The sequence below is a fragment of the Rhinolophus sinicus genome, chromosome 15 (genome assembly GCF_057876585.1).
Source record: "Rhinolophus sinicus isolate RSI-liver-muscle chromosome 15, RSI-T2T, whole genome shotgun sequence".
NCBI classification, from domain to species: Eukaryota; Metazoa; Chordata; class Mammalia; order Chiroptera; family Rhinolophidae; genus Rhinolophus; species Rhinolophus sinicus.
In genome coordinates, this window is record NC_142515.1 from 7,653,831 (window position 1) to 7,725,919 (window position 72,089).

The following is a 72,089-nucleotide window of genomic DNA, read 5'->3' on the forward strand; positions in this document are numbered from 1 at the left end:
ATACGACTCCTCCATAGCAAGGCACTATTCACTTTAAATGCCATTAATAATGGAATACTAGGATTTTATCAATTAATATTAAATGCTACCCCAATTCAGCAATACATGTCTTATGTGAGTTTTGGGGGAAAATTCAATTTTCAAAAATCATGTGAAAATGATACAAATAACATACAATAATTTTGGATCTATGTAACATGGAAAGTTGCAAACAGAAAATACAAACCCTTCTAAGTATATTTTTCAAGTCTTATGTGGACTGGTAAACCCTTTCAAAGACTAGGAAGATTCTTACCAAATCTGGTATTAAGCTGTGAAATCATGGCACTTTTTATACAAATATTTCCTGCCTCACCGACTGTTGATAGAACTTGGATAAAGGTCTGAGCATTACTTAAGGAAAAATGCAACTAGAAAAGGAAAGCTGAGGAAGGGATCTCTTTTGCGAAAGCAACAAAGTTCAGAACTTTCTTATTTTGGATTTAAAAAACCCAAACATTTAAAATACTTTTCAGGGAATGAAAATTAAGTTGCATCAGTATTACCAAGACAGATGTCTTTCATTCAATTCCACTATTATTAGGCGCGGGACATACAAGCAGACATGAACTATTTGTTACTAACAGCAGGTTTGCAAGGAGCCTCTAACCCTCGACAGGGAGTGTTCATAGAGTACAAGCCAACAGCGCAGCTGGGCACCACAACGCCCTCTGCACTCAGCCTTCCTCATGTCAGGTCCCGTCTAACCAATCACCAAACACTGCAAGCAGCCCGGACGACCCAAACTACACTCTGAAGCCAACATATTTAATTGCGTATGTTGAGAAAATGTTTTACTTAAGCAAAATAAGCCCTTTATCCCCCAAAAGATTCATCTTTTCATGTGCAATTTCATATCGAGCTATGTCTTTCAAAGGTTATCAAATAATTAATCTGTCCTTAAATAAACAAACACAAATCAGTTAATCAAACACATTTTGTACTAGTTCTATTTACTTGTTCACGCAAGAACTGAACCAAACCAAATGAGAAGTTGGAATTAATTGTGAGCAGTTTATTCTCAAGTCATTACAGTGTTCAACCAGTTTGACATATAAAGATAACAGACGTAAAAGTAAACATTGGGAAACACACATATATTCCCATTCTGAAAGACATGTTATATGTACAGAAAAAAAAATGCAGCAAATATTAAGGTATTCAAAGTAATTTTTTGACAATTCAGATGTGACATATTTACAAGAAAAGTATAAGTTTTAAAATAATTAAATAATTTTCATAGAATTATAAAAGTATTGAGATAAATATTAGGAGACCCCAACAATCACAAGAACATTATCCTATGCTATTGTATATAAGGGTAGTTCCATAAAAAGTCCCAAAATAGAGCTAGTATTTGGCCACTATGAAATATATCAAATTACCACTTACCAAAATATGCTAAAATAAACATGCGATGTGGAAATTGTACCAAAGAAAACAGCATTAGGCTCCTGAATATCTCAAAGTGTCTACACAAGATCTCTTAAGTGTGTTCATGAAAAAGGAATTTTCAAAAGAGCCATTATAATGGATGAAGAGTGATAACTACTCAAAGCCTTTTCATTCTATAATTTTCAAATGTAGCTGCAAAATAGAAAAAAAAAGAGCTAAGTTTTAAAAATATTAGCTTATGAATAAAAAAGTTGAGTGGTGCATTCTTTATGCATTTGGGTTTTTCAACAGATGCCATGGTTAATTCTAATGTAATAATAGATAGTAACCTCTGGACTCCACCACTGCAGTAGGAAATCTCTCTGGCAAAGAGTCATCTTAGAACGAAAAGGAGAAACATGACATGTGTGAATTCAAAACTAAACAGTACTGTAAAATGGTAAAATATCAAAAATATAGCAGCATGTGAAATTCAAGACTATTTTCTTAAAGCGAATGTTTAAGACTGAACCACAAAAATGGTACTTGCTCAAACTGGTCTATTATTCAACACTTCAAACTCAGGATTTTTTAGAGGTGCTTGTATTTTATAATATCCCTGTGACTAAATGTATACTCAAATTTGTTTTTTAAAACATATATATTGCACAGGTAGGAGAATACCAGCATTCTGGTAATCTCTAACATAAAGTGTTATCTTATTTGACACATTAAACTATGCTACTGAAAATTACTTTTATCCCAATGTTTAAAGCCAATCATATAGGACTTTTGAGCACATTAACAAGATGAAAAACACAGGCACTTGAATGAATATAGGTTGTTAGTGAAAAAAACTAGAGGCCACAATAGCATGACTAAGGGCAGTATGTCTCTATATATAAACTTGAGGTCTTCCACTGATCCAAATATAGAAATAAGAACTTGGTACAAAACTTTGATAAGAAAATCAGATCTCCCAGAAATTTCATACCAAATAATTTTCACTAAATAAAGCAATGACTGCTGCAAGTCTTACTGAAGCTTTATCAAACAAATGTCCAAGATACAGTTGTTTAAAATCAAATTTCCCCTTTTCTCCATCCCGGTACACCCACATCCCTCGCTAACAGTTCAATAATATCCTCCATGCGAAACTTACCAGTCACCTTGAGATCTAGCGCATCCAAAATGGCTGTCACGTCCAAATAGTCCACCCACATTGTAGTATCAATTCTACAGCACCACAGACATCATCAGTTTAGATATCCTAGTCTGGTAATATTTCATTCAATAATATTAACCAGTAAGAATAGGTAAATACCGACCATCTAATACGAAGTCATAGTAGCATTTTAAAAATGACCAAATTAATTAATAAGCATTTTTAATGTTTTAAGTTGTTAAACATTTAAATTGTCAAATTCACTAGGAAAAAATATCACACACACATTTTCATCACCCAAATGAGAACACACAAAACTTCAGACAGTTGCTACTGAGACACTTAGGTTTTTCCTTTCTTACTCTTAAAAAGAGATTACATTTAGTTTGGCCACTCCTTAGATTCTTGGTTTACCAGCTTGTAAAGAGTATACCTAAGAGGCAGTATAGTATATGCATTAAAAACCATTTCACCCTTTATCATCTTTGGCTAGAAGCCTCATGAAAGGAAACTGAGGGGCTGATGAGGCGGGTTGGGCTCCAGGTGCTTCCGTCTTACACATCACTGACTGGAAGGCTTGCGTCATCCAAGTCCACTGGGTCACAATCATTGTCCTGAGGGCCATTTTTACTTTGAGGTTTTAGCAGAGCGTGTTCAGTCACTTTGGAAGCTGGTTCTCTTGCAGAGACAGTCTGGACCTTGAAGTTCCCTGGCTTGACCTTGGTAAGAGATTCGTAAAATCCTCGCTTCTCCACGGGAAAGCTGGAGACCAGAGAGTGGCTGCGAGAGGCTGTGGGATGTGAGACGGCGGCAGCGGCACTGGCGGGGCGGAAGGCGCATTTGGGTTCTGGACAGTGGGGGTGCTCCTGGAAAGACGAGTGGTGGTTAGGCACAGTCAACCATAAACGACAAGGTTAGTAACTCAGTGTGAGACTTTATTCTCTGAAAAACAAACGAAACGAAACACACACACACACACAGAGCAGAAGCAGGAGCCATGCAACACACATGTGCAAGTTCTCTCCCAAAGCAACGCATTTTTAGGAGTGAGTTTAAAGCAGTGACGGCCAACAACCATTTCCACTAAGAAACCAGTTCTGTCACCAAAGCCGAATTTGGCAGCTCTGACACTCTGAAGACTCAGTCAGCCTAAATGGAATACAGTAGTCCAACTGCAAATGAGCTGTGTTTAAAAGAGGGCTACCAGCTTTATCATTTTATTTAAAAGTGTATTTTCTTTTTTTTTATTTAAATTTATCGGGGCGACAATAAAAGTGTATTTTCAATCAATGCTAGGAATTATCCTACATATTTTAGAAAGATAAAAAATGAAAATGTAGAATATAAAAATGAAAGGCCATGTTTCTTTAATAAGAACTCAACATTTTCAAACCTATTATTTTTATTTTATCTGGAAATCTGACAAACTTAGTTGTTGCTTCCCTGAATTTCACTGCAACCAATAGCATAGTCCTTTTTCACTTTTTATTTAATTGCATTTATTTAGTTTTGAATATGTCATACATTCATATGACTTAAAATTTTAAAGGCAACAGGTTATGTATTTAATCACTTATGACTGTGGTAGAATAATTCTCAGTGGTGAATATTAATTTCAATGATTCTAATTATATCAAATCTGAAGATATCCTTACATATGACCATTCCAAATGCATCACCATGTAGTTCCTAGTATACCGTGTTCATTTATGATACCAGTGGCTTTGAAAACAAAGTGGTAACAAATTACCAACTAGATAGATTACCATTAGATGGCTAAATGTCACCTGAGTTTTAAACTGCCATGCAAACCACAGTAATGTAGAGTTTATCCAATGCGTCTGCATGCATGAGTTTTGCACATATTAGAATAAAGGTGCACTTCAAGTGGTGTAGTATTAAAAAATTTCAAAATACGTAAGACAGAAATTGAAACTCTTGTGGCAATTCAGTAAATTAATTTTTAGAAGACAGCTTAATATGATTTCTTCAATTAGTAAAGTTGCATTTTTTTTTCATTTATCTTTTTTTCCTAAATACATCTCCAACCTGATGACTAGTGAAATAGTTTGCGTTAGTGTTGACAAAGTCAGTTACGATAACTGCAAAAGGCAGTTTGGTTAACTCAACTTTCTAGGATGAGTTGTAAGTAGTGAGTAAGTCCGGGCCCTCTAGTAAGAAGGCACGTTTGCGTAAGAGCCCACATACGTGCCGCATTCACCAGTTCTTGAGGTATACCTCTGTATACAAGGATTCGACAGCCTTCTGGCCTGCCGCATCTGGAACACAGTGCAAAGCTAGGATTAGAGCTCACCTATACTGGGGAGGGAGGAAAAGAGAACGTTCTGCTGACAGTTAGAGCTAGAGAGTCCAATATGCCCCCACCACAAAGCAAAACAAAACACCAAGGCCCTTCTCCGAACTTTCCTCTTCCAGACAGACATTGTTTTTGCAGAGAGTCTCATACTTGACTGCTGAAAAGGTCACATGAAACACAGGCAGTTACCAAATTAACACCCATGAAAGTAATTTCTGAGATATTCCAAAAAGGATATAAGGAGAATGACTTAATTAAGAAATGAGACAGACGGATTTCTATTTACTGATTTATAGTTATTAATAGCAGGAAACTATTAAAAGACAATATTACTACCAGGAAAATACTAAAAGTGTAGCTATCTAGCATTTACAATTAGTCTAGGTAATAAAGGTCATCATGCTACATTAGCAGACTACATTCTGTAGGCCATAGTGCTACATTTCAAGGCACTTAAAATTTTTCACTACTTAGTGGAATTTATGTATTGTCACATCAGAGATCAGTGACCAAAGTATTCTAAAAGCAAATCTTATTCCTATGATGTACTTGAACATGATAAATTAAATTTTAAAAATATTTTTTTTACTACTTCTGAGAATGTTTAACTGTATCAGTTTTATCATCATACTACCAAAAAGATAAACTAAGACTGTGGGGGGAAAAGCAACCCTTTAAATTAATGTACTAGAAAATGAGAATGAAACATGAAGTGGAAAATATTGACCAAGAACACTAAATCATATTTAAGGTTTCAGCTGCTCAATGGTCTTATGGAACTATTAAGCCAAAACTAACTAACTAAATAAATAAATAAATAAAAATAAAACACCCTTAACTGAAATTACAGAAAGAAAAGAGGAAACTGAAATGTTGACCAAAGGTGCCTTACACAACTAGGCCATGTACCATACTAAGAATGGTAAAGTTTTACCAAACCTAGACCTACTGACAAGTAAGAACTCCTAAAACAAAGCAAGGAAATGTTCATTCTTTAGTTGCCCTGCTTGTGCATTTAAGACAACACAATGCACAGAAAGTTATGTTATACGTAACACTACAAGGAAGCATTAAATTAGAAATGCATTTTTTTAAATTTTTTTTTTTGCAAGTCCAATTGGTATGAAAGTTACCATGCAAATAAATCTCAATACAGAAAGAAACCAGAAGGATTAGGGGAAGAGGAAGGAAGTAACTTGACGGGATGGGGGAACCCAGGGGAGAATCACCCAGAGAACAGGAAACATACAGAAGATGCTGATCGGCCAGGTCCCCGCTGGGCTACGATGGCACCAGACACTGCTTTAATCCAGCTGTGCATCTCTTCAGGGCTATCAGCCTAAGGGAAAGAAAGGACTCATTCGGTCAAATTTTCCACAAAATCAGCGCTTGCAGCTATCAATCTAATGTATGCATTTTAGTAATTAATAGTGTCAACAACATCATTCTAAGGCAATAGTTTCAAAAAAAAATTTAGAAATCACCTTTTAAAAAGTTTTTCATTAGAATGATTGGGATGACATTGGTTAGTAAAATTATCTAGGTTTCAAGTGTACATTTCTATAACACATCATCTATATATCACATTGCATGTTTACCATCTAGAGTTAGCTCTCCTTCTGTCACCATATATTTGATCCCTTTTTCCCTCTTCTACCACCGCCCCACCCTTACTCTCTGGTAACCACTAAACTGTTGTCTGCATCTCGAAAATCACTTTTTTAAACCAAATTTTGCTGGGTAAGTTATTACACATAGACATAAGTTGGGAAGTTAATATTTTAAGATCAGAAACATCAAAAAGTGTCAATATGAATCCTTCTGGAGAGAAAACAAGAAGAGGAATAAGTCCAAGAAAGATCTCATTTTGCTCTGTCTGTATTTGCTGCCGTATTTGCTACAAGAATATTTATGTAATTGTATAGTTACAAAAACATTTTGACATCATTTTATAGATTCTGAAAATAGTTTTTAGTGATGCCATAATCCTAAAAGGGGTGTAAAGATACTGTCCTTTACTCAAGGTCATTTTAAAGATACAAGATAATATGTTTGAAATGATATTAATAAACACAACACTTTAAAAGTAAAACCTCAAAGTAGGCAAAGGTAAAGAATATACTTTCATTCACTGCAAACAGGAGCACAAGTCTAGAAATTTATTTGGCAAAATCAAGAGGTTTAAAAAGGTTTATGCTTTAATAGAGCTATTATCGATCTAGAAAGTTTCCTATTGAAGAAATTCAGGCAAATTTACACACAAAAATGTCCACCACCACATTAGTTATAGTAAATGTATGAAAACTATGTAAATTAATGTTACAGAGTAGCAGAGAAACAGTTTCACTATGGAGCACTCATACAATAGAATATAGTGTAATTCTAAAAGGTTTTCAGAGACTTTTTAATAATAGGGAAAAATATGACCATAATACAGTAAAGTATGACATAGCACTATTTCATATGATCCCTTGTTATAAAAATATATGCCTTAAGAAGAGCAGTAAAAAAAGAATGGTTGCCTGAATGTGGGATTCTGTGTTTTATAAACCATTCTTTTCGTCATATTTTTCTATATAGTCTAATTTTTCTGCAATAAGCATATGAGGCCTGACAATTACGTTCACAAACTCATCCTAGAAAAAGTGCTATATACCTCATTGCTGAATATCAATCACTATGGTAACCTTCGAAGTACTCCCCTTGGGAAGCTATGTACTGATGCCAGTGCCTAGTTCACCATTCAAAGCAATTTTGGAACTCTTTCTGGAATGGCCATCAGAGCTGTCATCCTATTACCCTTGATGTCCTGAATGTCATCAAAATGTCTTCCTTTCAATATTTCCTTTATCTTCGGGTAAAGAAAAAAGTCACTGGGGGCCATGTCAGGTGAGTAGGGAAGGGGTTCCAATACAGTTATTCGTTTACTGACTTAAAAACCCTCACAGACAGTGCCAAGTGAGCTGGTGCATTGTCGTGATGCAAGAGCCATGAATTGCTGGCAAAAAGTTCAAGTCGTTTTCGTCTAACTTTTTCACGCAGTGAAAGTTCTTTTCCTAATATATGGTGATGGAAAGAGAACTGACTGGGTAGTGAACACCCAATGTGGTATGTAGATAATGTATTATTACAGAATTGTACACCTGAAATCTATATAACTTTACCAACAATTGTCACCCCAATAAACTTTAAAGAAAAAGAAAAAAAGTTCTTTACAGCACTTCCAAATAGTAAACTTGGCTAACTGTTTGTCCAGTTGGTACAAAAGGTTAGCAACATCGTTTTGACTCTTGATTTGGACTGATGGAACTTTTTTGGTCGTGGAGAACTGACTGACTTCCATTGTGCACTTTGACACGCATGTTTCATCACCAGTGTTAACTCAGCCCAAAACACCGTCTTGCCTCTCCAAAAGGTCTTGGCAAACTTCGACTCCCCTTTGCTTTTGTTCACACCATTTTTGCACACACCTTTCTCAAGATTTTCAGTTAAGATTTTCCTGTTTCTCTATCGACATTTACTTGGTCTGCTATGCTAATCACAGTCACCCAACGATTTTGACACACAATTCAAAGAACTTCAGCAATGTTTTCGTCAGTTCTGCTCGTTACTGGCCACCCAGACTCTCTCTTCAAAAGTGATGCATTCTCTCCCCTCAGAAAAATGTTTAAAACATTTGTACACTGCCGTTTTCTTCAGGGCATTCTCCCCATAAACTAGGACTAACATGTCCCTGATTTCACTTCCACTCTTGCCAAGTTTAACAAAAAATTTAGTATCTGTTCATTGTCTAATTCAAGCTCAGACATCCTCACAATGGCACACTAAAACACACAACAATAATGAACACCACTCAGCAAGACACCGCCACACATCAACATGAACACAGCTGTGAGACACAGATATAGCAAGGTTATGAAACCTTACCGAGCTGTTTCTACAGTGCTGCCGATGTAAGCGCACGGTGGCAAGGTTGCAAACTTAATTGTCAGACCTCGGTATGTAAACTTTATAAAATAAAATGTTCTTTTAAAAACCTTCCACTAAATAATTAATGTGGTAAGTAAAAAGTGTATTGTATATTTAAATACAGAATGCTCATCTACCATTAGTGAAACTATAAGACTTACTATCTACTTGTATTATGCATATTTGAGCCCCCCTTTTATAAAATTACCAAAAACGGTATGATCAAAATTCCAAAACATGTGCAAAAATAATCCAAGTTGAAAATACACACTTGTCATATAAAGTAGCATTTCCTTTCCTTCAAATACTACTTAATTCTATTTGACTAACTCATAGCAAAGAATATCCTTATTTGCTGAACATATGACCTACCAATAATTTTACACACAACATTTTTAAATTAACTTTGTTCATTATAGTTGTCATTTTTTACTTATTCTCAAAAGCAACAAGTTTATTTCATCTCTAAACTAATTAATTTCTTGTTAAGAGGATCTATTATCTCCAAAGTATCTTACCTGCACATAGAAAGTTCGAGATGATGTTACAATTTCAAAGAGGTTGTCTCTCATCATTATGTCACTGTTAACAAAAAAAAATTCCCAATTGTACTTAAATAGTTGTTTGATGGTTTTTCTTTCACTTATTTACCCAATACCAAATATGTATCGATAAGAAAATAAATATCAAAGGTAAAATACTGATTTAACAAAACGAAATTGTCTTTTTCAATTGTTTTACATTAAATTTTACTTATTTTATATAGTTATATATATATTTAGAAAAGGTTCATAAAACTTCAAAATGCAAAGTTTCCAACTGTGAAGAAATCAGTTTCCTCAAAGAAACACTGCCACAGTTCACACATTTTCTTATAAAACTCTATTCTGCACCAACCTCGAAATACTAAAATTACTAATACATCAATTTGTCTAATATTATTGAAGTTGTTCATAAAAGTTTTTCATTTCTATTGTTTCCTAATTTTGAGTTTTCGAAACAAAAAAAATCTCAATACTTTAAGCTGAGGGTTTTAAAAGTTCTACCATATCCCAACTATAAGGAGTCAGAAATACAACTAGAAGTAATACAGAAAAATACCATCTGTAAGCACTTGAATCAAACTGAGCCCCTGTGTGCACTAATAACAGCTATTATAATAATACACAAGTCAGAGCTGGTGCTTACCTCTGCTTACATTCCTGGACCTTATGAACCTCTTTAAGTGGTATTACACGAAGAGGCTCCTTTTCCTGGCCAAAAAAAAAAGCCGACAAACAGATAAGTATTCTTAAAATCCCTTTAAGGGTTAGTTGTCATATTTGGAGATCTATGTGAAAATTGTGCTTCTTTCTTGAAGCACATCTAAGACATAAATCTACCTTCTTGAACTATTCAGCATCAGAATAGCTCCAATCCCATAACCTTATGTTTGAAACAAGGAAACCGGCAAATAACCTGATCACATTCTCTCTGGCCTTAAGGACAGTGTAGCTTATTAAAAGCCATTAACCATCAGACTTCCCCTGATGAACCCCTATGTGCCCAGTAAGTGGAGTACTCCCTCTTTTGGAATGTTATTTTGATAAAGAAGGCACCAGAGTACTAAATACCCAGATTTCTTTAAGTTAAATTCACTGTTTTAAGAATATCATGCTTATATGAATACATTATCTTAACAAGCACCATTCTCAAACATTTACTAAGTGCCAGGACCCCCCCCCCCTAGATTTTGAATGTGTTCTCATTTAAACTTTCCACAACCCTACAATGCACACACTATTGTTAATCCGAGGAAACAGGATTAGACATGTTAAGTACCACACCTAAAGTTACAAACTTGATGTAAGATGCAACTATAAGACAAAACTAGCTCCTAATAGCATAATATGTATACTATACATTCCATGAAATACTACAGATTGTATCTCACCAAGTATGATACCATGCGATTAAGACATACCATTACTTTATGTAGCACTGAGGAAAAAATTAAACCGTCACTGACTACTTTTTAAATCACAAATCTTTCTTTAAAGTTTTACAAAATAGTTCATTTTAAAATAATTTCAGACTGTAAAAGTCTTACAAAAATAGTACAAAAACTTTCTGTATACCTCGCACCATTTTTCAAGATGTTAATATTTTACATTTGATAAATTATGTTATTGTGTACATGTATGTGAATGTATGTGTATTTTTCCTGAAATGCTTAAAGACAAATTATAGATATGACATACCTTTACTACTAAATACTTGTGTCTACTTCCTAGAATAAGGATGTTCTTATATAACCACAGTACAATTATGAAAACCAAACACTCCACATTGATGCAATACTGCTATCTAATCTACACACCACATTCAGCTTCCATTCATTGTCCCCCCTTTATGGCGACAGAGAAACTATGTATGTTCTCATCCAGGGTTCAATGTGGGATCATACCTTCTATTTAGATGTCACGTCTCTTAGGCTCCGGTTAACTGGGATAGTTCTTCAGTCTTTCTTGACGTTTACAGTTTTAAAAGCCAGGCCAGTTAGTTCATAGAAATGTCCTTCATTTGGGTTTGTCTGATGCTAATCGTGCTTACATTCAGGTTATACAGTTTAGGCAGGAAACCACAGATGTGAGGTTGTGCTCTCGGCACATCATTCTCAGAGGCACATGATAGTGGTTTGTCCCATTACTAGTGTGTTAACTCTCATCTCTTGCTGAAGGTCATGCTTGCCAGTAACTGTAAACTTACTCTTTTGCCCTTTGTCATTATTGTGACAAAGGGAGATGCTTGTGGGGAGATGCTTGGAGTCTATAGAATACCCAGTTTCTTTCTCATTATAATTTTGCCCTTTAGTTTTATGAAAATTGAGAATTCTTGCCTAAAACCATCATTACTACGGTGGCTACCAAATGGTCGTTTTTCTAACCTTATCAATTCATCTATATATTATATTAGCTGGAATTTTACTCTAAGAAAATGCTTTTCCTTCTCCGTTTATTTATTCATGACTCACTGAACTCTGAGTTATAATCCATTCTCATCATTTATTTTGTTGCTCAAATTGTCTGAGCTTTGGGCACTGGTACCCGTGCCCATCATTCTCTGAGCCACTTCCTGGTTTTCTGTCAGAACTGGATGTTCTATATGGGCTCAGCTCGTCCTTTCCCTGCCCCAGCTCTACAATCGGCCACTTCTCCAAGGGGCCCTTTTGTTACAGAATGGCATTTACCGTGCTTTTTGGGGAGAGGATGCACCCATCTCTTCACTCAGCCATGGCTTTCTCATGATAGATGAGGAGTAATATTTCTGCTGTTTTAATTTGTGCTTCTCTAATTACAAGTGATGTTAAGTATCTTTTTATATGTTTAAGGACCGTTTTAATTTCTTTGTAAATGAATTGTCTATTTATGTCTTACGTTTACTTTTCTACCAGATATTCTCTCCTCGACTTTCTCTTTTTAAACTTTGAACCAACCACAAACTTAAACAAAGGTCGAAAACACAGCACAAAGAATTGATCTTCCAGAACCATTTCAGAGTGACTTGCTGACCTCACACCCACCACCCCAAGCATTTTCATGTGTATTCCTACAAAGACATCCTCTTAATGTTATCACAGTACAAAATCAGGAAGTGTCACCCAGATGTCTTTTATTAAAGCAAAAGAATTCAGTTTAGAATGACATTCGTCTTACAAGCATTTGAGATCTTGCTTCCTGGCAACCGTCGTGAGTTTGGCTCAAATAAACTCTTATAAAAATTCAAAAAAAGAATCAAACTTGTCTTTCTTTTCTTTCCTTCAGTCATTCTTTCCTTGACATCCACAGTCTGGCCTCTATGGAAGATTACAGGGCAGCTATTCTGTAGAATGCCCCTCCTGTGGGAGTGCCTGATGCTTCTTCAAGATTAGATTCAAGCTATGCACCTTTGGCAGAAAAATCACAGAAGTGACGCTGCATTCTTCTCAAGCTATCCTGTTAAATGATTTCACTCCTCTCATCACTGATGAAGTACACTTTAGTCATTGATTATCTGATTACAGTGTTACCTGCCAGGCTGCTTCACTGCGATCGCTCCTTCCCCCATTGTCCTGACTGCATATTCTGCAGGTAGGTCCTCTGAAACGCTGTCATCTTCCATTCTTCATCATACATACATATGTGCAATCATTCACTCATTCATTCATTCATGTCTGTATGGGCTCATGATTCCTATTTTACTCAATGGGCAATAATCTGTCACCATCGTTACTTATTTTAATGCTCAAACTGCCCCACATTTGGTGAGTAGGAAAATTTTCCAGTTGGATTTTGGATCCTTCTAACATGTCCCTATCATGAGCACTTCCTTGCCTTCTGACACAAGACAGTCCAGGCTTATTTTATATTTGTTTCTTCTGTCCCAATTCTGAAATCTTGTCATTTTTCCAGGGAGCCTAGGTTTCTTCCAATGCAAAATGGTAGTTTTTTCAGTACCCAGAGCTAGGGAGTATATTATCTACATAGAGATACCTGTAAACACATGAATATATTTATACCTATATTTATTAATATTTCCACATTTATATATTCTGAAAGTTCACAGCAATATTTTCCATTCCAATCTGACATAAAAATTATTGTTCGTATTTATTACTTCCTTATTCAACAGTGAGAAATCTGGCTTCTATTACTCGTGATAAATTTCCTTTTTTATCAGTGAGCATATATGTAACCGTTCTCCCATCTCTGCCACCACCCTCTCCCCAGAGCGGACGCCATCCTCTCTACTCCTCGCTGGGCTCACCCACCAAGAGCACGGCCTCATCCTTCTGCTTGGGCTCCGCCTGCCTACCTCGGGCCACCCCAGTTCCTCCTGCTCCTGCCCCACTGCCAGGCCCGCCTACATTGATTCGCCTCACGCAAAAAATTCAGCTCTACATTGTTCGGATTGATGGGAGGGAAAGAGGGAAAGAAGGATGAGGAAAAACCCTCTCCCCTCAATTTTTAAGATTCTTTATATGTTAAGGATATTGTTTTATCTGTGATATATACTACAAATATTTTCTGGTGTTTCAGTTGTGTACTTAAATCTTTTATACTTACTAAAAAAACTTTATCTTTTAGAGATACATTCTAAAATGTTTACAGATGGAATATGTCTAGGACTTGCTTCAAAATACGAAGGGGGGAAGTGGGTGGTGATACAGAAGAAACAACACTAGGGCCAGCCCGGTGGCTCAGGTGGTTGGAGCTCCGTGCTCCTAACTCTGAAGGCTGCCGGTTCAATTCCCACATGGGCCAGTGGGCTCTCAACCACAAGTTTGCCAGTTCAACTCCTCGAGTCCCGCAAGGGATGGTGGGCAGCGCCCCCAGCAACTAGCAATGGCAACTGGACCTGGAGCTGAGCTGCACCCTCCACAACTAAGACTGAAAGGACAACAACTTGACTTGGAAAAAAGTCCTGGAAGTGCACACTGCTCCCCAATAAAGTCCTGTTCCCCTTCCCCAATAAAACCTTAAAAAAAACAAAACAAAACTAGCCATGTGTTGATAACTATGAAATCTGGGTGACACAGAAGATGAGATTACTATTCTACGGACTTACTTTATGTTTAAACTTGTCCATGACCAAAAGGTATTATAAAAGAGCCTTTTATACTTTAAACATCGATTCTATCAGAAATCATTTGTGAGCATAAATACAAGCATATAAGCCAAATAAATTGGTTAAGGTTTTTTAAAACTTCACAGATGCCAGCTCTGCTGAATCACTTGTTAATAAGGAGCCATCAACATCAGTATTTTTCACTCCAGACCGTTCTTTGTGCCAAAAAGAGCGTTAAAGATGCGTTTCTTAAGGAGGGTTCCGTGTCCCTGAGATTCTCTTCCCAGCAGCCGGCACCTTTTCTGTGGACCCTGCTGCTGGTGTGGTCCAGATCTCACCCAAAGGCACTGTGCACATGCACCAGTAACAACTACAGCACCGCTGCTACCTGACTGCCCTTCACCTGCAGTAACGTCGAGACACCCTAAGATTTCAGAAAAATTAAAACGTGGGGGACAATGTGTATCTTAGCAACTGACAGAGGTCAATAATTATATTTAAAGTTTTCAGTTTTATCTGTGTTTTCTAACTACTTAACATATCCTAAATACACGTAATATCTTTGTCTCAGCTTTTTACAGCATAACGTCCATATGCGGGTTTTCAAAATTTAGTAATATTTCTATAATAGCTCTTGTCTCATTATAATGACTGCAGGTGAGAGGGGTCCATGTCAATTTCTCTGGCAAAACGGAACCCCCGAAGGCCAGACCCTGCCGGTTTTGATCCCCAGGTCCCACAGCACTGCACCAGGGCCACGGGGAGCTCAAGGAGCACCCGCTGCAAAAGGCCTCTTCCCCAGAGGCATTAACTAAAAAGCAATGAATCACCTGCCAACAAGCAAGCGGGCAGCCTTCTGAGACACCAAGGCTGGTACTTTGTGAACCAAGTAACTAGCACTTAGAGTTGAGGATCTTGGAATTTGAAGTCTGAGACAGGCTCCCATGCTGACACGGCTACTGCTGCTGTGCTGCGCCACTTTCCATCCATTCAAAACCACTCATTATCTACCGAGTACCAGCAGCTGTGTTCATAGTCGAGTACAAAGCAAATCTGCTCTCAGGCAGCTCGTGTAGTGAAGGCAAAGACCAGCAAGCGTGCAATTACCAACAGAGTGGTAATGACACTCGGACAGAAACAAGCACCAGGTCCTACAGCGCGTACAACGAAGGCATCCAATCCAGGCCCAAAGCTTCCCAGAACAGACACCTGAATCATACAATATTCTCTTCTTATTCTCTAGTGCTCTGTTGTCCAATACAGTAGCAACTAACTATGTGTAATCATTTAAATTTAAATTAATGAACATTAAACACAATCCATGTTAATTTTATAATTAAATAAAGTCAGCTTCCTCAGTCACATGAGCCAGACTTCCAGTGCTCAAGAGCACGTGTGGCCAGTAGACCCGGCCAAGGCAGACACAGAACATGCCTATCAGTGTAGAAAGTTCTATTGGACAGTGCTTTTCTGGTACCTTTACTCAAATGAAGTCTATGGTGGCCCCCAAAGATCCCAAAACACAGAAAGAGGTAGGATAGATGTGTCAAGTATAGAATTGCATTCAATTTATCCAACCACCCATTGCAGAACTCAGGTCACATGGCAAGAATATTTTAAATAAGGACGTTACTCAAACAAATGAAAGGGGGAATTTCAATCTCTGATTCTACCTTCAGATAGGACAAAAACATCTTATATGAAGAAACTTAAAAGTCAATCTGATAGGAAACGAAAATGTGAAGAGCTGTAGGGAAGAGAAGGCAGAAATACAGATGGTTGAATATTGACTTTTGGAGACTTAATTCTTTCCACCTCCTCCAGTGCCCCTTTAAGAAAATCTCTAGACTGAAGGGTTCTGACATTTTTAATTCTTTCAAGATGGAATGCTTTTGAATATATGATCTTTTTATTTAACATATATTGAACAAAAATACCATTAACCAAAAGCATCACAACAGAAAAAGAATTATATGTACCTCTCCAAACAAGATTGTAAAAATAGAAAACAGGACAAGAAATCGTATATATATGTATATATAAAATCACCACAGTGTAACACTTCTCAAACACTTTAAAGCAACATTTATGACACAGCAACATACCAGTTCAGATTTGAAGTAGCCTATTGTGTTTTCATCCAATTGAAAATATCTTCTCTTCCAGTTTTTCATCTACCAGAGATGAACACAGACATAAGACCTCTGTTTCTAAGAATGTCAAATGTTAATAACCACTTAATTATTCTGATATGAACCCACAATCAGAAATGTCAAGCACTGGAAAGGCTCACTACCCTCCTTTAGTGAGGAGACAGATACAGGAACCTTCATTTCTTTTACCCCTCAGGCCTTGAACTCCTAATCCAACTTTGGTGACTGGCTTTTAGCTTTTATTACATGATTTTATAACATGGTTTCATATTTTTAATGCTCTAAAAGTTAAAAAGAAGAGAAAAAAGTACTTCCCCATCCTCCCCATCCCCCAAACCCCACAATATAAATTCTCTCAAGAGTTGAAGAGCAAGAACAGGAAATGTTATTAAACCACATCAAGTTTTTCCATCTCTAAAATGTACAAATCCTTTTACAGGTATTTTATACTTAAGTAGTAAAGCAATAAATACTTAATAAAGTGAACATACTTTGTACAAACATTTTTTGTCAATGAAATAGTTTTTGTGGAAGCACTTCAATATCACTAAAAGTTGGTATTTTGGTTTTAACTGTAAAACAAAAAGAAAGGAACATCTCCTTAAAAGCCCTATCACTCAAAGTGAGTTACAGCCTGATGAGAACTCTGACTTTACCTGTAGACATGGTAGAGGAGAAACCTGCAGCCCTTACCTTCATTTCCCTTAACCTAAAGAAGGTCAAACAATTAGGCTGAAAGAACTTTCCCTTGGCTGAGCGAAGCTAATCAGAAGTGATGTGAAGTCAAACAAAACCACCAGTAGTTTTAGTATTTTCTTCATTCAGAATTTTTTTTTCAGACTTTGTTCATTTTGTTATGAAATTCTAAAGATTTAGCTCACATAGAAAGAATGGCTTCTATTTTAGAAAGGAACTTTGGAACCTTAGAAATCCTGGTAGGTTTACCTACTTTTCCTACAGTTCTGCGTCAGGAATCTGGTTGTTTGAGAACATCTAGGCTAACCCATAAGCTCTTAACGAAGGACCAGGTGCTAAATGTTCTCTTATTTACACTTTTCAAAAAAACCCTCTGGATGGTGGGTTCTATATGATTCTCTTTCCATAGAAACTGAGCACCTGAGAAGTTAGGTAAGTAGCCCAAGGTCACAGAGCTTTCAGCTGAGGTCAACCCAACACCAAATGGAGTGTTGGGTTGACTTCCACAGCAGTCCCAGGCCCCCTCTTCCCTGTCATCTCCCCTGGAGCTGGTGTTCTCTTTCCCCGACCTATTCCCAAGGCAGGGAGTGGGGGGCTGGGGGGGTACGTCAATAGAAAACGTTTCTGAAATAAACTGTTAGGAAAGCTCATTTAAAAGTGATGGTCAGTGGTAATAAGCATTAATTTACCCAGCTGCTCACAGACCAAGAAAATAACAGCATGGAGTTATGAACATAGAATAACCCTTATTCCATCTCCTAACTCAACACACGCTGGTCTCTCACTTTGGGTCTTTCACAAAACAAACAATTTGTATGTTGAGAATTTGCTGATACACACTCAGTTTTCATTGCTGCACATATTTTGTTCAGCTACTCACCACTGCTCCTTGTTTTACACAATATCCAGCTTTGATAACTGCACTATCTGAAGGTGGTTTCGGAGTAAAGTAAGGAAGATGGCTTTGTGACCGCTTCAAATTATTTCTGTCAATACTTTCGCCACATTCATTTACTTCTTCTTTCTAAAATGAAGCAAAATAAACAAATTCTGTTCTTGCTTATTTAGCTTCAAAGCACACTTGTACTTCATGTTGTTATCCTAGTATAAAATCTTAAACTCTATCTTAGATCAGTTAGGAACACAGATTTGGAAGTGCAAAGTTTTCTAATGAATCTGAGATACTTAATCGTAACTTTCACATTATTGATTAAACCACAGATTTCCATTTCTCTTGTTCGGCAAAGTCCTGCCACCTGTGCTTTTTGTTTGCATGTGTATGGGACAGGGAGGGAGCTTTTTATTTTGAAATAATTATATAGATTCACAAGAAGTTATTTTAAAAGTGCACGGAGGGTCTTATATACCCTTTGAACAGGTTCCCCAAACCTGTTGCAAACTGTGTAACCACAGCACACTATCAAAACTGACACCGAAACACCCCACAAACCGTATTCAGATTCCACATGTTACACGTACTCATTTGTCTTCGTGTGTTTGTGTCATTCTGTGCAACTCTGTCACATGCAGATCTGTGTAACCACCACCACCGTACAGAAGGCTACCCATTCCAAGCCCCTATTCCCAATCCCTTGGCAACCACTAATCTGTTGTCCATCTTTACTATTCTGACCTTTAGAGAATATAACTGGAACCATACAGTAGGTAACCTTTTGAAATTGGCTGTTTCCACGAGGCATAATTTACTGGAGATTCATCCAGGTTGTTCTTTGTATCATATGTTCGTTCCTTCCGACTGCTAGGTAGTTTGCATGTGCCAGTTTTTAACCATTCACCCATTATAAAGCATGTGAGTTGTTTCTATTTTGGGCTATTAGGAAAAACGCTGCTATGAACTCTCACATATGGATTTTGTGTAATCATAAGTCTTTATTTCTCTAAAATAAATGCCTAGGAGTGTAAATACTGGGTCATATATTAATTGCAAACTTAGTTTTATAAAAATCTGCCAAACCTTTTTTCAAAGTGGCTGTACTATTTTACATTCCACCAGCAATTTGGGCGTGGCTCAGTTTCTCCTCAGTCTGTGTCCGCATTTGTGTTACCACTGATTTTAAGATGCGTCCTTCTCATAGGTGTGCAGTGGTATCTCTCTGTGGTCTTCGTTTGCATTTCCCTACTGGCTAATGATGGTAAACATCCTTTCTAGGGCTTAATTGCCATTTGTGTATCTTTTACTTTCCGTGAAACTTCTGTTCATGACTTTTGCCTATTTTCTAATTGAATTATTTTACTGTGGAGTTCTTTATATACTCTAGATTTAAGTGCTTTGTTGGATGTGCAGTTTGCAAATACTGTCTCCCAGCACAGAGCTTTTCTCTTCATTCCCTTAACAGGGTCTTACACAGAGCAAACATTTTTAATTTTGATGAGGTCAAATTTATCAATTTTTTCCTTTTATGGATTGTGCTTTTGATATCAAATCTAAAGATGCTTTGCCTGGTACTAGATCTTGAAGGTTTTCTCCTTTGTTCTTTTCTAAAAGTGTTGTAATTTTATTTTTTTACATGTAAGTCCAGTGCTTTTTAAAAAACTGACTATACTCAAGTTTTCATGTCCCCCAAAGCATTAGCTTCCTGCTTATTTATTAATATACAACACGTGATAATCTACACTACACACATCAACCAAAGGTGTCTTTTCAAGAATGCCTACATTTCAAGAGAAAAACTAAGTACTCGAATAATAACTGGGGGAATTTTCAATCTGTCCTACATTTAAACACATCAACAGCACTAATTATGTACTTAACTTTGTAATCCCAGCACTTAATGTTAACCCAACAGGTACTGAATAAATTAATCATGCAAATGAGATTTATTTGACATTTTCTGAATAATATGTCATCTAAATGCTTTTATAATGAGTATATATTACTTCATAATTCAATAAACTATATTGCAAAATGATACAGCAATAATATTCTTTGGGATCGTTTTTAATACAGAAACTGCCGCAGAATCTTAGAATCTACTAAATAATCTATATCAAAAATTAAAACACAACAAAATCTTAATTCTACACAAAATTAAAACAACCAGCTACAAATAACTATAATATCTTAATACAACTATAAATTGTATGTCCTACACAAGACATAATATAGGAGAAAGCAGCTTAGTCTAGCTATATCTTAACAGGAAGTCATATAGGTTAAAATCATTACTTTTAAAAAAGTAAAAACATAAACATACACACAAAATCCTAGATTATTTTTTATTGAACTTTGATGAACAACGTAACCTCCCACTAAAGCATGGATTTTTTTTGCTCACTAATATATCCTTTGCCTAGCATAAAGAAAGCACTCAATAATAATAATAATAATAATAATAATAATAATAGTAATTTTTTTATTTTTTCCCCTCACCTAGAATTATGGTGAGGACTGAATGTGAGGAGCGGCCAGGGTTCCCAGCCTAAGGGGCATGGTAGTCAGGATTAGGATATAGGCCCCATCGATTATTTAATGTAGTAAGAATTCTCTTTCTGCTAATCACTCTCCCGACAAAAGACCTGAAAAGTATGGTGGATAATATGCTTGGATTTTAACGGTTTGTAAAGAGCCCAAGTCTTCTAAGTTCAAAAAGGCACACAGGTAATGAAAATGCCCAACACTGGGAATCACAATTACTTTAAAATTCTTGTTTTTTCCACTGCTAGTAATTTAATTAACGTTACAAACTCATTCACTCAATAGCAATACAAGAAATTTAAGCTCAGACAAAAGTTTTAATTTCATCACAACTTTGTTTATAAATGTGTTTTTCCTAACACCCACTTAAGATTCAACATACCATATCAGTATTTTAGGGACAGGACTGAGTCAAAATGCCAGTCCTTTGCTCGGCTCATGTAGGCCAGGTTGTTGAAAAATAGGTTTAAAAAATCACACTTTATTCACAAACACTTTTGACTTGGCAATTTTATTTCTAGGAATTTATCCTTTAAAAAATGTTATCTCTGTCTCTAAAATTCATGGTACAAAAATATTCATCGTAGCATTTATGATAATAGAAAATATATATGATGGTCTCTGCCCCAGGTTTCTAGCACAGGGCTCCTAAACCCCTTTAATTTCCTCAGTGATAAGAGCACTAGGAGCATCTTTTGTTCTAATATTTGGTGTTTGATCCCAGTTCCTGACAGAGTTCCTAAAGCCCCTGGAACTTCCTGGGGGACAGCAATGTCTTTTGTTTTCATCAGGTGACTGTTGGTGAGAAGGGGCTGATCACCAGAAAGACTAAGCCATAATTGGAAGTGTGGAATTTTCAGCCCATTCCCCATTCTCCAGAGAGGAGAGAGGGGCTGGAAATGGAGCAAACATGGGTTTGAAGAGCTTAGGGGTTGGTGAACTTGTGGAGGTGCTGGGAGAGCGAAGTGCCCAGAAAGGGCCTGGAAGCTCCATGCCCCTCCCCACGTATCTTGCCCTAAGCACCTTTTCCATCTGAACGTTCATCTGTATCCTTTATCATATCCTTTTATAAGAAACCGGTAAACAGTAAGGAAACTATTTTCCTGAGTTCTGTAAGCTGCTTTAGCTAATTAACTGAACCCAAGGAGGGGGTTGTGGGAACCTTCGATTTATAGCCCATGTGTCAGAAGCACAGGTGACAACAACCTGGACTTGTAACTGCCATCTGAAGGGGGGGGAGGGGGTGGTGGTGGGGGGAAGTCTTGTGGGACTGAGCCCTTGACCTCAGAGGTCCACGTAGACAGGTCAGAATTGAGTTAAACAGCAAAATACCCAGCTGGTACCACAGAATTGCTTACTGTGTGTGTGTGGGGGGGGGGGGGGGGATCCACACATGTGGTATCAGAAGTGTTGCGAGGGGTGGTAGTAGTGTGAGAGTAGAGAAGAAACACACAAGAGGAAGAGTGGGTTTTTCCTACTCACATTGTTTATTTTAAAAAAAGAAAACGAAAGGAAAAAGAACTCTGTCCAACAACAGTGGATTTGTAAATTGTGTCAATTTGTGGTAAAACTACTACAAAATTATTAAAAATGATGAAGAATAATTCTTGATGACTTAAAAAATGTTTGAGATGTAAGTTTAAAAAAGCTGTTTACAAAGTACAGCTAACCCTTGCACAATGTGAGGGTTAGGACACCCCAAAACTTAGCTGTCCCTCAGTATCTGCAGGGGATTGGTTCCAGGACCCCCTGCAGACACCGAAATCCATGGACACTCAAGTTCTCTACATAAAATGGTGGCGATGACTGCAGACAGCCAGCCCTCTGCACCAGAGGGTTCCTACCCATGGGGGGCAAACAGTCCAGGTGCTTACTGAAAAATCTGCATATAAATAGACTTGTGCAGTTCAAACTGTGTTGTTCAAGGTTCAACTGTATCTCTTTTCTGGGGGCAAAAGTACACAGAAAAAAGGCTCATTTGTTTGTGACTTCCAAATTATTTTTACAATAAACACTTTTGAAATAAGAAACAAACATAGGTCTTTTTGTACTGACTGTTAATTCAGTGAAGATGTACTGTTTTAGTCTGGCTAACAATACAGAATCAATATACAGTAATTACATCATCACACAGTAGAAGAATTAATTCATTACCTGAGTTGGGGTGATGATGGGTACACCACCAACAATGTCAGTTCTGTAAGACACCTGCTTCTTCCCACATTCACCTTGGCGACTCAGGTTATCAGAATGAGGCTGCGAGTCTGACTGCTTTGGTACCTAAAATAATAAGTCAAACGCATGGCTTTGCAACTAGCATTACATATGATACCCTCTTTTATCCCAGAATTTCCAACTAATAGCCTATTTATAAGTAACTAACATTTTAAAAAATTATTGACAGTATATGTGGATGTACCCCTTTAAATTCCCATACAAATTCTTCTGTAATACTGCATAATACAGCCATTATTTACCGAGTGCTATTTCATACATTTTCTCATTGAATCCTCCTGTCCAACCCTATGCATAGGGCGGTACTTCCATAGTAGTGTTAAGAAAACAGAGGCTCAGGCGTTAGGGAACGTAGGTTCACATCCTGACTGTACTATGTTCCAGCTAAGTTTGTGCAACTCTCTTCCACACTCAACCACTATATGTATGACACCCCTGTTTATCAGAGCACTTAACACTGTCCTGCAGCTCGGCACTGTTAGCTTTCCCTTCCATCCTTTCTTACCCAAGACTCTGCACTGTCCCTGAGGGTGGGGACTGTGGAAAGTCATCAGCACTGGCTTCAGGACAGTCTATTCCTGAGCACATAGTAAGCAGTCAACAAATGCTGAAAGACTGACTTGATGGATGAATCCAAAATCAGCAGGAAAACAGAATATTTAACATAAATTAAAAGTCATAATGTTCAAATTAACTTAAAACTTATTAGGAATTTTAAAAAGGAATTCCAATACTTGTATCAGTGATAAATCACTCACAAGTATAAACAAACAATGACTGTGACAGCAGTAGAATTTCATCTATTAACACCTCACTAAAGTGCAATCAAAATCATTGCAAATGTTTAACATACATTTTAGTTTTTCTTATGTGGCTTACTCAGGGAATAAGGTACTTGCTTAATCACTATTCCTGTCAATAGACTGTTTCATATAGTCTGTATTTGAATTATAAATTTTTAAGGCTTTGAATAAAACATAGTGAAATAGGCTCAGCACCAATTATGATGCTGAACGTGATATTTAATCTCTCTCCAAAGATTAAAGGGCATTTGAGGATCTTGCATTCTTTCAGAAACATTGTGACAAATATTACCGACAAGCACAGGAGTAGTGGTGTAAAAACATTTCATTGAAAATTAAGTAATAAGTAACTTGTCTGTCATACAGGGTCCTGGCAGCTTCAGAGAACACCATTCGCACCGCATTCAAAGACCCAAACCATTTATTAACGATTTCAAAGCAGCGAGGTTTCTTGAGCTTTATGTGTGTGAAGTCTCACCCAGGAACATTATTAAAAACTTCTGGTCCCCAGGCTCCATACCCAGAAATTCTGATTCAGTACATCTGCAGTGCAGTCCACAAAACTGTGCCTGAAGCAGGAATACCAGGTTTTTCGGAGGAAGGTGTTTTATAAACCACACTTTGAGAAACACTGCTCCAAAGACTGTGCTCTTTTATGAGGCTACTCCCACCGGGTTTGTTGGAAAAGCAGGTAGACGACAGTGTTGGCAGACAAGGCTTTACAAAGAAGCCTCTTGCCAACGACTGGGCCAACACGGTCTATGTATGTATGCGAGGACGCTGAGCTGTAGCAGAGCCCAATCCACATAAATGTAATTTACGGGCAGGGATAACTTGTCTTGGGTGACTTCTGGAACTCCCTCTTCTCTCCTTCCCAATCCCACGTCCCTTAAGATGCTTCCCGTCAAGGCTTTCTCCCCAGGCCTCAAACCCAACCCTCCCCCCTCTCATCCGTATTTACAGGACAATGCCAGTCACTGGCAGAAAAAAGAGAGCTGAGAAGTAGGAAAGAAAAGGAAGAGAAATGCATCCTGACGGGGAATGCCTCCTGAATTCTTCTAAGAGTTGTTTTCCTAAGAGTTTGCATGTTTTGGAGTGCTTGTTAAAGGTAGTGTGACAATGGACAAATTTTACTTGAAAAGATTCCCACAAACACATACGTGTGAACGGGCTGCAAAGGATACAACACCCACAAACAATTTACTAAGAAGCCCACGGTGTTTTCTAATGAACAGCATCATGTATTTAAATTATTTGGATACAGAAAACGTGGCCAAGGCATCCCATTAAAGACAGAAAATAGCATTAAGAAAATCTGACAACCGAGAAAATTAACCATTCACTGTATGAGCTGAAACGTGCTGTTAAAAGGTGAGCCATATGAAAAGTCGTTATTCCCTCTCTCAAGAAATTGAGTTTAGTCATGCATGAGAATTTCCTAAGAAAAACCTTGAATATCACCCTAAAATACATAATGAAATTTATATTGGTTTTTCCATTTTCCTTCCAGAAATGAGTTACTACTGAAAATCTTTGCCTGTGCTGTTAAGTCCAACGCAACTCATTTGTCCTTACAATAAAACTGAATGCTAAATACAGCATAATTCCAATGATAGAGTTTAAGAATTAACTCAGAATTGCATTTTATAACAAAAATAGCTAAATTATAATCACCTTATACAAGCAAAATACCCATGAATGTGGTAACTTTCTTTAAAATTCTGAATGAAAATTAGTCTAAATTCAGCCATTAAAAAAACACATTTTTAGTACCCGACCCACGCCCCCCCCCCCCCCAAAAAAAAAAGGCCAGACACCATACATGAGAATCAGAAAAGTGACTCATCAGGCAAACAGCAAGTATCAAACACACTACACGGGCTTGGTGTCACTGCCAGTAGCCTTTCTCTCTCTCCCTTGCTTTCTATCCTTTTTATTGTGACTGCTTTTGAGAGATGTGAATGTATTTTTAGCAGGCATTTACATGTGATCCAAATAATAGGAAATTCTGATAGTAATTAAAGAAAAGGTAAAAAAAAATGACTAGAGAATAGAGGGATAAACAAAATGAAGATTAATGACAGAGCTTGAGGATTGAAACCTAAGATGTTTACACACAAACTCCTGGGTATTATGATCTTTCTGAGGGTTCTACCCCTGACGTGCCAGTTGAAACACTCGAATATAAAGTGGAAGTAAGGCCTGGCACTCTGGGGCACATATACTAGTCTGTGAGGACCAAAGTCCTGTATTCAGCCTCCTCTACTTGCTCCCAGATGCAAATTATAAAAAAGTGTGGAATGCTGCCACAATTTTTAAAACATTAATTTTTAGATTAAAATCTAATATTCATTTTAAATTAAAATCTTTGGTGGAAAAAGACACTATTTTAAAAAAGAGTGGGTTTCTTTCTAGGAATATACCATATACATCTTGGACATTTCTTAATAATAATGGGCCAGAGACCACAATATCTATATTGTTATTAATATAAATAGCTGAAAGCACGCTTTAAAATTGGATTTTCCAAACTTTAGTCACTGATAAGTGCAGGATTGGTTCCTCTACTACTACTCTTTTTTTCTTTTCTTTTCTTTTTCAATACGGAGAAAAAAATGTTTTAAAGGCAGCCATTGTCACACATTCATACAGACTTCAGCAAAGCGAGACGCTGGCGTCAGAGGAGAGGCCATTACGATGGCAAGGTACTATAACCAGGAAGCACGGAAATCACCCCCATTCCCTCACAGTCACTAGCTCTAACCACCCACTCCTATTCTGAAACTACATACTTCCAAATCTCATTTGGGATTTCCAACAATCTTAAGTTTGTATGTCACAGTGTCCTCTTCATGACAATAAATTACACAGTTGACCAAATCATCATCTGGAATGATTCCACACAAAGGTAAACTGCACATATACTCAAATGTAAACTCTAATTTTTCAGAGAAATCTACATGTAAATCATCAGCAATTTCCATAGGGAAGTACGACAAACTAGAGCTACCACACCCTAATAACATGGACATGTGTAAAATGCATACGAAATTAAAACTGCTAAGATTTTTTTAAGGGCTAAAATTAAATAAAATGTATCTTATTAAAGCATGGGAAATTCTGCCATTGCTAGACTAGGAGTTAAATGTGTATCTCTATAAAGATGACTTTTAGTTGAGTGCTGTCCACTCTATATTTACTTTAATATACTTGTAGTTATACCACTTTTTTGATATGCTAAGGAATTTTATATCTTATGTATATTTATATTCTCTAAATTTGAATTATAAAAACATGAATACCAATTGATTTATCTTGAAAAAACATAAAAATTCAACATGTAAAACAAAGCTGCAAGACAATAAAAGCTATTTAAAAGTCTGCATACTTTTGGAGCATTACCCAATCCCTGATCAGCTTCTCTTGCATCAAATAAGCTTAACAGTGCCATATGTATAAGATCATTTTTATACCACTAACTCAAATGGTGAAAAGTCTGAGACCAGTCACTACCTTTTCTCTTAAAGCACTAAGAAATCAGTGCTGCTTTTTATTGCAAATTGTAAAAAATGAATTAATTCATAAAATTACTATATATTGTCTTTCTACAGAAATTTTCCAAATAGGGAATATTTATCAGAAGAGTTAAAAGCAACCAGCAAAAACTTTTCAAGACTATCCACTTCTGAATTTGTTCAAAAAATTGCTTTCCTGAAACTGCACAAACCTAAAATAACTTCCACTTCATGCACAGATCAGACGCGGTGCGTGGGTGTTTTCTGTCATGTGGTAACAAGCTGTTCTGGTGCAAGACCAAAAATTCGACTTAGCGCTGAGAACAGCTTCAGTTATGTTAACTCTTTACTGTGTTGTGATGTAAATATGGAATCCATTTTAGATGGAAACTAACAAGTGACTAACATATGCTGACTTTCAGGACATGTGTTTTGAGAATAAGCTATTTGGGGTCAGTAAAATAACTGCACTTTAGTGAAAACACACTTCAATTTACACGAAGCTCACAGAGGAATTCCTCCCTGAGCCTTTCCACATGGGCCTACTATGTCCTTTTCTACCAGTGCAGCAGGAGGACAAAGGTAAGAAGTATAACCAGGGGACAGAACCTGTATTTGCTTGTCATCATCAGTCATAAGCTCTTGCAGAAAAGTGTGCTTTTGCTTTAGGGGCAGAGAATAAGGAAAGAGCTCTTTTCTCAGGAAGCAGTGAGGCATGTGCTCCAGAGTCAGGCTCCAGAGTCAGACTGGGTTAGGGTCACAGCTCCACAACTTACCAGCTATGAAACCTGTGCAAGCGACTCCTCCTAAGCTCACTCTTACAGATAACTTAGGTAAAACCTCAGTGCAAGGCCTGGCACACTGTAAATAATCAATACAGATTAATGTTTATCAGAAAACCAGAAAGAGAGGGCCGGTGGGAAGCAGGAAATTGGAGCATAGAAAAAGAGTGGGAAGGTAGCAAGCTCTGGAACCAAGAGAAAAAAGTGGGCGCTGCTACAAGTTTAGAGTCTAAGACAAACTGCCCAAGGGCCACGTGGGCAGGACCCTCTGGCTGCCACAGCTCTTCAGATCAGTCCCTAACCCTGTTCCTCATTTCTAAGCCCTTCACCCGTCCTGCTCCTGTCTTCAACTCCTACTCTGTGGAACACCAATCCCAGTCATGACTTAGAAGACAGGAACGCCTACTTTTGTTGCTGGTGCAGGAAGCCTCTTATTCTACTGGGGGGGGGGGGGGGAACACACACGGGGGACATAACCTCAAGGCAGAACTCTACCATGCATTTTCCCCTACAATAATGCAAACATTATTGTAAGCAGTGGTTAAAATCTAAAGTAGTGTACACCCTTGTCAGGCATATAATGGGTTAAAAAGGCATTTATGGGCTGATTTTGAGGGCCTAGATACACCAAGCACAAGAAAATGTATCCACATTATATACACCTGTCTTTTAAATAAACTTTGAGTATGCAGCCTATTGGTAATTCAGTTATTATTCAGTAGGTGTATTTTCAAAATGTAAAGATTACTTCCAGACATTAAAAATTAAAAAAAAAAAATACTTACTGTAATTTTTATAGCTTTGTTCAACACATTTACCCATTCTACTAGGTCCTGCTGATCATTAGCTTGTAGGAAATATTTCCTCATCCCTGCATTCATAACTGTTGAGAGAAAAAATAAACTACAACACACGAAATTTTGCACTTGTTACCTCTAAGTTTATGTTTGCAGCAGCTGAAAAACTATGCCAGGTTCAATACTGTGACTCTCTCAGATTTGACAAAATGTTAGACCACATATAATACTGCTATTATCACTCAATAACATAGGTAAAACTTTATTTTTAATGGCCACGTTTTTCATTAAATGAAAATACCACAATGTATTTAGCCAATCCCCTAATGATAGACATTTAGGCTATTTCCAATTTTTGGAATTATCCCAATGAAATATCATATACCTACATTTCTCCATGCTTGGGCTAGCATTTCAATAGGATAAATTTCTTAACTTAGACTTGTTGAATCAAAGGGAATTCACATTAAAAATTTGTACAGATATTGGCAAATTATTTCCCAAAAGGTTGAATCCCTTTATATTCCTACCACTAGCGCATGCACAGACCTCTTTCATCTAATACTCCTCACCAGCACTGGCTATTCGCACCAGTGCTGCTTCTGTATATGTCTGCAGCTTCCCAAGGCTTTGTGACATTGGGGCTGGGAGTCTGCAAACAATTACTTCCTAGCCTTGGTTGCTAGCTGGGGTCATGTTCTGCTAATGGGGTACTGATGGGATACTGATGGTGGGAGAGGTAAGGAGAGGAAACTCTTTCACATCCCTGCTCTTGCTGACCTCCCTCCAGCTGCAGCAGCCCGGGCACACACAACCAGCTACTTCTGCTCCCTACACCAGCCTTGCAGTCCCATCACACCAGTCACTACTGTGTTTCCCCGAAAATAAGACCGGGTCTTATATTAATTTTTGTTCCAAAAGACGCATTAGGGCTTATGTTCAGGGGATGTTATCCTGAAAAATCATGCAAGGGCTTATTTTCTGGTAAAGTCTTATTTTTGGGAAAACACGGTAAATCCATGGTAGCCCTTCCTCCAAAGGTTCTGGTAATACTACCTCTTCCTTTAGTCTCTCCAGCCCTGGGGGGTGATAGCTGCCTCATTCAGTTTCTAATTTGTGGTTTAGGTTACTTCAGCATTCCCTTTGTGTGTTTTTCAGCCTTCCAATATATCAGTTATCAATTCCCTATAACAAATTTCCTGGTGTTTTTCTGACTGGCTCCTGATTAATACTAGCATTCTTCGACTATCTATTCAGTGAATTATTCTACCTTGTTTAAATTCGAATGTCTTTGATTATTAAGATGAACTAGTTTTATATGTTTTATTGGCAATATGTATTTGTTTTGTGAGTTTTGTGTATTTTCTTTATCCATATTTCTCCTGAGTTGTTCATTTATTTTTTTATTGATTTATAAGAGCTTTTATATTAATCCTTTCTGTTTTATTTCAAGTACTTTTTCTAGTTTGTCATTTGTTTTTTCACTTTGTTCACTGTATCTTTTATCAAACAGAAATATTCTATCAATCTTTTCCTTTCCCTTTAGTGACTCTTGCTTTCGTACTTAGAAAATCTCCCCAGGGACATCATAAAAATGGTGGCGTGAGGTGAGCCTCTTCAAATCTCCCCTGGAATTTACAACAAATGGAACAACTATAACTCCACAAAGGACTCCCTGCACAGCAGACAGGCAAGATGAAGAGGCCCACTACTGAATTCACCTAAAGGTGGGCGAATCGCATGAGCGGGGGGGAAGAGGGAAGGGAGAAGTACGGAGACGGAGCCACGCGGGCACAGGACACAGACCTAGATCAGTGCTCCGAGCTCGCTGCATCCCAGAACTACCGTAGCTGTGGGAGAGGGAAGAACTCGGACTGCTAGGGCTCCGCTTATGGCCCACAGGGCTGAGGGGGCAGCATATAACATGGCTGAACCCAACGTTCACAGCAGAGACCGTGGAGAAAAGACTGAGGGAAGAAGGCTGCAAACGGTGGTTTAAGCCCTCACTGCTGAGCAGAGAACGGAAGCCTTAGGCACTGAGACTAGCCGCCACCTCCCTAACCTCTCAGAGCTCGCCCCGCCCCCACCTGCCTACTGCTAGAAGCAGAACAGTAGCAGTCTCAGATCAAAAGAACAGAATATTTGCTGTTCTGAGACCTGTGGACCGCAGGCACAGATACGCAGCCCAACTAGTTCCGGCAAAGGGGAGGGAGCTGTGGAAGCAGGACTGGCTGTGGTGGTGGTCAGCGCCATTGCTCTGGGCCACCTCTCACAACTCACCCTGCCCCTGACCCCACCTATCTGGGCGGATCCCTGCAGGAGTAAACAGAACTGCTGAAACATACGGGCTCTGAATCTGGTGCAGGAAGAGCTTAGGAACTTCAGAAGCTCTCCACATCCCCCACGGAGGCGGTGCCCTATAACCCAGGCGACTGTTCACAGAGAAGCCCACCTTCCAGGGAATCCCCCATTGTGTGAGAAGCCAGAATACTGCAAAGAAAATATAACACTAGAGTGTGAGAGAATAAAAGGCTGCAGTAGGAGAGAAAATAAAACATTCTACAAACACGTAATGGAAAACAAAAGAAAGACCTCTTCCTATCAACCTGTTGCAGAAGCCACTCCTGCAGATGTCTAGGAAGAGAAATAATAAATCACTTATGGCCATGAACAACCAAGGCAACAAGACAGCTCATAAAGAAAATGAAAAGTATCCAGAAAATGAACTTAAAGACATGGAAATATGTGACAAATGACCGAGAATTCAAGATTACAGTTCTTAAAAAACTCAACGAGATGGAAGAAAATACAGACAAGCAGTTTAATGAACTCAGAAACATAATCAAAGAACAAAATGAACATTTTACCAAAGAGATTGAAATTTTTAAAAAGAATCAAATAGAATTTCTGGAGATTAAGAACTCAATAAAAGAAATGAAGAATGAAACAGCCCTCTGGGTGGTGAACACACAATGTGATTTATACATGATGTAATACAGAATTGTACACCTGAAATCTATGTAACTTTACTAACAATTATTACCACAATAAACTTTAATTAAAAAAAAAACACAGAAAATCTCCCCAACTCAAAATTATAAAAATAAACCCCTTTATTTTTCCAGAGTTTATGTACTGTGCTTCCCTGAAAATAAGACCTAGGCAGGCAATCAGCTCTCATGTGTCTTTGAGAGCAAAAATTAATATAAGACCCAGTCTTTTTCTTTTTCTTTTAGGGGAGAGCGCGAACGCAGTTCCCCACTACCACAAATTATGCAGTCGAATTTCCCACATTTGGGGAAATTGCAGGGGTCAGCACATCCAGAGTGCAATGGATAAGCCTCGCCCTGGGAAAACCACCTTCGTGATCACGGTATCTCCCCTGCCAGGTAAGTATGACACCCAGTCTTATATTATATTATGCTATATTATATTATATTACATTATATAAGATCCGGTCTTATAGTAAAATAAGACCAGGTCTTATATTAATTTTTGTTCCAAAAGATGTATTAGAGCTGATTGTCCGGCTATGTCTTATTTTTGGGAAAACATGGTATTTTCTATTTAAAATCTTAGTACATTTGGAACTTTTATGCAATTAAATTTATATATGCCCCTTTAGTGACTATCTACTTGTATAAAGCAAAGCCCACCTCTAAATATACAGTTGTCTACAAACTACCCTAGTCAACTCTTGAATTATAGCTTATTAATTATACATCATATGCATTTATTTTTTAAAACATATACATTATTTATTCTAGGAGCCAAGGCATCTGAATAGCTACACTGTTGCAATTTTTGAAATAAAATAATAATTTCCAAAAATCTCCATCAAAATTTTAAAAACTAGCATTCAGTTGAATATGAATGAGGGAAACAGGAAATGGAAGTTCTCAAGGAAAAAGAAGTTATTTCTCAAATGCAGAAGATTTTGAAATTGGAACTGAGACCAAGACACTAAACAAGAGCTTCTTTGAATTGAGATGAAGGTTTTAGAAAGGAAATCAAATCATTTCTTGTGAAATGCTATAAAACAACTAGTCTGGAAACTAAAGAAATTTAAAACACTGTAAATCAGTTCTTTCATATCTTATTAGATACTGGAGAAATTATAAATGCCATAAATAAAAATTAAGATAAATTAGTAACTCACTAGGACAATGTCAATATTTAGCTAATGTTTTTAATTTCTAACAATTAGTAAAGCGTCCTTTCATAATCTCTCCCCAGCTTAGGCTGAAGCTGAGTTCTCCTCATAATGGCTTCTTCCTCTCAAAACTAACTGTTTTGGACATCTGCTTAGAGCACCTGAAGAGTGAAACTCGAAGCACTTAGTAATTAATACACGACACCTGCTACAAAGTAAGTGCCTAGTACAGTTTTCAATGAATAGCGTTTATGTAAGGACCTCTTTTAAGGTAAGGAAGAGAATATACCACTAAAAGGACTTTTAGCACACCTCACAATCTGAATAAAATTCATGTACTTTAAGTCTTATTATTTCATGGCAGGAAGAGGCAGGGACGTGATGGGAGTTAAAAAATCAGAGGCTGGAGTCAGTCAGACCTGACTGGCTCATGCACTTATTAGCAGTATCATCTTATAAAAATTATTTAGTCTCTCTGAGCCCCGTTTTCTCTCATCTATGAAGCGGAATGCCACCCATTTGTTCCTTGAAGGATGGAGATGACGTATATAAAGAAACTAGCATAGTGCTTGGGACAAAATAGAGCTTCTTTATCATCATCTGGAGATTTCCAAGTAAGAAAGCATCACGGAAAATGTAAAGCAAATTACTGAAAAGGAGCATGTTAGCCATGTTGGGGGAGGGAACAAGGAAAGAAAGAAAGAAAGAAAACTTTGATTTAAAAAAAAAGAAACAACTGTACGAAAGCAGGAAGTTGCCATGCTTTTAAAGCAAGGGCTTTGTGTGTAATGAATACATCCAAAGGTCTGTGTCCTTACTAACTTTTCCTCGAGTACTTCTTTATTTCATTTCAAATCTTTACCATCGGAGTGGATAGATCGAATGGATAAAACTTGAAGCAAAGATATTAGCTTGACTGCAAACAATAATCATCTCACAAACTGGGGTCAACTGATCATGGGCCAAATGGTTATGAGGCATTTTATCATTTTATTTGTCAATTTTCTCTCTTCTTTCTCTATCCGCTCCTCAGTCAGACGTTGGACTTTATTAATGAAACCTCTAATTTTCTTATTTATTATCTATCTTTGTCTTTATTCTTTTAGATTTTTTTTGACGTTTTCTGAATTTCGCATTTGTCTCATGCTTCTTTTTCTATTTGATAGATCTCTCCCCTCAAATGTCATATAATCTTGGGCCATCCATTCGTATTTAAAAACAAGGTGCTACGATACTGATTGGAAGCTCTCTTGAATGTATGTAGGGTTGTTGACTGGTGGACTCCACTGCACAACGAGCTCTTCCAGCAGAAATGCCCAGATGTCAGTACCCACGGCTCCCTTCTCTAGGGTATTCAGATGCTTATTCCACCTACACCTGGCTGCCCAATGCTCTGGGGATGGACACAGGAAAAGGTTGCATTCAGTGTGCAGATTTTCATTTAATCCTATTTTCAGTTTCATGCCTCATCTCTCCCCTCATCTGGGACTAGTGTCCCCAAGCACAGAGACTCACTGATTCTATTTCTGGAGCTACTACACATAACATTTCCTGATGGGATGGGTGAAGGGTAGCTGCCTAACTGAGCCAGATGGAGGTAGAGACTGAGGTTGTTTCTTATACAGATGTTCAAACAAAGTCCCTTTTTTCAGCCCCTCCTCACCGTTGCTTCCCTTGACAATACCCAGCCCTAGGTCTACCTAGAGCTGGAGTGTGGGAAGGACTGAAATGGCTAGCTTTTCATTGGTCTCTTCTTCTGCTCCACCGAGTTGTGTACCATTCCTCCATCTTCCACTTTCCATCTTTCTACACTGTGGATTACAGGTATCTGCTAGTTTCATCAAAGATAGTTTACTTCTTGTTCTCATAGTTTTGGGGCAATCTGGGAGGACACAGAGGTGGAAAAGTCTTAATGTTGCCATTGTGAATGGAAGTGGTGGTTCCATCTTAGATGCCAGCGTCTCCCGCCAAAGGCAGGCATTTATGAATCTTTTCTCCACCCTGTCTAGTAGCAGAGGACTAATAAACTATTGGCAGACCAATAAATAACTAATTGTAACCTTTGGTTCCAACTAAAATCACCCATATACAACCCCGATGACTGAGTATCTAATCTATTACTATATATTCCTGTTCCTTCAAACCGTAAGTTTGAGATTTTACATTAAAAAGACTTTGTCAAGAGTGTGTTTCTTAGTGGTGATAAAAGCAATACAGAGGGTTCTCTGAATACTCTATCACATCCTGATCATACCCCACTTTCATCACCGCCAACAGATGCTCTCCCTAATGTACTGCCTACAGAACAAACCTGCCCTTCTCACGCAAAAGAGAACAAAGAACTTTAACATCAACTCTACTCTAAGAAGTATCTTGACTTTAACGTAACATAGTCCCTTCTGATGTCCTAACTTCTGTCCCTTCCATCACTAATGTCCACTAATATACTCCAGGAGAGTGGATCAATTCTCCCGGCTTCAACTGTCACCCACGATTTTAAGATTCCAAATTTCTCCATTCTTCTTCATCTTCAAGTTCCATCCAGTCCTCAATTACTGTCATCAGAACATTCCACTTGGCTGTTTCCCACCATGTCAAACTCCTTACCAAACATTTCACCCTACCTAACCCATTCTCCTTCATTCCTCATTTCTTTACTTGAAGCAAACCTACCTGACACCTCTCTCTTCCCTCAACTCCCACACATCCAGTCACCAAGTCCCTGCACTTTTCCTTCTCATGTTTTTCATCCTTCCTTTCTCCACCCTAACTCAGGCCCTAACGTAAGGGTAGTAGTTTGAAAACCACTCAACTAATCTACCTGCATCAAAACTCTCTTAACCATACAAACAGAAGCCTACCTTCCCCTTATGTCTACTTTCTAGATGCTAATTTCTCACCTCTTGTTTTTTAAAAAAAGAAAAATCACCTGTCAACATATTACACCCCAACTTCTGCCTGCCTGTCTCCTTTCCAGTCTCTCTCCAGCCCTCCAGCTTCATTCCGCGCTCAGTGCCCCCCACACACCGCGCTCTCTGCTCTGCATGCCTGTCCATGAGGTCCCACCTTCCCTACCCAATGGTTAAGGACAACCAGGGTGAGCTGGCCCCCAACTCCAGGGCTTCTTCATTCAGTGTGACTCCGACCACCAAGATCCCCGATAAGGATGTGAAGTGCTTCCTTTGTGCTTTTCAAATAGATGGACCACTGCTTTATCTAGTGACTGTAATCGATGCACTTAGTACCTGGTATTGCATCTGTCAGTGAGACAACCAGCCTGTGAGGGTCTGAAGGGCCGCAACTGCGTCTTATTATTCTCGTAGCCCCAGCGCCAAGCGCAGTGAACGTGTATTAGATATTCATCAAATGTCTGATGAACAAGCTAACCAGATACCCTCAATTACCCCCAACTGTAAACTTTCCATTACCCACAACCCGAAAACCAAATCCTTCCCATTAGTTATGTATTTACTATAGAATAAAACAAGGTAGAAGGTACAAAATCACCTGAACTCTCGCTAGAGGTGCTGACTATAAAGACCTAGACAATGACACACGTGGGTCGAGGGAGGAGGCTGTGCCCGGGACGGGACACAGGACAGGCGTCAGGTGAGGGAGCACTTTGATTTCTTCCCTTAGGTGGTGGTTTCAAGGGACTTTACCTTAGCATAATTCACTAGCCATTAGGTTTCAGTTGTGTAGTTTTCAGTGACTATTTTCTTTCACACTATGGTATAATTATATTGGTCTAACTTAAAATATAACATACAAAATATGGCTACTTACCAAAACAGAACTCAGCTTTTGGCCTTAGCTTAGTTGCATCGCTAACCTAACAAGAAAGAGAGAGGTAAGTCACTCACTTCTTCATATGCTACTATAACCAGCCTTAAATACGGTGTAAACTTCTATGTGAATAATTTCCCAATAGTCATACACATTTGGCACACACATCTAAAATTAAATTTGAAAGGAAACTGAAAAAGAAATGCAAATTAAATCTAGAATATGGGTCCTAACTGTAAGATGTTTATAACAACTGGTACTTCCATGTTCTCTTTGAACAAACTTGTTTTTTCTTCAAAGGAAATGTGAAGAAATTGAAAGTAAACAATTAAAGTTTATGTCACACACATAAACACTTTCAGTTTAACATAATGTTCAAAATACCCTCAATGAATACTCTATAGAAACTATGAATTCTTCCCAAATTGTAGATGTATAAATTAGCTGTGAACTATAAGAAAAAATAATGGTGGGCAAGGGGAAGATCATATACTAAAAAGTCCAAAAATTCAGAAGGCATTGATCTGCAATGAGGAAATCAAAATGGCACTGGATCCCCTCTTGTATATTAGAATACCCAGGGATAAGGGGGTCACTTTGCTAAATGAAGCACAGGGTTCCTTTCACAAGGTGAAGAAACGAGTGGCACCGGGAGCTGCTATCCCTTTAAGTAAAGTAGTTCTCATGGAGCCTATTCACTGCCCACTGCCACGCTGCTGCCCAGGGTCAGGACCGACGCTTGTAGCATCTGTTTTGTGTCTTCAAAAGCAACCTTACGTCTGGGGTTTCTGACTGATCCCAACTTATGAATTCACAGCTCTGAGTCACACTGAAATCTGTTCCAGGAATAAATTCTGGGGAAAAAAAGTGGCATGTCTAAAGTAGAGAACAAACTGTACAATTCAAACTTCCGTAAGCTGTGGGACAGAGATGAAAGTTAACAGAACTACAGAGGTTATATTTTAAAGGGGAAAGCAACGGAGAAAGGAAAAGCAGCTGGCCAGTCAGCCTGCTTGCTTAGTTAATAATTTATTTTTCAAAAGAGCTCCTATTTTTAAAAAGACCAGGCAATAAGTAACTGAAAAGATACAAGCTGATGGGCAATTTCCCCCTCAAATGCCTATTCAATCAAATAGTCCTTTCCATATCACTCATTGAGAGCCAAAAACGCTAGCAGCATATTTACACTACAGTACACATATACTGCAGGCAACCAGGCAAACTGAGGATCTAGAACTTACTTTATAATGGAATTTTATGCTTGCTAATAATAGTCTCTATAGAAGTTAAGCTGCAAGATACCCTGAAGCATTTAGTAAATGTTTTAATTTACAGGAGCACTTGAGGTAAACTTAAACAATATCTGTCTTATAAATTTCCGTAATGTGGCCTTAATATAATGTTTCCCTTTAAATATGTAATCTTTATTGTCCAAGGGCTAATTTGTTTTTTGTTTTTGTTTTTATCAATGAGAATGCATCGGTCTTTTGTTATACTGATAAAATATTTATAAAAGTATCTTTTAAACAGAGGCAACACTTGCAAATTGGTCCCCGGTTGAAGACCTTTCCTAACAAATTCTAGTATATGCAACATAGTATGCATACGCGTATTATTTAATCATATTGTGTTGCTACTTTTCACATCTTATGTCTTAAGTCAACAAATGTGTAAAACACAAAAAACTCACAGAGCTATTAGCTCTCCTTAGCATCTCTATCTCAGTTCCCAAAACATGAATAAAAGAAAATAAGGATAAAAACTAAATCTAGGGCCAGCCCGGTGGCTCAGGTGGTTGGAGCTCTGTGCTCCTAACTCCAAAGGCTGGAGGTTCGATTCCCACATGGGCCAGTGGGCTCTCAACCACAAGGGTGCCGGTTCAACTCCTCGAATCCGCAAGGGATGGTGGGCTCGGCCCCCTGCAACTAAGATTGAACACGGCACCTTGAGCTGAGCTGCCTCCCAGATGGCTCAGTTGGTTGGAGTGCGGGCTCTCAACCACAAGGTTGCCAGTTCGATTCCTTGAGTCCCGCAAGGGATGGTGGGCAGCACCCCTGCAACTAAGATTGAACATGGCACCTTGAGCTGAGCTGCCACTGAGCTCCCAGATGGCTCAGTTGGTTGGAGCGCGTCCTCTCAACCACAAGGTTGGCGGTTGGACTCCAGCAAGGGATGGTGGGCTGCGCCCCCTGCAACTAGCAACGGCAACTGGACCTGGAGCTGAGCTGTGCCCTCCACAACTAAGACTGAAAGAACAACAACTTGAAGCTGAACAGCACCCTCCACAACTAAGATTGAAAGGACAACTTGACTTGGAAAAAAAAAAAAGTCCTGGAAGTACACACTGTACCCCAATAAAGTCCTGTTCCCCTTCCCCAATAAAAAATCTTTAAAAAAAAAAAGAAAAAAAACTAAATCTAAATTTTACCAAATCTAATTTTTTTAAAAGAACAGGTATTGCAAAAATGCCAGAAAAATCAACAAAGAAAACAGAAATTAGTAGAGACAAAGTAAAATGAGGAGGAAAATCATTCTTTCATCATGAAGATGGTTCATATTTTCCTCAAAATAAAACATAAAGAAACAGAAAGTCAAAGGTAATGAAATTGAAAACAAGAAACAGTTTAAATAATACAGACTTAGAGAACTCTCCAGAGTTCCCCAAGATAGCACCTCATTGTTAACTGATTTCTCCCCTTGATGTTCAGATACCGAATCATAAAAGTTAATGTTAACTTTTGCAATGAGCCACATCCTGTAAGTTAACTCCAGATTCTTCCAAATTTTATCAAACAGCATCCTAAATACAGTCATCAAGTACTATGTGCAACATGATATGAACCTGAACATTGTCATTAAATGACACAGAAAGGAAATCACTCCTTTTATTCCCATTCCCATTCTAAGGGAGTTTTTTTTTTTAAACAGGTCTTTTATTTTTTCACACTTATCATGCCATGAATTCATAGGGAACGGGTTCCAGCAGCTCAGGCTCCTTTCCACAGCGTGTGCTTCTCTGGGTGGAGGAGGCTGGTGCTTCAGTTGCACTCAGGTACCTTTCTCTTTGGCTCCCTTCTTTTCCTGATCATTTTTCTTCACACATTTCTGGAAGCTATCTCAGCTCCTGGAGTGCTTGATACGCTCAATACGTACATTAATCCTCTTGGCAAGAATCTTGCTCTTAACTTGTTTGTTCACAACAATGCCAACCGCATGCTGAGTAACACTGCAGACTCTTCCAGCTTTGCCATGGGAACATTAGTAGGGGCTTTCCTTTTTGAACGGTGCCCATTCCCTTGATATCTACAATATCACCTTTCTTGTAGACTCGCATGTATGTGGCCAAAGGAACAACTCCATGTTTTCTAAAAGGCCTAGAGAACATACAGCAGATTCCTCTCCTGTTTCCCTTTGTGTTGGTCATTTTGATGAATTACTGGAAGACAGCGGTCCCACCCATTCTAAGGTATTTTAATTCAAGCGTAAATATAATTCAATACAGAAAGACTACCTTTGAAATGTAGGTAAGTTTAATGGCTCCAACACGTGATGATCCAGAAGGCAGGTTCTGGAAACAAATGATTAATACATAATTAACATCCACCACGATGAATTTATTTTATAATATAATGTAAACATATTAAAAAGTTAATAAATTAGATTTTTTTAATACTACATTTTACAAATCAGCTTTTTCAGTTCAAGTATTTACCAGGTCTGAAATCAAGTTGACAGTGTGGATAACAAAATTGAACTCTATTTTGTTCCACCTTAATACAGTCATAACTAAAAGGCCATTTTTATCATTATAGCTAAACTTATTTTCTGTCTCATGAGCTTAAATAGCTGTAAACAAGATCAGATTTGGGTCCTGAAAGCAATGAGAAAAAACATTTAGGGACATAAAAGAAATACAATTATAAGAAATGTCAAGACTATACTTCTGTTCTATTAAAAAAATTAATCAAGTATTTGGATTTTCCCTATTTAAATATATTTAGATTTATTACACCATACTTTATCTATATTGATACCATTTTTCAAAAAAATCGTTAAATGATACTCTTTAAACCATACTAGGGAATATGTATATTGACACTTGCATACAAAACATTTTTATTCTTTCCTTCACAGGTTTGGAATGTGGTTTGTGTCTTAAAAGAGCTAAGGAGAAAGAACTAAGAAGAGGGAGAATCATTTCTGGCTAAGGCTATCAGGAACGACTGGGTGGAAGAATGAACAGAACAGTCGTAAAGGAAAAATCTGAAACACAAAGAGCGGAAGAGAGACTACTCCAGGCAGAGAAAACAGACAAGCTACAACAGGCAGATGAGGAAGCCCACAAGCTCTGTACTGGAATGGAAAAGAGGCTGTGCTCGACTGTAACACAGGGTCATACAGGGTTATAGGAGAAAATGGTGGTGTGGGAACTTGAACTAAGAACCTAATTATAGAGGAACCTAATTAAAAAAAGCAAAGTAGCAATGAACTAATACTGTTAAGAATTTGAAACCATTAAAGAAGGCTTGTAAGCAGCTCTGTAATCAAAATTGTGCTTTAATTAATGTAACATGTAATATAATAAATTAGATGGATTATGGAGGGGGAAGATGGAAGTAGGGAAAGCAGATAAAAGAATCTGGAAAAAATAATAAAAATATAAAGGAAAAAATGATAGAATATTTCACAAGTAAAATTAAAACAATCTTGATTTTGCAAGTTTCCCCTGCTATAGATTAAGCAAGATTTTAACTGAGTTTACAATAACGTAAATATAAAAAAATATATTTGGGCTTGCTTTCATGAATGACTAGGAAGTATCTTTGTCAGACCTCTATTAGCTTACTGGAAACAGTTAATTATATGGAAGCCTAGGCATTTCAAAAACTTAAGATTCCCAGACATGAGTCTGTTTGTTGACGGGACAGGTCTTTTCAAAACTTTCACTCCTATATGAAGTAAAACTGCATTATGTTCTGCTCTGAACTGTATATGATGTATAAGCTTCCAAATATAAACCATACATAAACATGGATATTAAATTATAATTTTTTAATATGCAATTTTAAATGGTTGTGTTTTTATACAAAATATTTTCCATTTAAAGAGGGGTTTTTTTTGGTTTTTTAATTTTGGATAAGGAAATGAAATGTTATGATGTCTTCAAGACCTCCTAACTACTACGAAAGTGATTTTTTTTCGAACACATCCACCCTTCCATTCAAAATTGTTATTTTTCTTTTAAGTCCTCCATAAGCCCATCATTTTAACTAGATGAATACAGTTCTAAGCCTTTGTGTGAGGAAGAGAAATGAGAAGCTATGTCATGGCTGCATGACATAAAGGGTCATAGATTAAACAGTGGCACAGCACAGGGAAATATAAGTAGCTGGGAAATAAAGGATATTCAAAATATCTACTTCCTATGGACCAGTATGATTGCTGCCAAGTTCAACTAGAAAAAAGTAGGTTTTAAAATGTGTTACTTGACAATGAACAAGAAATAATAAACTAATATGACATTTAAGATAAAAAGGGAAATAAGCAATTTGTTCTTACGAGTTCCTGTACTCTTTTTGCCAAAAGACTCTCAATTTTTTTCAAATACACTTCCTAATACAGTTACTCAATTATTTAATTCTCCACCATTACCCACGCCCTCAACAAAACAAAAAAAGTCCCAAATTGATCCCTAGTAATACACTAGAATGGATTTTTAAACCAATGATTATTGGTAAAGAAAACAAAACAGAGAAAGAATGGCTCCATAAAAAAAGGTGAACCAAACTAATTTTCTTTCATAATCAGGATTATTATGATCAGTATGACATGTTACAGCACCGTAACATAAGCAACTAAACTGCATCATATAAAATTGCCATTTTTTAGTACATGAAAATGGTGGTACATTGGCAATTTCACATGGTTCAATTTAATATCTCCCTCTTAAGTTTTCATGAAAGAGATACAAGTCTTGATCAAAACATTTAAAAGTGACACAAAGCTGGTATTGATGGCTAATATAGTGGTTGGCGGAATCAAGATTGTAAAAGATTCTCACCAGTTGGAATGAAGAGATAAAATTATTAAGAACAACTGAATAAAAAGATTTAAAATTCTGCACTACATACAGAAAAACCAATGCGCTAATCACACCATAGAAATCTGGCTTCAAAAGAGTCTGTGTGGGGGCCGGCACGGTGGCTCAGGCGGTTGGAGCTCCGTGTTCCTAAACACCGAAGGCTGCCGGTTCGATTCCCACATGGGCCAGGCCAGATGACTCAGTTGGTTGCAGGGTGAGCTCTCAACCACAAGGTTGCCGGTTCGACTCCCACAAGAGATGGTGGGCTGCTCCCCCTGCAATTAACGGAGGCAACTGGACCTGGAGCTGAGCTGCACCCTCCACAACTAAGACTGAGAGGAAAACAACTTGACTTGGAAAAGTCCCAAAGTACACACTGTTCCCCAATAAAGTCCTGCTCCCCTTCCCCAATAAAATCTTAAAAAAAAAAAAAAAAAAGTCTGTGTGAAAAAGATACAGCTGAGTGCTTAAGGTACACGCTTCCGGCTACAGCCAAAGTGAACTATTCTCGGGACGTGCCATAGGCATCTTGCTTTGACTTCTTTGCCCATGCTGTTCTTTGAGCACTGGAAGGAATGCCCACTTCTTCACCTCTTGGCCAGAACCATACCCACACTGCTAATAGGTCAGTTTCAAATGGTACCACCTCCATGAAGACGGTAACTCGCTCTGCTACTATAATCACACCCTCCCTCTGAATTCCAGGTTTATGTTTCCTTCTGTGTAATAAACATTTTCTATTCTGCAGTTATCAACTTTTACCGTTTCCCCGAAAACGAGACCTAGCCGGACCATCAGCTCTAATGCGTCTTTTAAAGCAAAAATTAATCTGAGACCTGGTCTTATTTTAATATAAGACCGGGTATAATGTAATATAATATAATATTGGATCTTATATTAATTTTTGCTCCAAAAGACACATCTGAGCTGATGGTCCGGCTAGGTCTTATTTTCGGGGAAACATGGTAGCTCTGTTTAAGTGGGAAGTACTGATACAGGCAGGAATTCTGGGAAGGAGAATCCATTATATATGAAGACAGAAAAACAAGGAGTTTTAAATAAAATTCAGGATAAACCATCTGTAAGTCACCCAGATCTTGTGAAGAGACGAACAACGGAGAGAAGAGTAGCAGAACCGTGCAGTGGCCTGCACTGGAGAGAAGAACCAAAAACTGAAATTGAGTACATAGTAATGAGAGGCCATCAAGGGGAACGAGATTACTTTCCACCTTGGGAAACGGCGTTTGGGAGGGGACTGTGCCACAGATAAAGATGAGGTCATAAAAAAGAGGAACCTGATGTATGTTAAAAAAAAAAAAAAGAGTAGAAATAAACTTTTGATTTCTGCTGACCTGTTGCTTCTCCCACTGACTCTGGTCAAGTAAGTGAAGGTAATCGTGTAGGAGCACAGCAAGGTTACCAACACCCAAGAAAGTTGGTGATACCGAGAGATACGGGAATAAAACAAGAGTGTCAGTAAACTCTTAAGGATAAGGATAGAGAAAAGACAGTTCCTGGCAAAAAAAGTCTCATACAAGTCAGCACTCAGATAATATACACTGAATTAAAACACAAATTATCCTCCAAAAGTTGAAAGACTGCACGTAGATAAAAGTCTAAACTTACTTTATAGAATCAGAGGGCAAAAGGAGGATTAATGGGTAGAAGATACAAGGAACGAGGCATGGCTCACAGGACAAATAATAATTAAAGGTGTCTCAAATATAATACATACTTTTTAGTAATGTGTTGTTCAAACAACACCTAAGGTGAAGATCAGGGATAAATGGGTTCTTGCATTTAAGGAGGTTGAATTAATACCAAGGTCCCTTATAACTCGAATTCTATATAACCAAATATAAATGCACTTGCATGTATGTCCCTTTCTCTAACCTAAAATCAGTACAGGGTGGTGAAGAATACTAGCCCTTGGCGGGGGACCTAGTCCCTGCTGTGAAACAGACTGGAACCTCCCACCAGTCACTCCCCTGCTCTTGCTCTCACCTTTAGGCTCCTCGGGGCCTGAGGAGCCCCTGAGCTGCATCTCTGAATAGAGTCTGAATAGAGTTTCACAGGTAAAGAAAACTTAAAACTGCTCAACAGATGATCTCTACTGCAAGGTCTCTAAGACCTTAAAATTAGGGTTCTAGGGGCTCCGGCGAGCTCAGTTGGTTAGGGCTCAGTGCTCTTAGCAACAAAGTCGCCAGTTCGATCCCCACATGGGCCACTGTGAGCTGCACCCGCCACAACTAGATTGAAACAACTACTTCACTTGGAGCTGATGGGTCCTGGAAAAACACACTTAAATAAATAAAAGTTTAAAAAAAAAAAAACCTTTAAAGAAAAATTAGGATTCCAATTTTTAATTTGTGGCATTTACACCCAATGATTTACAAGGCAACAATAAAATCAAAGTGGATTTCATCTCACGAATAGCATTACAATGGCTGACACTCAAGTCTGACACTACAAGATGGAAGGCCTACGTATATGCGTGAAGAGTGTCAACAGTTTCAGTAGTTTATTTACCAAAAGACAGTAGTCTAGATCCTAGAGACAGCACCTTAAATCTAAATGATTTTAAAACTTTCTACGAGAGATAGTGTTTCTCTCCCAAGGGAGGAAAAACATATGTGCTGCATAAATTTTTATCAAATAAACTTAGTTTCATCTTCTGAAATGCAAATAAGACAGTAGGAATTGGGGGTGCAGGGCAGGGAGAGTGCAGCCAGTAGAAATAAATCTAAATATATACTGTTTAGAAAGACCAATCTAACATCAGTATAGTATGTCAAATACTTTAATAATTAAAATTCTTGTATGCTTTTAAAGAAAGGTAACCCTTTGGACTTCACAAACCTGTGGATTATCCATGTACCATACAAAACTATCTTCTCTGGTATCCAGGATGAAGTACCTTCGAAGAAATTTCCCACTATTTTCATTTTCTTCAATGTCTAGAAAACCACAAATGCGATTCTGACGATCCACATAAGGCATTTCTGAGCTTGAACATTACACTGTAAAACAAAAACATTAACAGCAAGTATTTCTCAATGGACCTTCAAGCATAAAATGTGCTACGATATGATTTGTTCAACAAGGAGCCTATTTTCCAGCATTAGGTGGGGGCCGGTTAATGTGTATACGAGTACACACAAAGCATGGGCAAAAATTGCTTTTGAAATTAAGCTTATTATGAGTGGTTACTAAGCGCAACTGTTCACATTGATGAGGACAAAGGAGAGCTATTCACCTCAGCTAAATAATTTACTTACCTTTTTCCCTAAACAAACCCAAGTGAGCCAAAAAAATAGCTACCCAGACTTTAATTTCCTCACTTGTAAATCGAGATAAATGAACTTTCAGACTGTTTTAGAATATTTTTAAATTCACAAAACAGTAGCTAACCCTTATTGACCACTTACTTACTATATGCTAGGCTCTGTGTGAGTCTTTTCCATGCACTTTCTCAATTAATACTCAAAATGACCCTATGAGTAGGCATCATCTCCCCCATTTCAGATTAAGAAGCTTAACACTGAGAAGGGGAAGTGATTTTCCAAGATTAGAGAAATAGTAGGTAATGAGTCAAAACATGAACCAGATTCTTAGACTCTCAAACTTGTATCTTAATCTCTACAGCATCCTGTCTCTCTAAAACCCTTTGAATTGTTAAAACAATAATGAATCAAAATAAAGTTAGCTAACATCATGAAGAGATAAGCAAGTATTATGTGCCTCCAGATGGAAGACACAAACATTACCAATGAAATGAACAGACTGTAACAAAAAAATTTTTTATCTGAATCTGATCAAGTCTCTAGATCTACGTCCAACCATCAATTAATAGGAAATAAAGAAAACAGAGGAAGTCAATAAGCAAAACTGAGGGACTCAATAAGCAAAAGCCAAATTGTGGGAAACAACAGGACAAAGAGCCCAGTTCTGTCAGCAAATAAATTACTACAGGGAAAAATAAGAGAGAGAGAGGTTATAGATTAAAAAGACTTCAGAGGCATATCGTATGCTGATTCTGAAGTACTGAAATTTTTATTGTAGTGATTAAAGTTCAAAACCATGGTGGGTAAAAAGCAGTGTTTAGTCATTTTTCTCTAAAAACTATATATGTGATTCCTTCCTGATGTTATGCAAATGTGCAGACCTTTTCTATTCTGGTACTTCTTTAGGCAGCACCAACATCTTTTGGCAGGTTGAATTTATTTATGGAACTAGTTCTTCAGTTAAAGGCTCAAGAAAAGTTTAACTCACAATGAAAATTCAATTTAGTATGCAACCTGATATATTGCATATCTAAATCACCATTCTGTGTGCAGCCAGAGACATGGTGAAACATATCAAAAAGTTTTAAATAAAACTATCCATTAACTTTGCATGTATGTGTTATTATAAATCTGGCATTCAGAGATAATTTCTTTAAAGAACTTACCCAAAGTTTTTAAAAATTTCTAAAATGTAATCAAAACTTGAAAAATTAATATACTGTACTAACATATGCTACAGGTAAAAACTATCAACTTGCATGGTACTGCCTTGAGGGAGAGATAGATCAAAAAAACAGAATTGAGGAGCCGGCCCGGTGGCTCAGGCAGTTAGAGCTCCGTGCTCCTAACTCCGAAGGCTGGCGGTTCAATTCCCACATGGGCCAGTGGGCTCTCAACCACAAGGTTGCCAGTTCAACAACTCGAGTCCCGCAAGGGATGGTGGGCAGCGCCCCCTGCAACTAAGATTGAAGCACCTTGAGATGAGCTGCCTCCCAGATGGCTCAGTTGGTTGGAGCGCGGGCTCTCAACCACAAGGTTGCTAATTCGATTCCTCGACTCCTGCAAGGGAGGGTGGGCAGTGCCCCATGCTACTAGCAATGGCAACTGGACCTGGAGCTGAGCTGCGCCCTCCACAACTAAGACTGAAAGGACAACAACTTGACTTGGAAAAAAAGTCCTGGAAGTATACACTGTTCCCCAATAAAGTCCTGCTCTCCTTCCCCAGTAAAAATCTTAAAAAAAAAAAAAAAAAAAACAGAATTGAGAACCCAAAGATAAACCCATACACCTATGGCCAACTGATTTTCAATAAGGAGTCATGATGCAATGGGAAAACTGCCTCTTCAACAAATGGTGCTGGGACAACTGTATATCCACATGCTAAGGAACAAAACTGGACCGCTACCTCACACCATATACAAAAATTAACAATCTAAATGTAAGAGCTAAAACTATAAAACTTTATGAAAGTATAGGAGTTAATCTTCATGACCTTGGATTTGGTGATAAGTTCTTAGATATAACAGCAAAAGCACAAACAACAAAAGAAAAAAATATGATAAACTCAATTTCCTAAAAATTAAAAACATTTTTGCACCAAAGGACTTAAGAAAATGAAACAACCAAAAAAAAAAAAAATAAAAAAATAAAAAAAATAAAAAAAAAAAAGAAAATGAAACAACCTACAGAATGGGAGGGAATACTGCAAATTATGTATCTGATAAGGATCTAGTATCCAAATACATAACTAACTCTCACAACAAAATACATAGGACAATAACCTCAAAACCCAGTTTCAAAATGGGAAAAGGACTTGAAAAGACATTTCTCCCAAAGAAGATAATACAAATGATCAACCAGAACACAAAAAATTGCTCAATATTATTTGTCATTAAAGAAATATAATTCAAAACCTGAATGAGATACCACGTCACACCCACTAGGATGGATATAATTAAAAGAGAGGAAAACAACCAGTTTTGGGAACCACGTGGAGAAATTGGTACCCTCCTACATTGCTAGCGGGAATGTAAAATGGTACAAAAACTATGTAAAACAGTTTGGTAATTCTTCAAAAGCAAACAGAATTAGCATGCAACATTTCTACTCCTACGTATTTATCCAAAAGTACTGAAAACAGACACTCAAACACTTATACCTGAATGTTCATGGCACCACTATTCACAATAGCCAAAAAATTAAAACAGCCCATATGTCCAACAGAATGAACAAAATGTGGTATATATCCATACAATGAAATATTATCCAGACATAGAAAGGAATAAAGTACTGCTACAAGCCAACCAATCAAAATTCCAACAGTATATTTTATAAAAATTGACAAGGCGATTCTAATGTGTATACACACACACATACACACACACACACACACACGTAAATGCAAATAACTTAAAAAGCCAAATCTAGTTCCCAAAGAACAGACTTACACTACTTGATTTCAAGATTTACAATAAAGCTACAGAAATAATGACAGTGGAGGATTGGTAAAAAGACAGATATAATAAATCAGTGGAACAGAACAGCATCCAGAAACAGACCCATACATATACTGTCAATTGATTTTCAACAAAGATGCCAAGACAATTCCATATGGGAAGGATGGTCTCTCAACAAATGGCACTGGAACAATTAGCAATCCATGTGGAAAAAAATTAACTCGAAATGGATCAGAGACCTAATGTAAAAGCTATACTAATAAAGCTTCTACAAAATACATAGGACAAAGTCTTCATGACCTTGGGGAGTAAACAAAGATTTCTTAGATAATACACAAAGAACCTGAACCATATAATGGTTAATATATTGGATTTAATCAAAATTAAGAACAGTTCTTTGAAAACAACCATTAAGAAATCAAAAGACAAGCCACAGAATGAGAAAACACTCAGTATACATACATCTATCAAATAACTGATATCCAAGAACAGGCAAAGAATTATTAAGGAAAGTTTAATAAGATGAACCAAATAGGAAAATAGGCAACAAATATGAACAGACAAGCCAACAAAGAAGACATATAAATACTAAATAAGCACATATAAAGATGGTCATCATTAGTCAGAAAGGTATCACAAATAAAAACCAGGAGGTACCACTATATACGCAGTAGAATGGGAAAAAAAAAAAAACTGACAATACCAAAAGCTGACAAGAATGTGGAACAAATGAACCCTCTCCCATACACTGCTAGTGGGAATGCAAAACAGTACGGAAACATGGGAAGACAATTTGGCAGATTCTTACGAAGTTAAATATACCCTTACAATATGAACCAGCAATCCCACTCCTAGGTATTTCTCCAAGTGAACCAAAAGCTTACGTTCACACAAAAACCTGTGGAAAAGTTTATAACAATATTATTCATAACTGGCAACAGCAGGAACAACCCAAATGTCCTTCCACTGGTAAATGAATAAACTGTAGTACATCCAATACGATGGAATACTACCCAGCAATATAAAGGAACAGCTATTAGTACATACCACATGGGTAAATTTCAAATTTATTTTGCTAAATGAAGTAGCCGGACCAAAAAAAGGCTATAGGGACAGAGAACAGGTCAGTGGGTAGAGGAGGGGCTGACTTTAAAGGGTAATTTTTGGAGTAATGTACCTGCTCTGTATCTTCAAGGTGGTGGGATACATGATTATGTATTTATCAAAACTCGTATGCCCGTACACCAAAGACGGTACACTGCATACAAATGGAAAAAAAAAACCTGATAAAACTACTGATAAAAACTACTCTGATACAACAGATCAGAGTTGCTGGGGCTTGGAATCGGGAGAAGGACTGAGTGAAAAGGAACACGAGGGAAGTTTTTTTTGGTGATGTTAACTATTGTGTATCTTGATTGTGGTGGAGTTTACACAATTATATGCATATGTCAAAACGTGTAGAACTGTACACGAAAATGGGTAAAATTTACTATATGTAAATTACACCTCAAAAATCCTGAATTCTAAAAAAAGACGCCATACACATCACCAGAATAGCTAAAATTAAATGGAATGACAATACCAAATGTTATCAAAGATATGGTGCATCCAGAATGTATATATTGCTGATGGGAATGTAAAATGGTACAACCACTATGGAAAAAGTTCTGATAACAAAAGCAAACATACACCTACTCTATGACCTAGCCATTCCATTCCTAGGTATTTACTCAAGAGAAATGAAAACATACATGCATGCAAAGACTAATTCATAAATATTTACAGCAGCTTTATTCATAATAGCCCCAAACTAAAACAACCCAAATGTCAATCACCAGGTAAATAAAATGTGGTGTCTATACAATGTATTAGCACTCTACACTATAAAGGGACTAACTGCTACATGCAACAATACAGTCAAAACTCATCAAATTGTAAACTTTAGGCAGATAGTGTATTGTATGTTAACCAATTCCAAAAAGTTAATTGAAAAATCCAGTAGCAATAAACAACTTAGGTATCTACTGATACAGAGATAAAATAAAATGCCATCTGAACAATTTGGAAGGAGGGAATGGATGAAGGCGGCATGGCCTGGGTTGACAGCTGTTGGGGTTAAATGGTAAGTACTGTAGTTACGTGATTCTGTCCACTCTTGTGGATGTTCACAATTCTTCATAATAGAAAAGTTCAAAAAAATGAATAAACCTATACCACACAGAGATACCATTTCTCACCTATCAAACTGGCAAAAATTCAAAAGCTTAACACACTACAATGGTGAGACTGTAAGAAATTAGGGACTCTTACATTGCTAGTGAGAAAGCAAAATGGTACAACCCTAGAGACATGGATTTGGCACTGTTTACCAAAATCACGTAATTCTTTTATCCCTATGAACTAGCAGTCCTACTTGGTATTCTAATTTTGAAACTATATATATGAGTATTTTTTGTGCATTTAGGATAATGTAAACATTGATGCTATAATTGTATTTGAAATAAAAGTAATAAAGCAGTTGTTTATTAGGAACCATTTCATCTCCCAGACCTGTGAATGTTGCAGTGTCCCAGGGGGTGGTCCACAGACCTCTTTTCTATATATATATGCGCAGTCTTAGTAAGCTCACTCATTCTCATAGGTCTAAACACCAGTGACTTCCAAAACTGCTATCTCTATCCCCGGACACAGAACTCCCGACTCATGTACAGAAGGTGCAAGGGAAAAAAAAAAACTATACACATTTTGAGAAAGGAAAAACTGCATTAAAACTGTAACACTCAATATATATCAGTAACAAAAGATGAATACAAGTCACACTTGACATCTGCAATTACAAGAGGTGCTCAAAGTGGTTCCATGAGCGTCCCGACACTTCTAATTATGGCAAACGACTGCTTGAGCAACGTTGACCAAAGTGACACCTTTCTTAAAATGTGTTTACATTTTCCTGGCACCCTCTGTATACAACCGCCTGCTCTACAGACCCACTGCCTCCCTAACAGCCATCTCACACTTAACAAAGCTCCAGGTCGAGCTCCCGTCTCAGTGAATAGCCACTCCCTTCTCCAGCTGCTCCGGAGCCACACTTGACTAAGTCTTCTCTTTCTCTCATTCCACGTCCAATCCTTCAGCAAATCCTGTTGGCTCCATCTTCAAAACACATCCCGAATCCCAGCATTTCTCCCCACTTGCACTGCTGCCACTGTGGTGCAAGCCGCCATCGCCTCTCAGCGGGATCACTGCGATGGTTTCCTTGCTTCTGCCCTGGCCCCCTTCACGCTCATCTCAGCAGTCAGAGATTCCCATTAAAACATATATTCAACTGGTTATTCAATAAATACTTATACATGTTACTACCTGCCAAGCATTATTCTAAATATTTAAATGTCAGTTTATTTAACCCTTATAACAACAATTTTACAGATGAGAAAACAAAGGCACAGAAGATATTAAGAATAACTTGTCCAAGGTTAGATGGTTGGGAAGTGGCAGAGCCAGGATTCAAGACCGGACGGCTCCAGAGCCCATGTTCTTCAATACGATGTAATAATACTCTTCTGAAAACTTCAACTTCGGCTCTTTATTAGAATAATCTGCAAGTTTTTGAAAATCCTGAGGCCTAGACTAGAACCCCCAGACTAAATCACAAAGTCTGGAGATGGGATCTAGGCATCAGTACATTTTCAAGCCCCCCAGGTAACTCCAGTGTTCAGCCAGAGTTAAGAACCACTGCTCTGATGCAACGCATCTCACTCCAAGTAAAAACCAAAGCCCTCACACAGACATACAGGCCTCACCTACCCACCCCTTCACCCATCACTCACTCATCTGCCCACTGGACTCTTGCTACATCACACAAGCTCCCCACTCACCGCCTTTTAACTCGAATGTCCTTTTCTCAGTGAAGCCTTCCCTTGACACGCTATCCACAACTGCAAATGCTCCAAACTGTCCTGCTACTTCCCACCTCCCACCCCTGCTTTTCCTTCTTAGCATTTATTGCTAACAAACAATGTCATTTACTTATTTACCTCTTTCTTGTCTGTTTCCCCACACTGGAATGTATGTTCCATGAGAGCAGGGACTTTTTTTCTGTTTTCTATTGTTTCTCCACTGCTGAAAACAGTGGCTGGCACATGGAAGACACTCAATAATTATTTGCTGAATGAAGCATTAAGAAACCCATAATTACTGCACCAATATGAATGTTTAATTTTTCCAAATAAAAAGTTGCTTTTTCCTCATCAGACAAGAAATCATTTAGCAGATTTAACTGACTGGTCTGTTTAGATGATGGAAGGAAAAAGGTTCAAACACTGTATTTCTGTTTGGATTTATATTTTTAGTAAAGCTAGTATGAGGCAAAAATAGATAAAATTATATTAGTAAAACCTCATCAAAATTTATCCTTCAGTATTACTTATGCTCTAAGATGTAATTAGATAACACAATCAGTAATAAGCTAACAAACTCACAGTTAATACTTCATCAGTCAGGAACCAGGAAGTAAGCCAAAAAACAAACACAAAACAAAAATCAGAAAGAAAAAGAAAGAAACATTAAATTCTGCAGTGAGACCTCCTTAGGCCCACAGGACTTCACCATTACTTGTGAACTAGATGTTGGGTGGGACTAACCCTGTTGTCCCAAAATTGCTGACAAACAGAAAGCTGAGGATATACAGACATCAAGGATCAAACATCTATTGAGTCCAGTACTAACACCCCTTCCCTCCCCCCCACACACACACCCACCCACCCCTTAGGGCTCTGGCACCCTAACCAATGCTTTACCATCATTCCACACTATACAAGCAGTTGACAGAGGAGAGAGAAATAAATTAGAAAGAAGTCTTTCAAGTCTTCAGGGAGAGCACAGGGAAAGAAAGGGGGTTTCACCCAAAAACCGTGGCAGGGGACACCCAAGAGTCATTCACCAAGAGAAGAAGTACCTACAAGAAGGAGACACTGGGGGGCAGACGGGTGGCTCAGTTGGTTAGAGCACGAGCTCTGGGCAATGGTGCTGCCAGTTCGATTCCCACATGGGCCAGAGGGCTGCGCCCTCCGCAACTAGAATGAAGTCAATGAGCTGCCGCTGCCGCTCAGCTCCCGGGTGGCCAGATGGCTCAGTTGGTTGGAGCGGAGGTTCTCAACCACAAGGTTGCCGGTTCGATTCCAGCAAGGGCTGCGCCCCCTGCAACTAACAACGGTGACTGGACCTGGAGCTGAGCTGCGCCCTCCACAACTAAGATTGAAAGCACCACAACTTGACTTGGATGGAGCTGATGAGTCCCGGGAAAAACACACTACTGTTCCCCAACAAAAAGTACTGGAAGTACACACTGTTCTCCAATAAAGTCCTGTTCCCCTTCCCCAATAAAATCTTTATTAAAAAAAGGAGACATTGGGGAGATGGGGAGACATTGGCATCTCATTCTCCAGTTCAAAGTCTGCTTATTTAGTGGACCAAGTGACTGACCCTATGCCTACTGGAGAAAGGGGAAAAAGAGAATTGATGAGAAATGGCAGGGCAGACAAAGGGGGAACACTTAAGCAGCCTGCATGCCACCACTTGGCATCAAAAGGAAGGTGTTTCCAGTGGGTTAAGTGGACACTGCAGAAGGTGGCTGGACTTGAGCTATCTTGCTGGCATCGAAAACTGTGGCTGCAGAGAGAGAAGATCCCCAACCCACCTCATGCTTACACGCTCAGGACCCAGGGGACGGACTGACAGGAAAGGAACAAGGAGGTGGGAGTGTAGGTTGGAAAAGGTTGACCTACAGCAAATTTCATATTCAGAAACTCTGTGTAGGGGGAGCCGCCATGAGAAATACCACCAAAAATTCCAGTTTGGGTGCCTGTCAGTGGATATCGGTGCCTCACCGCTCTTAATCAAAAGAGGGCTTTAATATTAGGTTGGTGCAAAAGTAATTGTGGTTTTTGCATGTTTTTAACCTTTCAAACCGCAATTACTTTCGCACCAACCTAATAGTACCAGGTAAGAAATACTTGTCCTTTTTCTTCTGACTAGTCCCTGTCCAAGTAGATCCCAGAAGAGCAAAGAGAAAGCGGTATCCTGGGGGGTGTACCACAATCCCTCCTCACTCCAAGTGCTGCAAGCGCAAGAGGCCTGACAATGGGATAAGGGAAGAGAGGAGCTTTCAATTGAATAGGAGACTGAAGGTTTAAACTGAAGTAGATTAGACTGCAGCTTTTAATAGCTGTAAACGTACAAAAGCCATCATTTGCCCAAGATGTCACAGGAGAAAGGAGAAAGAGGAATATCCTACAAATCACAGTTGAAAGCAGTGAATATTGAAGAACCAACAGTTTTGTGTTCGTTCTCACCAAGCTCAGACTGCTCACTAACCTGATGACACACTGAACAGCAGCAGTGTCCTCAGCAATGAGAGGGGACACCTGACATGGAAATTCCCAGGGGGGACTTACTGTACTGGGTAAGATGCTACATTAGAAGTCCTCTGAGACTGCTTCCAATTCTAAGTGCCTGTGATTGTCCTTTCTTCAAGAAGAGGGTAAACTGAATACAGAATCCAGAGTTCAATGGTTAAACTCATAAAAAGCGAGGCTGCGTAAAGGGATAAAAATCACAACTTTTGGAGAATAAAACTACCAGATTGACAAATCTGATAAGCATTCTATGTAGGAAAAAAATACTTAAGACTTAAAAATGTTTAAATATTTAAAACTCTCAGACTTATTTAAATGTTTAAAAATATCCTACACGACTGATTTTCTTTTACAGTCAACAGAAATTTCAGTGCAAAAAGTTTATGATATAAAATCCCCAAAACACACCTTATGATTTTACTGATATGTGGTATATAAAACTGAAAACAACTAAAGAAGAAGACAAACAAATGAAGAAACAAAAACTCACAGACACAGACAATAGTTTAGTGGTTACCAGAGGGTAAGGGGGGAGGGGAATGGTAGATGAGGGTAAAGGGGATCAAATATATGGTGATGGAAGGAGAACTGACTCTGGATGGTGAACACACAATGTGAGATATAGATGATGTAATACAGAATTGTACACCTGAAATCTATGTAATTTTACTAACAACTGTCACCCCAATAAACTTTAAATAAATAAAATAGGGGGGAAAAAATCCCCAAAATACTATCTTCCTGAATCAAAGCAATTCAACTAATCAAAAGGCTTACCAAAATAAACACAAACATGTTTGCTGAAATATCTTTTAGGAATTATAAGCTCACATTCTTTATGACACAGGAGCTACTAAGAAAAAATACCACTTAAGAGTTCAAATGGTTTGTTACTCATTAAGCATAACAGAGTCCTATTGCTATAAGAACTACCAGCAGGAATTTTGATTTTTAAAAAGAAATACCCCATTTTTTATGTTTCTAAAAATAATTACAAATTATAGAGAAGCATCCAAAACTACCAAAAGTTTCTGCCTTAAGAACTCGTTTCTGACACTACATCAGTAAATTTCCAAATGCTGTGTACTTACAAAATGGTCAAAAGAATTAAACCCAAATTTTAACATTTATCTCCTATTGATGCCATTTTATTGTATCATTGCAGATCTGAAGTGACAGAGAGGTAATTCTCTTGAAATGTAATATCAAGTTTTCGTATTACCAAAAGTAAAATGCTCAAGCATGTGAAAAGGTAGTATTTGGATATTACCACTGCTATAGTACTTGAAATTTCTAACAAAACCAGAGTATAACTATTTTCACATCTGAATAATTACTACATTTTATTCATAAATTATTTATCTTCCCCATTCTTAAATGAGTTATTTACACAACTATTTGATATCAAGCAATATTTCAATAGCAAAGTGGGTTAATTATGCTAATAAATTACTTCATAGATTTCATTCTGGGTTAGGAAATCCATAGAGTCAAAATAACTGTGGGTTTTACAGTACGACTATAAGAACTTTCAGGCTTAAGTTAAAGTCTTTTTTTTTTTTTTTTTTTTAAGTGCATTAAATGTTTTTAGAGAAAAAGTCTCTATGAAATTATAAAATGTTTCCATCTTTCCCAAGTATTTTCCTAGGAGTTTTCGATATATCCTATCCTACACGTTAACAACGCACGAGTATTGCCCAGTGACTTTTTAAACAAAATAATCCAATGCTATTCTTAATGTCTTTAAACATTTCTAAAAAGGTCCTTCCGGCTTATGAACTCATGGCAATTTCCTTAACAATTGTATACTTATCCTGTTTTACTGTCTCTCCTAGTCTATGACAAACTCCAATTTACACACCACCTCTCTTTCCTATTTTTGCTACATTGCTAAAATTGGAAAATGAAAAGATACAAACCTGCTACCTCCCCCCAAAGCAACAATAAAAATAACAAAGTAAAGTGCGATCTGAAGCAGCTTCACCACATACGTTCTTAACCTCAAAAAGTGATCCACTGCTTTTTGAGCACAAAGGACAAATTCACAGTCAGCTTGCTTGATGCAGGTACACCCTTCAAGAGCAATCTGTGGATGGATACACTGCATGGTTTATAGCACTATAAAATAAATTAACTATTAACCCCAATTCTGCTAAGCTTAAATATACTGTTTAAATACGTAAGTATTCTAAAATGCAATTTCTCTCAGGAGCACTAAACAACTCTATTTAGGGAAACAGATTTTGCCACAAGTGTGTTACTGTGAAAAGCTGAGTATGCAAAGTAATAGGCATTTTAGTCAGAATAAATCGTACTATTTCTGAAACAACAGTTCAAGTTCTTCAGATGGTGAAGAAAAACATAGTTTTATAAAACGATTGAAGGTTTCCTCTGAATCACACAAAGCTTAACCAAGTTTGGCTGAGAAGTGTTTCGATGGCGTTAAACTCACAGAAACGTCTGAGCTGAGTGCGCGGAGGGAAATAAAGCGGCCCGGTCAGCAGCGCTCAGATGCAAGACAATGGCTCGGACCTCATACCGCGCTATTGGTTCCAGTCATTAAACACACAGGAAATAAGATCTTCTAGTAAGAAAACTAATTCACGAAGGGCAATGACTTCATTACAGCAAAGAAAACCTTATTAAAACAGACAACGATCAACTGTAAACCCAGAAAACAAGTGCGACAGGATCTGAAGGTGAAACGAAATCGCAGGTCGCCTGCGTGTTTCCTCCTTACACCTCCTCGTGGACCCACCCCGCACACAGCGACTGAGCTGCACTATTTACGTGCCCGGGAGCCGGCGGAGCGTGAGTGCCACCCAAGGCAGTCACACTGTAAGTGACGAGCCCGCTCTCACCGCGACAGCACTTTCCCCGCCGAGGGTCTGTCCAGGAGTCAATAGAAAGCGTACGAACCAAACCGCAAACCACTCAGGGCGGCCCCCCGGCGGGGCAGCTGGCCTCGCAGCCCACAGACCTGCGCTCCGGTCGCCTCCCTGGTCCTCCCCGTGTGACCTTGGACAAGTCACTTTCAAGTCCCGCACTAGTCCCTCGCACCACTGGGCGGCCAAGGTAAAACACTAACTTATATGATTCTGGGGCCCAGGGCGGAGCCGCCTTCTGACGCGGCGAGTCCCACAGGGAAAGGGCATGAAAATACTAGCAAACGATGCCCGCGGCAGCTGAGCCCCCGTGGGCACAGCCCTGGAGTCGCCACTCCGACAGGCGTCGCCCGCCGGGAATCCCCGAACAGCTGGCCGGCGCGGGGTGTCCGGGAGGAGGCTGCCATGGACTTCTGGGCAGAGCCACCGAGCAGCCCGTCGCCGGCCGCGACAGCCGCCGGCCTCCCCGCCCTCCTCGGCCGGACGCGGGGCTGAGGTCAGAAAAACAATAAAGCAGCCACGGGAAGAGGACGCCGCTCCCTCCCGCCGCCCCAGGCTCGCGCGCGCAGGTGAGCCGACCCCGCGGCCTCGCCCAGGTGCAGCCGCGCGGGGCGCACACGTGGGGAGAGGAACCGCGGGGTCGCAAGCAGGGACCCGCGCCGCCCGCCGCCCCGCACTCACCAGCGCCCGCGGCCCCTCGGCGGACGCGCGGCCGCCTCCCAGCTCGCCTCAGCCGGCACCGCGCTCCCGAAGCCCGGCCCCGCCCACTCCGCCCGGCGCGGCCGCGCTCCTCACGCCGAACTTCACCACGGCCCTCAGCCCGGAACACCCGCACCGCCTCGGCCGCGAATCCCACAGGCGCCCAGCTGCCGGAGCGGTGCCCAGGACGGCCCGCCCGCGCACTGCGCACGCGTACCCGCGCCGCCTCTGCCCCCAGACGGCGGCCGACATTCCGGAGCGGGCACTCCCAGCGGACGAGACTACAAGTCCCGGCAGGCGCCGCGCGGATCCCGGCGGCGTGGCGGGCTGGGGATAGGGTGTCTTCCTGGTTCCAGGGGAGGCGGGCTGCAGCGCGTCGGGAAAGCTGTGCGAGGAGCTTGGGGCCCCTGCGCTGCGGAGCATTCTGGGATTCGTAGTTTTCGAGGACCCCAGGGCTGGCTCGGGGATGGAACTGTGATGTCATCGCTGCGAGCTCAGAGGCCTGGAGAGCTTTAAAAACAGGCTTCGTTCGTTTGCAACTAATTTGTTTGCAAGCTGTCCCATAATCGGTCCAGAAAGCATAAGTTGGCAGGCTGCTGTATGCACTGGAGAAAAACGATTTACAGCTCTGCCCGCCAATTCTTCGCTCCAAACCATATCTCCCTCCCTAAAGCTGTAGCTCCACCTCCTACTTAAAAGGACAGGAGGCTAAGAGAAACTTAAAGGATTGGTTGAAATTCTTGCAGGAAGGATGGAGCATAAATATGTAGTCTCATAAATATCTATTCATAAATACTTAACATTTATCTGTTGAGCACCTACTTTGTGCCAAGTCCCGTGATAGGCACTAGGCATACATCTGAGAACAAGACACCCGTCCTGCTTTCATGGAGTCTGCAATCTGTAAGGGGAGCTGGTCCATAAGCAAGATAACTACAGATTTTAATGCAGTGGAGAAACTGAGCAAGTTAAAGAGATAGATAGTGAGGGAGGAGGGGTTCTTTATAGAGGGTGGTCAGGGAAGGCTCTCTGAGAAAGTGATATTTGAACTGAAACCTGAAAATGAGAATTATTCAGACATGCAAAGATCTGGGAAAGAATTGTATGCCACACCTTTCACAATGCATGGCACACATTCGGCTCTCAATAAACATTTGTTCCATTTCGGTCCTCCTTCCTTTCCTTCCCCTGCACAGCCTTAGATCACATCCTTCCCCCTTCGAAATCTGTATCAACACCTTTCAGAACATCCTTCCTATGTGAAGATGTACAGGAGACAAATCAATGTCCAGCGGTAAGACAAGCTAGGACAATGTTCAGCTGCTAGGACAGAAAACAGGTAAATGCCAATGAGCCTGGTGACATGGTGGGAACCCTAACTACTTAACCTTTCTTTATTTGTGAACTGGGTTAAAAGTCTGGGCCCTCGACCTGGCCTCCTGACTCCATTCTGTTTATAAGGCAGAAAATCGATTTGGAGTTTGTCTCTGTTAGGATCCTAAAGGAAGCTTAGACATTATCTCATCTGAATCAGAGGTTAAGTGAAAGACAACCTTAGACTTATCTTTGGAGATTTACCTGTGTGACCTTAGGCATCGTGTGACCTCAACTGCTCACCTTACAGAATGTTCTCAGAGTCCCTTAAGTTGATGGAGGTGAAAACACCTTGCAAACTGCTTGGAATGCCCTCATCCTGGCTCTTTCAGACTTCTCATCTTCAACCATTTCCCAGATGATTGCTCTGTTAGCTTTTGAAAGCCCTTAGCTGTGTGGCCTTGCGGACACCTGTTTTCTAGAGGCCTCATGTCTCCACCTATACAATAGTTGAAAGTGCTTGGCTTCATTACAGTTTATGAACTGGCCAGAGCACTATTTCCTCTGATCCACAATGCTGTTTTGTTTGTTTTTTTAATTTCTCTTTTAACTGAATATGTGGTTAACATTTAATAGTAGGGAGCATTCACATAAAAATCCAGATGTCATCTGCCTGATCCCTCTAAACATTTGAGCTTGCCTTTCCTGGCTAGAAGGTCTGGAAGGGATCTCCAGCTCCGGAATCCTGGAAGATTCTAGATGGGATACTTGGGACAAACTTAAATTGAAAACCAAAAAAGAAATTCTCTTGTTTCTCCGACATTCAAATTCAAATTTAGTGTCTTGTATTTGATCTGAAAAGCCTACCCCAGAGATCAGACCACAGAGGCAGAGAGCCTCTGACTCCCTCAGGGCAGAACCCAGAGGGACTCATTCCCTTCATTGTTATTACCATTTGATGTTATTGACTTAGTGGTTTTAAATGATTCCTTTGCTTTTTTTTTGCCTAACAAGCCCCAAAGGCTGTTTAATATGACAGCCACTTTACAATGAGGGAAGCCAGAGATGTGACTCCAGTTGCCCAAAGACACACAGCAAGGTAATCCCAAGGTTACTTTGAGGTTGCAGTATAACCAGAACTTGTTAACACATTCCTGTGAGGAAGACTCAGGAGCAGCCAGTAAATGCAGTGACAAAAAATATATATTCTTTCTGCTTTTCCTCCAGCCTTTTTTTTTTTTTTTTGGATGGAGAGGTTTGTTACATAACAGTGCTTTCAGTGTTTTGTTTTGTTTTTAAAGTATGTGGAATATTCCCTTGTTGAAATTACAGTCTGAGAGCAAACCAAGAACGTTCAGGACCCACAGACAGCTCTGAGGAATGCTGGAATATTCCATGGATACTTGTCATCTGAAGAAAAGGGAGAGGAGGAGTCTGAATTTCAGAATCTGCAATTTACCTTTGAAACGTCATTGTCATTCTCATCATCACGCCTTGCGTGTGTAAAGCACTTGGAGTTGCGTTCAGAAATATCTTTCGATACCTTTCTATATGTTTACACACGGCCCTGGATCCTCCAGGTGGACAGTAACCGTTTTGACAACTCAAAGTAGAACCATGTAGAGAGGTCATGCGACTGATTCAAAGTCACACAGAAAGTTACTGAGCACTTCGTGCTCCTCTAATATTTGACCTTCCCTCTGCTCACAGACACTTCCCAGCTTCCTTCCCAGCTTTATTTTCCTCGCCTTAGCAGTGATTACTTTCCCACACATTATATATTTACCTCATCTTGTTTATTTTCTGCACGTCTCACTAAAGTGTCACCTCCACGCAAACAGGGCTTTTTATCTGTTTTGTTCATCACTGTATTCTCAGTGCACAGACATATTTAGTGATGAATGCCACCAGTCCCTTTTACTGACCGAATAGAATCAGAAGTCAACAGAAGGACCAACTCCAGAAGTAAGCCCTGTTCTTGTGACCAGACCGAACTGGGTCCAACTACGCAGCAGTTGCCAGTCAAAAGACAGCTCCAAGATGATTTTATGAAAAGGAACTTTATTGCCAGCCGGCAAGCAAGTAACACATTGGGGCTCACTCCCAGAGCAGTGCATCCCCGAACAAAGGATCGGATTCCTCCTCACTCAGGGAAATCCTGCATAAACATCAAGGTGAGCTCCGTCATCACATGTATAGGTGGAGACATTCCTGCACCTGCGCAGTTAGCAAACATGCCTATACGTACACCACATGCTCAAAAATGATGGAAACCTCCACCCCGGGAGGAGATTTTATTATAATGAGTATATAATGAGAAAAGTTCAGGAAGAGGGCAGCAGAGGGTCCTCCAGGCTGCTTTGGCTAGACCCCTGGTTGTGCAAATCATCTCAGTGGTCTCCCTGAAAAGAATAGGTCTGGCAACTGCCAAGGTGAGGGATGGCATTCATAGAGAAGAAAGTTTCACTAATTAAATCTCAGCCCTCTGTTACACTTAGCAAATCACAGGATGTGCTTAGCACACCTGATAACAACTAGGGTGATCTAAGTGGATTTACAGGTTAATCTGAGCCAAGTGATGAATTCTAAATAAAAGTCTATGCTAGGCTCCCTCTAAGGCTGTGTATATATACAACATATATATGTTAGGTCACATTCTCACTAGAAATCAGGACTGGGATAGAGCGGGGATTAAAAATGAACTAAACACTCTCCAAACCCAGCTTTGTTCCTGTTGTGTCCCCTCCGGAAACTGGGTAGCAGAGAGTTAAACACAGCTCTTTATTTTAAAGTGTAAAAATGAAATCTGGGAAGGGAATCGGTGGGGTTGCTTTTGTGGCTGAGTCGGAAGGCTGGCCCTCCTGGCCCTCCTGGCCCTCCTGGCCCTCCTGGCCCTCCCACATACCTGTCCTCAGCCAAGGATAGAAAGGGTGATGCTCAGTAATTACTGCAGGTGGGGTGGGATTAAGTGACATGCCCAGAACACAGATCAGGTGACTGAATTGTCCTTCTGAAACAAATCCTTGTGTCCCAGGGAGGACAATCGTTCAGGGAGGAACTAGAAGGAACTGACTATCCACATATCATAGTTACTGAGGTACAAGAACACGATTTCCTAACAGGTCAGCAACCAACCCAAATTCCAGTCTCAGAGAAGAAAAAAAAAAGGGGGGGGTCAGAGGAGATGATCGCCTCCAAGATTTTCAGAGCTCAAAACTCTGAAATACTCAAATACTCAAATACAAAAATACTCAAAATACTCAAAAAGGTATTTCCTGCTTAGGGTCATTAGGCAACAAGGAAGGGAACCTGACACTGAATATCACGTAATGCCACAGGAACCCTAAAGGTCTCCAGCAAGCCCTGTGATGTCTGGGGTCTGGTGAGGATCCAGACCCAGCAGACACCCCGGTTAGGTCCTACTCTAACTCTCCTGACCACATATGGCAGGTCTGGGATGCCGGTAAGCCCTAAAACTGTGGAGCACAGAATGCCTGCTGCCATCCAAACGGGGGTGGGGGGGGGGTGGGGGGGGCCTCTTGCTCTAATGTGACATGAAAACTTGAAAAGGAAGATTTTCTGAAGCCAAGGTGCTTGTCCAGGGTCACAGCTGGGTTGCTAACTGCCACACTAAAGTGGGGAACATTCTAGACGATGTGGGGCTCTTTCCAGACAAAGCTGGGAGAAGATTCCCAGATCCTCTGGGGCTTTACAAGGTCTTCAGACTATGGGAATTCCTTCTCAGACCCCTGCAACTCACCTGTTCAGCTCTAGCCAAGCTCCTCCTTAAGTCAAAGGCCCCTGGTTTCTCTCATCCGTCTTGCCTTTTGTCAGCAGAGTTTATTTAGGTTCAACAACAAGAACCAACGCCTCAAGTGTTTGGGAGGGCTGTGGCTCTCTGACCCCCAGAGGAAGAGAAGCCAAAGTTCCAGCTCCACCAGCAGACCCTGTGGACATCATGGGCCCTACCCCAGGAAAGGAAAGCAAGGAGCCTGGGCTCTGGAGTCCATGTGCACTGGCTAGCCATGACCTTGGGCTCGTCATCTTATTTCTCTGAGCCTCCGCATCTCCTCATCTGTAAAATGCAGTTGATAATAATTCCTACTTCACAGCCTCATCATGAGTCTTAGAGGAAATAATGCATGTAAAGCTCTGGGCGAAGTGCCTGGCATATGTTAATAGCTCCATCAATGTCAGCAATGGTATTATTTCGTTTAGCCCAATCCCTGAGCTCACGAGACCAAAGTGGATGACACATTCAGAGTCTCTCACCTGGGCAGTGGGTAGGTTCTAGAATGACTTTGACTGCTGTGAACCCCACACGTAACCTGGGGTGACTGGGATGGAAGGACTCATTGTGGTCTCGGATCTTGGGGAATTTGGTATGGCTATCGAGCAGGGCCATGTGAGTGTGGTGCTGGGAAAGTAGGAAGAGCCTGACTTGGAAGGACCCAGGATACCAGTGTAAGGGGGACGTGATGGCTGATTTTATGTGTCAATTTGACAGGGCTAAGGGATGTCTAGATAGCTGGTAAAACATTATCTCTGTGTGTGTGTGTGTGTGTGTGTGTGTGTGTGTGTGTGTGTGTGTTCAGAAGCCTGAGTAAAAATCTCCCTCCCCAATGTAGGTGGACATCATCCAATCCTTTTAGGACCTGAATAGAACCAAAAGGCAGGGGGACGGCGAATTCACTCTCTCTCTGCTTGAGCTCAGGCATCCATCTTCTCCTCCCCTCAGACTTTGGGGCTCCTGCTTCTTGGGCCTTCAGAATCAGACTGAATTATACCACCAGCTCTCCTGGTTCTCCAGCTTACAGACAACAGACTGTGGGATTTCTCAGCCTCCATAACCACATGAAACAATTCCTATAATAAATCCTCCCGTGTATATCTATCTATATAAAGATATCCTATTAGTCTGCCTCTTTAGAGAACCCTGACTAATACAGGAGGATTTCAGTTCGCTTTCCCAAGTGCACCCCACCTCCACTGGACCACAAAAATAAATAAATACTGTATAAACAAATTGATTTAGGTAGACTACAGGATTGTAAAGACTTCTACACCATTTTCAATCATCTCTGGCTCCTTTAGAAACATTTCACTTTTACCTAAAAGCTGGAAGGCCCCCCCTCCCACCCACCCTCACAAGCCCCTCCCCCATCCAGCAGGCTAACAGCAGGGGCAGCTCTAAAAATAGTGTGCCTTCACCGACCCCCTGGCATGTAAATACATCTTTGTTCCTGGCTGGCATTTAATAACTGTTCTTTATGGTGAAACAAAAGCTGTAATCAGAGCCCAACAATGGAAGTGGCAGGCAGCACTGAACAATACTCAGAATTCCCATGGTGACCTCCACCCCCCCCCCCCCAGCCCCACCACCCAGCCGCAGCTGTGAGAACCAGAAGTCTCAAGCATGAATTCCATTCACAATTATTCGCCTAGCCCCACTGTGACTTATTCGAATCACTGCTTTCCAGCCTCCTCAGCCGGGCTTTCAAGAGGCTGAAAGGGATGCCAAGCCTGGACCCCTGCCAAGAGCAGCTGTGCAGGTGTGTACCGGGGCTGGCCCGAGAAGCCTGCACAGTCACGTGGTCGCAGAGCCAGATCGCCCCGAGGCTGGAGACTTCAGCAGCCTTCTCTACACCAGCACTTCATGCAAGACTTCCTTTAGATAAAAGAGAGCTTTGCACTAATTTCCTTCTCTGGCCCTGCGGCCTGTGCATTCCAGGATAAGCCCATCTGCTGGCTTCTTCTGCAGGTTCAAGTCTCAGAACCTCGGAGAAGGACGCTTCTTAAGGACTATTGCAGTGGGTCTCAAGCCCAGTTGCATGTTAGAATCATAGGGAGTATTTTAAAAAAATTCTTAGGACAAGACCCCATGCCAGACCAACTGAACTAGAATCTCTGGGAATGAGGAATTGACATTGGTATTATTTTTCTTCTTTCTTTTTGTTTTGAAGTATAACGTAAATACAGGGTTCTGGACTGAATATTTGTGTCTCTCCCAAAATTCTCATCTATTGAATTTCCCACACCCCATGTAACTGTATTTGGAGACGGGGCCTTTATGGAGGTAATTAGGGTTAAATGAGGTCACAAGGGTGGGGCCTGAATCCAATAGGATTAGTGTGCTTATAAGAAGAGACACCAGAGCGCTCACTCTTCTCCTTCCCCTCAAAACAACGTGAAGACTCGGCCAGAAGGCAGCTGTCTGCAAGCCCAGAAACAATCCTCACCAGGAACTGAATTAGCCAACACCTCTATCTTGGACATCCCAGCTTCTGGAAGTGTGAGCAATAAATCTCTATTTAATCTCCCCAGTCTGTGGTATTTTGTTATAGCAGCCCAAGTTAAGACACACAGTAAAGTCTACAACTCTTAAGTATGAAGCCTGAGGAAGTGTGTAACCACCATCCAGCTCAAGACACATTTCTAACACCCCCCAAAGCCTTCCTATTCCAGCCACATTCTGATTTCTATCACCAGGGATTAGTTTTGCCTGTTCTTGAACTTTGTATAAATATCATTATACACTGTGTTATGTACTCTTTAGGGTCTAACTTCTTTTGCTCGACATTGTATCTGTGAGATTTATCTATATCACTGGGTGCTGTAGTAGTCTGTTCCTTTTTACTGCTGTGTAACGTTTCATTTTATGAGTAACACACAATTTATCTAGTCTCCTGTTGATGGACAGTTTGATTCATGACCCTGTTTCTTTATTCATGTTGCTTCCAGCCCAGAATGGTTTTTCCTTCCAGCCCTTTCCCACCCTCTAATCTCTCACAAATGAAACCCGCCTGTACTGAGAGGTAAGCCTGAAGACCCCAGTGAAAATTCATCCTCTCTGAGAATCTTTCTGACCTTTCAGAGAGAAGTGACCCTCTCTCCTGTGACCCCACTGCTCCCCATCTCGAAATTATGGGGGCAAGGTTACATTCTCTGCCAAGGGACCGTGATTTCCACAATGGCAGGAACCATATCTTAACGCTCTTTCTTGCCTCAGCCCCAAGCACAGACCCAGGTAATAGAAGGAGCCTAGGAATTGCAGCCTGTTTCTGGGAGGCAGGCCCCCTGCTAGGGAGATGGGTATGCATGGGGCAGATCTGGCTTTGGGAAGGGAGGCTGGCAGAAACTAGGCAGGTTCCAGGCCTAGAACGGGCCTAGAGGCCGTGAAGGACAGCCCGACAGGAAGGCCAGTGGGACAAACTGGGCATGAGCATGGTGCGCAGCTGTCCGGGGCTCCTGGTGGCAGCCCCAGCTGACTTCATTACAAGTCCCAGGTTTAGCTGTGGATGTACAGTCCCACACACCTGAGATGGGCTCAGGAGCCTGGGAGAATGGAGCCCTGAGGCAGGGCATCAGTGGGTCCAGCTATGAGGGACTGGGGGCACCAAGCCTTGGCCTGGCCCGGAACTCTGTCTGGAGCACTGCCGCCTGGCCTGACCCCTCCTGATTGCCATCCGCCTTCCAGTGGGGCATTTGGAGCTGCCCAGGAAGCTGGTCAGAGCAGGCCAGGGAAACTGACTGCCTTTCCCGCTGCAGGTTCCTTTTCTGATTTCTCTCTTGTCCTTCAGGTAGGTCATTTAAATAACGCCATCAGTAGGGTTCTCAGTCCACTATGGCAATCCAGTAGCAGGACCCAGGAAGCCCAGTCTCTGGATCAACTGCTCCTAATCAATTCATGTGTTTTGTCATAGAGATGATGAGCATTGTTTAGAAAATCTGCTTTTGCAAAGAATTAAATGATCACAGCTCTGTGACCTACCATGTTTCCCTGAAAATAAGACTGGTTCTTATATTAATTTTTGCTCCAAAAGACGCCTTAGGGCTTATGTTCAGGGGATGTCATCCTGAAAAACCATGCCAGGGCTTATTTTCCGGTTAGGTCTTATTTTGGGGAAAACACAGTAAGGTTTTTGACCCATGATGCTGTTGAAGGGGATGCTATTGGTGCCAGACAGACCTGAGCTTAAATCTATCGTTTGCTGGCTGTGTAGCTCTGAGCCACTCACTCCAGTGTGGAGATTCAGTTTCCTCGTTGGCCAGATGACCTCTCTGCTGCATAGAGGTTGTGAGGATGGGGCTTAGTGCACAGCAGGTGCTTAATAAGTGACTGTCATGACAGTATTCACCAGGCCATCAGAGGAGGCATGTGCTCCCTTCCCCCCACCCCTAGACCCCTTCCTGGGTTCATCATCTTTACTTCCTAACAACAAAACACGCTTCTCTCTGGAAGCTCTCCTGGTTATCCTGAAATGCCCTCCCCCACTTCATTCTGGTGCCCACATGCCGCCCGCCAGACTGTTTGTTTTGGATGCAGGAGGCCAGCCAGGGAGTGGCGGGCCTGCCCATGCGGTTCCTTGAAACAAAAATTGCTCCCTGACTCATTGCTGGGAGAAGCCAACACATCCAAGCACCTACACAGACATGTCAGAGGTACAATACTCTGTGGGCAGGACTGCTGGGGGGTAGGGTGGGTGCACAGACAGAGTGATGAGGGGACAGAGGGCCTGTAAGCTAGGCACAAAGTGTCGGCTCTATCCTGGGGCAACAGAGAGGGAGCACTGAAGGGTTTAAGTAAAGGGACAGGATCAGATCTGTGGGTTAGAAAAGTTCTTCTGGACTCTTTGATGAGTCTTTCTGGAAGGGAAGGCCCCACCTACATTGCAGCAGCATCTCCTTTCTGTGCTCCACACAGGTTTTCTGCTCTAGCCAAATGCCTCAACAGACTCTCTGCACCTCTGCCCCACTGGAGCACTGCCTTTCAAGGCCTGGCTTGTTTCTCCCTCCTCCAGAAACCCTTCCCTGGCCCCCAGCACAGATTCCTTGCTCCCTACCCAGAACCCAAGGTTCTTAGCCACCCACCCAATGGCCAGAGCCACTCAGAACTTACTGCCCTGTGTGACTAATTCTCGGAGCACACGTGCTGTGACAAGAACAAAAACTTTGCAGTCAGAAGACCCGAGTTCAAGTTCAGATTCTGCCCTTAGCATCTTGTGGTCTTCAGCATCTCAGCCCCCCTCTCTGAGTCACACTGTTCATTTGTACAATAGGGCAATACGATGCATCTCCCAGGATTGTGGCAGCTATCAAGGGAAGGTAAAAGCACTCTGTAGACAGTGATGTTAAACAAAAACTAGAGAAGGCAGGGCTGCAGAACCCGGGAAACCCGGCGTGGGACCCTGGCTCTGTCTCCTACTGGTTGACTATCTCTAGACAGGCTAGCCAGTCTCTTTGAACTTACTGTCCTTCCTCTTCTGTAGGTGGGGAGCTTACAACCTGCCTCTGAGATTAATGGTAAGAGATTGGCACCGAGCCTGGCACAAAGTAGCCGGGTGATGGGTGTTTGTGCCCTGTCCTCCTCACGGCCAAACGACAGTGCTTTGGACATGGGAGTACGTATATGTCTTTTGATTGCCTGGCTAATTTAATTACTGACCCACCAAATGTAGGGATGAATACATGGGGTGGGGTTGGGGGGTAAATGATTGATGGATGGATGAATGACTGTCTCACTGAATGAATGAATGAATCAATGAGTGGACGACCAAACTGAATAAAATCAAGGAGCAAATGAATGCCTGAATGAATGAGCAACGAATGGAGTAAATGAATCACTAAATGAGTGACAAGAGGAATGCGACAGTGAAAGACTGTTTTCCTTTAGCCCAGAGGCCCACCATCTCCCCTGGCCTTTGTGGTGGGAGGAAAGCACTAGTTACCTTGAAGGCCCTCCCTTAGTGGCAGACAGACAGCCCTGCCAGGTAACCAGGGTAACCAGGTTCCTGAAGAGAAGCAGCACTCGGCTCCCTAGAAAGTGCTTCCGGGTCTATTTTGGCTACAAGGGCGAACATTCTGGAGCTACAAGGACTAGAGAGCGTGCCCGCTCTGAGCAATCAGTGGGCACATTCAGGCAGGTGCTCTCCAAGTCTGGGGTGGGGGTACATCCTTGGCAGCCACCGACCTCCTATTGGGGGGGTGCACATCATTTGCTTCATTAGAGAAGATGCAACTGGCGTGAGCAAGCTACGGAAGTGGGTCCGACTTGATCCAAGGAAGAGGGCACCTGGAGAGAGGTGGGCCATGGCCCTGTCCTGCTGATCGGGAGCTTGTGGGCAGGATATGGCTCCATCATTCACGATACCACCCTTGGGGCAAGGAACAAGGATCCATTCACAGTGCTGGTCTCTTTCTTATCATCGTACTAGGAGGCAGCCAGGCAGCGCTCACCCCTCGGTCAGCCCTTACACAGATAAAGAGGCCCAGTTAGGGAAAAAGCCTTGCCCAGGGTTCAAGAGGGAAATAGCAGAGCGTGAAAAACATGCCCCCACCCCTCTCTCCAGGCTCTCAGTAAAAAGCTGAGACCCACTTTCAGTTGCAACAGTCAGTCATGTCTGCCAACTAGCTGTTTACCTGTTGCCTGCTTCTCCCCTCCAGACCTTTTTGCATCTAGCCTTTTACTATGTCCTTAAGGCAGCGAAGGAACTGTGGACCTGTCATCATCTCTCGCTGACTAACACACAGACATGTGGGCCAGACCCTGCTTTATTTATACCTTGTCTTATGCGCGTTGTCTCATTTAGAGCTGACAACAGTCCTGTCAGGTATCTCTCCCATTTCACAGGCGAGGAGACTGGAGCTTATGCACCTGGGAGGTGAAAGAGCCTGGATTCAAGGCCTTACATTTCCTTCCACGCCAATTATGTGTCTAATGGATGTAAATGAGCACTGAGCTTAATGGACACTCACACACACACACACACACACACACACACCAGTTCATTATACTGTCATAATCCTCCATGCACAAATCCCCAATGGGAAAATCAAAACAAATCCTTGCTCATCGAAACCAAGAATAATGCCACTGAATCTGTGTGTGTTTTCCTGATTTACTTGCATGAAACAGGGCCTTCTAGGATGTATTAAGAGTTGGTCATTTCATTACATATCACATTAACTGTAGATTCATACACTAAAGAATAAAGAACACTTTCAAGATCCTCACTTTAAACAAACAAACCAATCTGTACCGCTAATCAGTACCATGCTCTCTAAATATGCCCTGTGGATGGGTACCAGCACCCAAACATTTATTACCCACCCTTAATGGGACATATACAGAAACTGAGGGTCAGCATTTAGGAACGTCTGTAGCCTTTTGATGTTGTTACGACATACAAATGCATGGTCGGGGAGGTTGCATTTCATTAAGTCTGTTTTTCTAGTCACTCCCTTTTTCATTATATTTTATAGAAGTGTCAACCTGAGATGAATTCTGGGAAGAAAAGAAAACTGGTCCCCACCACAGACAAGCATTGCCTCTGCGGCCTTTGAGAGACTCAGATGAAGAACGTGTGGGACTTTGAAGACTTCCAGTATCAACTTCCGGGAGGAGATGAACTTACATAAACCAAGAGCTTCTCTGACTCTCGCTCTCCCCCGCTCCCTCGTGGTACCACAAATTTTGAAATTGTAGAATGACTCAGGACACTGTTTGGAGAAAGGTATTCAGAAGAACACTTACAGCAATGCTAAGACCCTTGTGCGAAATTTTCCTAAATACCGGTGACCAGGAGGAACTTTCCAAAGTATTCTTAATACCTGACCAGAGGAGCCAAGCTTGAGAAGGGAGGACAG

At 40.1% G+C, this 72,089-nt stretch overlaps 1 protein-coding gene, 1 non-coding gene and 1 pseudogene across 15 annotated transcripts; all 3 read right to left on the bottom strand.

The window, feature by feature from the left end:
• Nucleotides 1-1,033: 1,033 nt before the first annotated feature.
• Nucleotides 1,034-59,333, bottom strand: PLEKHA1 (pleckstrin homology domain containing A1). Of its 14 annotated transcripts, none has more exons than XM_074338916.2 (14): nucleotides 59,112-59,331; nucleotides 45,748-45,908; nucleotides 44,241-44,261; nucleotides 40,318-40,374; nucleotides 36,807-36,852; nucleotides 28,856-28,953; nucleotides 22,890-23,015; nucleotides 18,180-18,323; nucleotides 16,556-16,624; nucleotides 10,053-10,117; nucleotides 9,383-9,446; nucleotides 6,145-6,234; nucleotides 4,817-4,857; nucleotides 1,034-3,444 (listed from the first exon to the last, which is right to left on the bottom strand). In XM_074338916.2, the coding sequence occupies exons 2-14, from the start codon at nucleotides 45,886-45,888 to the stop codon at nucleotides 3,237-3,239; spliced, it is 1,170 nt and encodes a 389-aa protein (XP_074195017.1). In that variant the 5' UTR covers nucleotides 45,889-45,908; nucleotides 59,112-59,331; the 3' UTR covers nucleotides 1,034-3,236. The 14 variants fall into 14 exon arrangements, with proteins under 14 accessions (XP_074195017.1, XP_074195015.1, XP_074195019.1 ...); XM_074338914.2 differs by having other exon boundaries at nucleotides 4,787-4,857; XM_074338918.2 differs by lacking the exon at nucleotides 44,241-44,261.
• Nucleotides 32,101-32,264, bottom strand: LOC141572994 (U1 spliceosomal RNA). Its single transcript, XR_012498581.1, has one exon. It is a non-coding gene; the product is annotated as a U1 spliceosomal RNA (small nuclear RNA).
• On the bottom strand, nucleotides 36,860-40,308 carry LOC148755155 (large ribosomal subunit protein eL21 pseudogene; annotated as a pseudogene).
• Nucleotides 59,334-72,089: the final 12,756 nt, after the last annotated feature.

Bases quoted from the DNA above. Each gene is read 5' to 3' on its own strand.
- PLEKHA1 (XM_074338909.2), bottom strand. From the start codon at position 45,888: ATGCCTTATGTGGATCGTCAGAATCGCATTTGTGGTTTTCTAGACATT. The intron at 44,262-45,747 runs GTTTGTGAAGTC...TTACTTGACCAG, and splicing joins GGTACATGGATAATCCACAG to AGTCAGTGGGAGAAGCAACA. The intron at 3,445-6,144 runs GTATGTTTCCTG...TCGTCTTTCCAG, and splicing joins CTGGCCGATCAGCATCTTCT to GAGCACCCCCACTGTCCAGA.